The 63,817-nt window shown below is 40.6% G+C and overlaps 2 protein-coding genes and 1 pseudogene across 4 annotated transcripts in view; all 3 read right to left on the bottom strand.

The window, feature by feature from the left end:
- Window positions 1-10,386: 10,386 nt before the first annotated feature.
- Window positions 10,387-26,578, bottom strand: c3a.6 (complement C3a, tandem duplicate 6). Of its 2 annotated transcripts, XM_051109403.1 has the most exons (41): window positions 26,422-26,578; window positions 25,616-25,811; window positions 25,312-25,480; window positions 25,134-25,207; window positions 24,893-24,981; window positions 24,698-24,780; window positions 24,474-24,561; window positions 24,217-24,319; window positions 24,013-24,133; window positions 23,676-23,791; window positions 22,968-23,114; window positions 22,483-22,686; window positions 22,118-22,309; window positions 21,828-21,980; window positions 21,630-21,759; window positions 21,408-21,476; window positions 21,066-21,260; window positions 20,736-20,853; window positions 19,283-19,374; window positions 19,049-19,188; window positions 18,623-18,835; window positions 18,379-18,439; window positions 18,205-18,291; window positions 17,923-18,126; window positions 17,744-17,819; window positions 15,958-16,117; window positions 15,386-15,475; window positions 15,160-15,316; window positions 14,763-14,926; window positions 14,492-14,647; window positions 14,352-14,411; window positions 14,179-14,269; window positions 13,612-13,660; window positions 13,397-13,487; window positions 13,165-13,248; window positions 12,671-12,776; window positions 12,504-12,593; window positions 12,261-12,341; window positions 12,086-12,169; window positions 11,272-11,407; window positions 10,387-10,662 (listed from the first exon to the last, which is right to left on the bottom strand). In XM_051109403.1, exons 1-41 carry the CDS (start codon window positions 26,490-26,492, stop codon window positions 10,521-10,523), a joined length of 4,932 nt encoding a protein of 1,643 aa, XP_050965360.1. In that variant the 5' UTR covers window positions 26,493-26,578; the 3' UTR covers window positions 10,387-10,520. The 2 variants fall into 2 exon arrangements, with proteins under 2 accessions (XP_050965360.1, XP_050965368.1); XM_051109411.1 differs by lacking the exon at window positions 26,422-26,578 and having other exon boundaries at window positions 25,312-25,506; window positions 25,616-25,760.
- A 991-nt stretch (window positions 26,579-27,569) lies between these two features.
- LOC127165082 (complement C3) lies at window positions 27,570-54,709 on the bottom strand. The gene is made up of 41 exons (XM_051109391.1): window positions 54,557-54,709; window positions 54,272-54,467; window positions 54,009-54,177; window positions 53,593-53,666; window positions 52,035-52,123; window positions 51,832-51,914; window positions 51,649-51,736; window positions 51,366-51,468; window positions 50,782-50,902; window positions 50,500-50,615; window positions 50,270-50,416; window positions 49,995-50,189; window positions 48,860-49,051; window positions 48,620-48,772; window positions 48,419-48,548; window positions 48,261-48,332; window positions 47,932-48,132; window positions 47,265-47,379; window positions 46,915-47,006; window positions 46,700-46,839; window positions 45,331-45,540; window positions 45,133-45,196; window positions 44,952-45,038; window positions 37,189-37,392; window positions 37,018-37,093; window positions 36,762-36,921; window positions 36,142-36,231; window positions 35,902-36,058; window positions 32,984-33,147; window positions 31,995-32,150; window positions 31,761-31,820; window positions 31,590-31,680; window positions 31,450-31,498; window positions 31,061-31,151; window positions 29,386-29,475; window positions 29,151-29,256; window positions 28,729-28,818; window positions 28,545-28,625; window positions 28,281-28,364; window positions 28,030-28,165; window positions 27,570-27,911 (listed from the first exon to the last, which is right to left on the bottom strand). The coding sequence occupies exons 1-41, from the start codon at window positions 54,634-54,636 to the stop codon at window positions 27,770-27,772; spliced, it is 4,944 nt and encodes a 1,647-aa protein (XP_050965348.1). The 5' UTR covers window positions 54,637-54,709; the 3' UTR covers window positions 27,570-27,769.
- Window positions 54,710-57,574: 2,865 nt separating this feature from the next.
- LOC127165183 (complement C3-like) overlaps window positions 57,575-63,817 on the bottom strand; it is a 14,003-nt pseudogene continuing 7,760 nt past the window's right edge. Inside the window, exons 18-32 of the transcript XR_007827750.1 lie at window positions 62,855-62,950; window positions 62,583-62,739; window positions 62,223-62,386; window positions 61,966-62,124; window positions 61,697-61,756; window positions 61,533-61,620; window positions 61,324-61,372; window positions 60,843-60,933; window positions 60,192-60,281; window positions 59,685-59,790; window positions 58,956-59,045; window positions 58,785-58,865; window positions 58,446-58,529; window positions 58,166-58,299; window positions 57,575-57,854 (exon numbers count right to left, since the gene is read on the bottom strand). The product of XR_007827750.1 is annotated as a complement C3-like (transcript). The remainder of the gene's footprint in view (window positions 57,855-58,165; window positions 58,300-58,445; window positions 58,530-58,784; window positions 58,866-58,955; window positions 59,046-59,684; window positions 59,791-60,191; window positions 60,282-60,842; window positions 60,934-61,323; window positions 61,373-61,532; window positions 61,621-61,696; window positions 61,757-61,965; window positions 62,125-62,222; window positions 62,387-62,582; window positions 62,740-62,854; window positions 62,951-63,817) is intronic.

Here is a 63,817-nt window from a genome sequence, read left to right as displayed (position 1 = left end):
CTAGTGTGTAGTGTGTTGTTATACTCACAGGGGGTCGCAGAAGGAGAGGACGGGTAATGAGACGACAACAGCCGCCAGCCACAGCGAGTCCACACGCATCGTGCCTGTCTGTCCCTGATGGTCTCTGAACTATAAAAATGCCAATTCACAATATATTCGTCCTCCCTTTATAAATACAGTCCTCCTCCTCCTCCTCATCCCCGCTGTCAGTTATTGGGTAAGACGGGTGGAGGGACCTGCGCTATGATTCAGCAGAGGACTAGGCCTAGCCTGTGCGATAAAGTTGTGACATCTCTTTCTGCTCTCTTTATCTGGTTTGAAGTGTCACAGCAGCATCATGCTGGAATTGCATTCTGTGCTACTAAATAAATTAATCAAGTAATTACCGTTTATACTGTGAAAAAAAGTTTGCAGCCATTGAAGCCCATCCAACACCCAGCTTTAGACTTTGACGTTTTCTGTTGGTGTATGCAAACTCATTGTGAACCTGAAGCTAAAAACCACAATTTCTCAATTGATCGAGTTGCTGTTGGTGGTTGTAACACAACACTACAGCAATGATAATTAATACAGAGCAGCTTGATCTCGTTTCATTTTCCCTTTTAAGGCTCTGAAAGTTCAGACGTTGATGCAGACATTCTGTCTTTCACAATCATCCAGTGAACAGGTACATTGTGCAGACGCACACATGTAGACCAGCAAACAATGTGGTGTTTTGCAATGATGTTCAAGATGGCACCGGTGTACGTGGCATGCCTTCTGGCATCTCTGCTGCTTTGTGTTGTCTCCATTTTTCTATCTGTGTCGAACTGTCACCCTTCTCTGGTCTGTGATCGCCAGTTACTTCTGGATATTAAAGACTCTGTTGTGACCACTTTTAACTCAGTGTTAGTAAGCTCTGCGGCCAGATCGCAATCATGTTTTCCAAACTTTATCTTGGATATAACTATAATTACTAACTTGTAAATTATAACGCGTTAAGTTACTAAAAAAATAATCAAATTACAGTAACGCGTTACTGCCCAACACTGCTCGCTACTTCCCTCTCCGCGTTCGTCGTGGTGGAATCAATCTTCAGAATCTTCGCACACTGAACAGGGCTTCTACTCCTGTCATCTCTCCACCATCTTCCAGGATGGCTCTGATAAATGCTCGGTCACTAGTCAATAAGACATTTTTACTAAATGATTTTTTTACTACTCACGTCTTGGATTTCATGTTCATCACAGTAACTTGGATGAAGGTTGGTGATCTGAGTCCTTTCGCTGATTTGGTTCAGGTCGCGGGGGCGGTCTAGTGGTAATTTTAAAAAACAGTTTTAGTATCCATTGTTGTCCTGTTCAGTCTGCTGTTTACAGTAGCTTTGAAGTACAGTTGTTGAGACTTGAATGGAGTGATCCTGTTTTGTTAGCGCTGGTGTATCGGCCCCCTCACCTAGTGAAAGACTTTCTAAATGAATTTACTGCTTTTATGGGTGACTGTATAACAAAGTATAACAATATTCTTCTGCTAGGTGATTTTAATATACATGTGTGCTGTCAGTGTAAACCTCTGGAAATGGAGTTTCTCAGTCTCATTGATTTATTCAATATGACTCAGTTGGTGAATGATTCTACACATACTCATGGACGTACCTTGGACCTGGTTCTTTCTCACGGTTTTTCTATAACTGATGTTTGGGTTATTGATACGTTGCTCTCAGATCACACGCCTGTACTTTTTACGATGCCTTCTTCTCAGCTAAGTTCAAGTATTACTCCTACTGTACAACTGACTCGTTCCTTCTCGCCTCAATTCTGTGTTGATTTCACAAACACCTTTAATGAGGTGTTCTTGTCTCTGTCTTTGGAGTCATCTTTACCTGACTTGGATGCTGAACAGCATCTTAGTCTGTTTAATACTGCCTGTTTAAAGGCTTTGAATACCACTGCTCCTTTTAAACCTAAGAAGTCAAAACCTAAAACTGAACCATGCCACGATGATAACATCCGCTCTCTGAGGCAAGCTTGCAGAAGGGCTGCACGAAAATGGAAAAAGGACAAATTGCAAACTTCATATGAAATGCTTAAAGACTGTCTTGCAACTTTTCAGAAAGCAGTGAAATTTGCGAAGTCTAAGTACTTTTCTAATTTAATTGCAAAGAATCATCATAGTTTTAAAGCCTTATTTTCTGTTATAAATTCAGTTTTAAATCCACCTGTAAATGTGATTTCTAATCCTTCAGTGTCATTATGTGAAGGTTTCTCAAGGTTTTTCTGTGATAAGATTACTACTCTGAGACAAATTTTTTGAGTCGGTTGGACCTAGCTTGGTGTCTTTTCTGAATAAATGTTTAGTTTCGGGGGCTATCCCTGATAGCCTCAAAGAAACAAACCTTCGCTGGATACTAGTAATTTTAATCATTTTCGACCCATCTCAAATCAACCGTTTATTATTAAAGCGCTGGAGAAAACTGTGCTTCCCTATCTGTCGTACACTCCGAGTTGTGTCGAGTAGTGTACGACACTAGGGGTCGCTCTTGGGAGCCCAAACACCTCTGACAGTATAGAAACAGGCCAATGAAAATTGGGTGTGCAGATTTGCGTAGCTGGCCACGCCCCGTTCATCCGGGTATAAATAGGGCAGCATGTGCATCTGCTCACTCGTTCTGTTTTTCGGAGCCGAATGCAGCGTCTCTGCGTGAGAAGCGGCAACATTCACCTCTTCGTCGTTGGATCTACGGCACAGACAGCGGTCTCTCCCTTCTCTCTAGCACGGCTGGGTGTGCAAGAGTCCCCTGGGTGCGTCGACGGCGATCTTCAAGAGAAACTTCTCCTCTAAAAAGAGCAAATTCTCTAAAAGAGCTAGCACAAACGGTTTGTGTGTTTCACTATGCCTTTCCGTTTGCCCTTCTGGTTGCGGATTCTACCTCTCCCCTAACGATCGGCACGATCACTGTGTTCAATGCCTGGAGCGTGGGCATGCAGCATGCTGATGGTGGAACTGCCATTAAGGAACTGCCAGCACGCTTCGTTCGAGACTCGGTTTCTTTGATGGTGCTTCCCGCTCCAGTCCTTCTACCCCGGGTATGACGGGCGCTGGGGCCATCGAGCGATGTTTTGCCGGGTGCTTACCGAGTCTTTACCGATGGAGTGTCCGGATGACTTTGGTTCGTCTCAGTATGGGTTGGATTTGTTATTCGGCGCTCCTGCTGGGGAAAAGGAGGATGCTGCTGCATCGGAGGGAGAGCCCGAGCCGTCCCAGCTGCCCGGATGCCGAAATGGCCGCCGCACTTCAGCGGGCAGCAGAGAGATCGGGGTCACGTGGGCTCCCCCGCCCGGCCCGGAGCCTCTTAGGCTGGATGATTGGTTCCTGGGGAAGGGGCGTGACCCCTGGCCGCGCTCCTCCCCGGTTCCGTTCTTCCCGGAAGTGCATGAGGAGTTGATGAGATCGTGGAAAGCCCCTCTGTCGGCTCGTTCACGGTATGCCAACTCCTCATCCCTCACCACCCTCGATGGCGGTCCGGCGAGGGGGTACACGGAGGTCCCCCAGGTGGAGAGAGCGATTGCGATGCACTTGTGCCCGCAAAACGCCGCCTCCTGGAGGGGCCAACCGAAACTCCCGTCCAGGGCCTGTAAGTTTTCATCTACTCTCGTAGCGAAGGCTTATTCAGCCTCTGGGCAAGCCGCGTCCGCCCTGCACGCCATGGCAATCCTGCAGGTCTACCAAGCCAAGGTTTTAAAAGATCTGCACGAGGGTGTTCCCGACCCAGAGCTGGTGCAGGAACTGGACGGAGACAGACGGAGGCCATCAAGCACATCCTGCCTCGGCGTGTGGCGAGCTCCAGCCCAGCTCCGCCGAGGCAGCAACCCCCGCCTGCTCCGCGCCGAGGGAGGCCGCCTACGAGAGCAGCTCAGGACCCGCGACCTGCTGGTCCTGCAGCTGCACCCGCCCCCCGGTCCAGCTCTCGTAGGAAGGTGGCACCGTCAGCTCGTCCTCAGGCCACTAAGAACCCTCGCCAGGCTTCGAAGCGGTCCTGAGACGGGCCGCCCAGGGAGGAGGGATCGCCTGACCTGTCCGGATCCGCACTCGACGAGGGGACGAGCGCTGGATTCGGCTTCCAACCGGCTGTCTGCCCCCGGGCAGACGGCCACCACATGGTCAATAAAAGAGCAATTTCTTCCTTCTCTGGGCGTTACACACAGCACTTCCGACCCTCTGCATCATCGGGTGCTGTGTCCTCCATCCAGGACATGCGGTCACACACCCACTGTGTTCCCCCATGTCCTGAAACATCGAGCTTGTTCGGACGATTTCCCCCCTCGGGGGAATCCTCTGGTCAGCTTTCATGGCACAAATTTGCTGGGTGTGGCAGCCAGTGGGTCCCGGGGCTTCTTATCTCCGGCCACACACTGCCCTCCCAGCCACACGACCCCCATCCCTGGTGCATCGGGTGTAACTCCCTTGAGACCCCTAGCGGAGAATATTTCGGGTTGGCTGAATATCCCCAACCTTTCCCGCTGGCTCCTCAGGACAATCCGACTCGGCTACGCTATCCAGTTTGCACGACGTCCGCCCAAGTTCCGGGGTGTGTTAGCTACCTCAGTGCGAGGCAGCAGCGCCACGGTTCTTTGTGCGGAGATCGCAGTCCTTCTGGCGAAGGGTGCGATAGAAACTTTCCCCTCAGCCGAGATGAGGAAAGGGTTTTACAGCCCCTACTTCATTGTACCCAAGAAGGGTGGTGGGCTCAGGCCAATTCTGGACCTGAGGATTTTGAATCGGACCCTACACAAGCGCCCGTTCAAAATGCTAACCCTCAAGCACCTTTTCACGTGCAGGTCAGATGCAGGTCTATGGTCCCCCTAAAACAGGTTCAGAGGCTTCTAGGGCACATGGCATGTCTCGATTCTTCAAGACGCAGGTTTCCTGCTGGGTTTGCCACATGAGACCACTGCAACACTGGCTGCATACTCGAGTCCCGAGATGGGCATGGCGCAGAGGCACGCTCCGTGTGGGCATCAAACCGTCGTGTCGCAAAACTCTCAGCCCTTGGACGGACCTTGCGTTCCTATGGTCAGGAGTACCCTTGGAACAAGTGTCCAGACGCATCGTTGTCACCACAGATGCCTCCAAGACAGGCTGGGGTGCCGTTTGCAACGGGCAAGCAGCTTCCGGGGTCTGGACGGGCCCCCGACTGCTTTGGCACATCAACTGCCTAGAGTTGTTGGCAGTGCTCTTGGCCCTGAAGAGGTTCCGATCTTTGGTTCAGGGCAAGCATGTGTTGGTCCGGTCAGACAACACAGCGACTAGCCTACATCAACCACCAGGGCGGTGTACGCTCCTTTCGCATGTCACGACTCGCCCGCCATCTCTGGTTATGGAGCCAACACAGACTCAGGTCTCTTCGGGCCACTCACATTCCGGGCGAAGCCAACCGTGTGGCCGATTCTCTGTCACACCAAGTTTCGCTCGGAGGCGAGTGGAGGCTCCACCCCCAGGCGGTCCAGCTGATTTGGGATCGATTCGGCCAGGCACAAGTAGATCTCTTTGCCTCACCGGAATCCACCCACTGCCAGTTGTGGTACGGGCTATCCGAGGCTCCCCTCGGGATAGACGCACTGGCACACAGCTGGCCAAAGAACCGGCTCAAGTATGCGTTTCTTCCAGTGAGCCTCATCGCACAGACCCTGTGCAAAGTCAGGGAGGACAGGGAACAGATTCTCTTGGTGGCTCCTTTCTGGCCCCACAGAACCTGGTTCTCAGACCTGGTGCTCCTGGCATCAGCCCCTCCCTGGCACATTCCCCTGAGGAAGGACCTCCTCTCTCAGGGGAAGGGCACAATTTGGCACCCCCGCCCAGATCTCTGGAACCTCCATCTATGGTCCCTGGACGCGACCAAGAGGACTTCAGAGACCTTTCACCATCAGTGGTAAACACTCTCCTACAGGCAAGAGCTCCCTCCACCAGGTGGCTGTATGACCTGAAATGGTGCATATTTGTGAACTGGTGTTCCTCTCGAGGGGAGGACCCACGGAGGTGTGGCGTCGAGTCAGTGTTATCCTTCCTCCAGGGGGGGCCTGGACAGGCACCTTTCTGCCTCAACACGGGGCAGATCGGTGGGGAAACACGATTTGATAATCAGATTTCTGAAAGGAGCCCGGAGACTGAACCCTCCCCGGCCGCATCTGATCCCCTCTTGGGATCTCGCTGTTGTTCTCCAGGGCCTACAGCGGGATCCATTTGAGCCACTCCAATCGGTCGAGGTTGACGCCCTCTCCCTTAAGACGGTGCTCCTGACTGCGCTCACTTCTGTCAAAAGAGTGGGAGATCTCCAAGCCCTCTCCGTCAACAATGCGTGCCTAGAATTCGGACCGGCAGACTCTCACGTTGTCCTGAGACCCCGGCCTGGATACGTGCCCAAGGTCCCCACCACTCCCTTCAGAGATCAGGTGGTGACCTTGCAAGCCATCTCTTCCCAGGAAGATGATCCCAACCTGACCTTGTTATGCCCAGTCCGTGCCCTGCGCATTTACTTGGAACGAACTCAACCCTTCAGACGTTCGGAACAGCTCTTTGTCTGTTATGGAGGACAGCAGAAGGGGAAGGCTGTCTCCAAACAGAGGATTTCCCACTGGTTAGTGGACGCAATCCGGATGGCCTACGAGGCCAGAGGTTTACCCTGCCCACTAGGAATAAGAGCGCATTCAACCAGAGGCGTCGCTGCTTCGGCAGCTCTTGCAAACGGGGCCTCATTAACAGACATCTGTCGAGCTGCAGGTTGGGCTACACCAAATACATTCGCCAGATTTTACAATTTGCGCATGGAGCCAGTTTCAGCTAGAGTCTTGAACGCAAGCACTTGACTTAAGCACACTGGTCGGTGTAGAGCTTGCTCAAAGCGCTTCCCCTAATTGGTGATTGCGCTTCTAAGTTTCAGTAGGTTTCCTGATGTGAACCCTGGACTCCTCCCTCCATCATTGGCACTTCCAGACGTGGCAGAGTTTTGCGGAGGAACTCGCTGCTAACTCCAGCATAAGGTATGAACACTGTTTATTCATGATTGGAGTTGTGCCCCATATGTAGTGGCTCCTCAGGTGGCCCCATGTGTGTATTTTCCACCTATAGCTCATTATGGTGCGGTGTTTCCCCTGAGATCAGGTTGGTCTCTAAGGTCCTAGGTTTGGCTGTCTCCCTTACGTGAGGCCCATCCTGGGTCCCATACCTAACAATTTTCACTTATACCCCCCCTCTGGGCAGGTTGTGATCTCCGTAGTGCCTCTTTCCCTCGGGAAACAGTCACTTCCCCAACGTCCGCCAAGACGCTCAGCCGCTCCACTGAGACAGGTCCGGCTGCAGGACACTGCTGTAACAGGTCAGTTCTTGGACGTTGGAAGGTCACGAAGAGGTGAGTCGCACTTATGTTAACACGCTGGCTTGTTACTATCTGCGCCCGGTCACTCGTGACACGGCCAGACTTGTGGCGTGATTTGACAGGGGACCCCTAGTGTCGTACACTACTCGACACAACTCGGAGTGTACGACAGATAGGGAACGTCTCGGTTACGTATGGTAACCCTCGTTCCCTGATGGAGGGAACGGAGACGTTGTGTCTCCCATGCCACAACTCTGGACCGTCTCTGAGTGAGTTGAGACGCTCGGCTCCTCACATCAGAACGAGTGAGCAGATGCACATGCTGCCCTATTTATACCCGGATGAACGGGGCGTGGCCAGCTATGCAAATCTGCACACCCAATTTTCATTGGCCTGTTTCTATACTGTCAGAGGTGTTTGGGCTCCCAAGAGCGACCCCTAGTGTCGTACACTACTCGACACAACGTCTCCGTTCCCTCCATCAGGGAACGAGGGTTACCATACGTAACCGAGACGTTATTCAGCTACAGTCTTACCTTAGTGTTAACCATATTTTTGAAACTTTCCAGTCTGGGTTTAGGCCTCTGCACAGCACAGAGTCTGCTTTATTTCGGCTGGCGACTGATTCTGGGGACTCGTTATCCTAATTTTGTTAGACTTAACCTTGGCTTTTGATACAGTTGATCATAAAATTCTTTTATCTCTATTAGAATATCTGGTGGGCATCCAGGGAACTGTTTTTAGTTGGTTCAAATCATATTTAACAAATTGATGTTTCTCTGTCAGATTGGGTAATTTTTCCTCATTGCCTGCTAAACTCTCCTGTAGAGTACCGCAGGGTTCTATTCTCGCACCCATTCTTTTTTCTTTGTATTTACTTCCTTTGGGCTCTATATTCAGAAAGCATGGTGTATCATTTCACTGCTATGCAGATGATACCCAAATTTATCTACCTCTGAAACGAAATAAACATGCTGCTCTGGAATCTCTTTTTGCTTGCCTTGATGAAGTGAAAATGTGGTTCTCTCAAAATTTCCTATTTCTGAATGAATCAAAAACCAAGGTTATAGTCTTTGGCCCTAGTCAGAATCCAGGGAGCAGACGTATTGATTTGGACTATCTTGCTCCTTTTACTTCTTCCTGCATTAAGAATGTAGGTGTTTTCTGGGATCAGAGTCTACAATTTGATAAGCAGATAAATGCGGTTATTAGTTGTTGCCTTTCCAAAAATAAATCTTTTCTTTCTGTGAAAACTTTAAAGATTGCTATCCATGCGCTTATTACATCTCGCTTGGATTACTGCAACTCTCTTTATTTTGGCACTTCCATTGCTCGACTTCAATTAGTACAAAATGCTGCTGCTAAATTCCTTAAAGGGCAACGTGAATTTGATCATGTCACTCCAATTCTGAAATCATTGCATTGGTTACCTGTACATTTTAGAACTGAGTTTAAAATTCTTCATGTTTTTAAATCTATAAACAATCTGGCAACGAGCTATCTGTCCGATAAACTTTATCCATACAATCCTACACGAAATTTGAGATCTGGTGATCAAAGAGTTCTCTCTGTCCACAGATCAAGGTTAAAGCATAGAAGGGATAGAGCTTTTGCGGTTGCTGGCCCTAGCCTGTGGAATAGCCTCCCAGCCTATATTAGATTGGTACAGTCTTTAACCGTTTTTAAATCATCTCTTAAAACTTATTTATTTTCTTTGGCTTTTAATTCTTTGTGAGTTTATGGTTTGTATCTGTGGTTTGGTATTTGTGTTCTATTTCTTCATCTGTTCAGCACTTTGGTCAGCCGTGCATGCTGTTTGTAAATGTGCTATACAAATAAAACAAAAAAGAAAGAATGATGGAACAAACCATCTTAACACAAGTTTAGTTGAATTAACTGAAAAGTGCAAACAGACAAATTCAAAAATACAGTTGCACAAATGTGTATTTACACTCGCAGATTAAAGCACAAAGACATTATTTTCTTGCAAATTCAGTGCACATACTCTTCTATTGTCACAAATAAGTGAAAAACATGTTAAATGAACTGTTTTGTTTCGCGAGCGATAACAGAATGTTCAATAGCATTTTAAACATCGGGTAGCAACTGATTACATGTAATCTGGATTCCAAAAAATGACTCCTTGCAGTTAAATCGTATTGTTTTAAATTGCTCATATTTAGTTACTTTTTATGGATTACATATTAATCACACAAAGGCTGTATTATTCATAAATTATTGATTCAGGCCAATTATTCTTACTTTAAAATTTCTACATTTTCTACAGTTTTACATTTTCTAAATGAACCCACTTACACATTCCAGTCTTCCAGTTTTTGTGCAATTGCACACACCATCCACTAATCTAGCTATGACTGCACAGAAAATGGATACATTTTAATTAGCATTTGAATTATCAATCATTCATTTAACCATGCATTGCTGTCTTTGGAAGGTCTTTGCCTTTAAAACACTTTAAAATGCACAAACTGATGTAATTTCATCCACACATGCATGCAGACTAACTGCATTAGTGTGGTACAGTTATATGTATGAATGTTACATAATCCCATTCAAGTCTACGTGAAAAACAAGTTAGGTCAAAAGTAATCTAAAAGTAGTCAGACTACATTACCTAATATGTGTAATCCAGATTATGTTAAGTACAATTTTCATAATTTTGTTATCAGCAACAGACTACAATTTGTAAGTAATCTACCCAGCAATTAGAATTTTGTCACAAGATGTGATATTTGGTTACATTTCGGTTGCCACATCGGGTGACCAAAATTCAATGTAAATTCAACATCTACTGTCAACATTAAATTGATGTCCAACACTTATTGTTGTCCGATATTTATTGTTTTTCGGTTGTGTAACCAAAATCCAACATTAAGTCAATGTCAAACTGACTAAGCTCAACCAAAATGCAAAGTCTGCCTGACATTGGGATCCAGCGTCAACCTGACGTTATATTAACATCTGGTGCCTGCTGGGAAGACTTCAGTAAATAATAAACCCACTTTGATTAAATATTCACTTGAGTAAAAACTTTATTGTTGTCATTATAATTACAGTATCATCCCTGGTATGAACAAGCCTTTAGGGTTACCAGAAAAGGAAAATCAACCAAAGATTTTGGATTGAATTTCTTTGCTTGTGAGGATCATTAAGTTGTGCATCCAAAGTTAAAGAGCTGGTCGGCAAGTGCAGCGATGCCGACGTGCTTGTCTTTGTATCTTTGGGTTTGGGCCTCCTCTTGTGTTGGCCAGTATTCGATCCAGGTCTCCTCACCCAGGTTGTACCTCAGTCTAAAAAAAACCCCACATAAACACATGAAGACCATCCATACTGTGTGTATGTGTGTGTGTGCATGTTTTTGTGACATATCAGGACACAAATTTGTATAATGACAAGGGTATGACATGGGTATTACAAGGAGGAGGTGAATTATGAGGACATTCTGAGTGTCCCCATAATTCAAAAGGCTTATAAATCAAATGGTTTTTTTGAGAAATTGAAAAATGTGTACAGTTTCCTGTGAGGGCTAGGTTTAGGTGTAGGTCTGATGTAGGGCATTATAAAATACGGTTTGTACAGTATAAAAACATTAGAAGTCTATATACAAAGTCCCCACAATTCATCGGTCTGTGGTCCCCACGAAGGTAATAAATTATTAAAGATAGTAAATGATGTTTTCGGTAAGGGGTAGTTTTAGGGTTGGGTTAGGGGATAAAAAATATTGTTTGGTCAGTATAAAAACAATAGAAGTCTATGGAAACTCCCCACAATTCACAAAAACAGACGTGTGTGTTCAAAACTCGAGAGCTGATGTGAAAGCCCAGGGTGATGTGAATGTATTTTGGTTTGGAGAGGTCTGAAGTGGTAAATTGTCCTCATAATGTTCGTAAAGCTCCTACCTTCCACCAATGTTTGGAAGTGATGTGGTTTGTCCCATGATCAGGTAGGTTTTGCCTTCTTGGAAGTCTAGAAACTCTCTACAGTTAGGATGAGCCAAGAAAGATCTCATCTTCCCTTCCACATCTGCTTCAGTGCCTAAAAAAAAAAAAAAAATCAGTGTTTAATCAGGTTACTGCATTTGATAGTCAAAAAAACAAGACTTAACAGCAAATAGAAAAGTTTAGTGGCTAAATGCGGCTAAAGTAAACAGGCTCGTCACTCCACAGAGAGAAGAGAGATGCGGGGCGAGCAGAGCTCATTTGCATTTAAAGCAGCCTCGACCACAATGGGATGATTTTTGCAGAGCTGATTTTGGCAAGGTAAAAAGGGTGTTGTTTTACACTACCATTGAGCATTTTTAACCAAAGTATATTATAGACTTTTCATTAAGACCCTAAAGAACCATATCATATGACCCTTTTAAGGTCAGTAAGATTTCTTTGTTGTTGTTGAATATTCAGCAACAACAAAGAAATCTTACTGACCTTAAAGGGGTCAGTAAGACTGGAGAAATGATGCTGGAAATTAAGCTTTGATCACAGGAATAAATTGCATTTTACAATATATTCACATAGAAAACATTTTTTTTTTATAATATTTATAATATTTCAGTATTTCTGACCAATGTCGCCTTGGCAAGCAGAAGAGCCTTTTTTCTAAAATTTTACCGACCCCAAACTTTTCAAAAAAACATAACTACTGAATATTTCCAAATACCACAAAGGTCGATGTTGAGATGACAAAGCACTTTTGCTTGACAGGATGTCATCTTACCTTCTTTCAGCACTTGTTCTATGGTCATGTTGTAGATGTCTGCTTGCAGTGAAAGCTCCATTCCCATCATTCTGGTCTTATAAACTACAAAGAAATAAGTTACAGCATATAAATCACAGCGCTAAGAATTCACACAGACAAACACGTTTACACAAGCAGACAGCAGTGTGTTTACCGTACTCAACTCCAGGCGCACAGGCCTTAAAGGCACGCTGAGACTCCTTAATTTGATGCTTCTTTTGGAGACTGCAGTTTTCTGCAAATGCAGACACACACAAGTTACGCAAAAATAACCTGAACAACTTTTGTGACATTATAAATGTCTGTTACTTTTGATCAACTTAATGTGTCCTTATCCTTATCCTTGCTGAATAAAAGTATTTTTTCTTTAAAAACTTCAGTTAACAGGTGTACGTACCTTCAGCACACTGGCACAGGTCCTCATGGCAGAGTCTGTTCAGCGCTCCGTCTTTCTTATGAGGATGGTAAAACTTCACACAGCGATCATCTGTGGAAATGCGCACATTAGTGAAGATTTAGCACAAGATTTTCATTGCACATGTTGTTTTCTTGTTCATCACACACCTGGAGCGTTGTACTCATACACAGTAACTCCGGCGGGCTGCAGCATTCCCACTTCGTTGATCTTGTGCATTCTGAAGGCAATCCTTTCCCTCTCTTTATTGGAAACCTAAAGAGACACATGCACATTCATTATGATATTACACTGAACATTGTAAGCTCACTGAAAGTTAAATGGATTGAACCTCTGAGCACTTTAACAAACTCAAACAATTGTGAAGAGAAACTGAAACACACTGCTGATGATTTTAAAGAGAAATTTAAAATTAATTTCACTCAAACTGTGTAGGTGTCACATAGTTATGTTATTAGTGATGTACAGTACATGCACACTGACCCCTGGCTATGCATTGATTTAGATGACAATTTCAAATAATGTTTGTTTGTTTGGTTGGTTGGTTGGTTGGTTGGTTTTATGAGATTCTTAAAGGTTTGGTGATCAAAAATTTGATATTTGCAGCTACATGAATGATCCAATAAATAGTGAGCCCATGTACCTTATTCAAGAAAATGGTAAGCGCTCCGCGCTCCGAATGCTCCATCTCAAATCTCTCGATGTACTTTTCTTTCCCTTTAGATAACTGATGGAAATAAATCAGACATCCAAAAAATACGACATCCATCCAAGTATACAACTTGCATACTATGAGAATCATAGCTATCAGCCAACTAAAGACATGAAATGGCATGCTATGTTGTCAACTTTATGCAACCACTGTGCATTTTTACCTTTGAAAGATCATTGTCATCCACCTTAAACCCTGTCAGCAGACCGACATCCACAACAGTCATGGCAGCATCTCTCTCTGAGCTCTTGAAACTGCACAGACGGATCAAAACAACATTTAAGAAGCAGAGCGATCTAATATATCATCAGTGCATTCTCACATTCAGCTGAAGATGCAAATTTGAATGAATTAAACTGAAATTAGTTTTATACTCACTAGGTTTCAACCATGAGCAGGTAACTTTCGATGGCACCCGGATGTGACACTGCATGCAGAAAGATATAACAATGTTAAAGGCATAGCCAAAAAATAAAATTACCTCAGGATTTACTCATTCTCAAGCCTTTTTTGGTGTATATGACTTTCTTCTTTCAGATGAATACAATCAGAGTTACATTTAAAAAATGTCCTAAATTTTTCATGTTTTTGAAAGAAGTCTCTTCTTCTCACCAAGGCTGCATTTTTTTATTGAAAATACTGTAAAAACAGCACTATTGTGTAATATTATTATTGTTTTCTATTTGAATGTTTTTTTAACATAATTTATTCCTTTGATGCAAATCTGAATTTTCAGCATCATTACTGTTACATTTTTCTTTTCAGGATTCTTTCATGAATAGAAAGTTCAAAAGAACAGCATTGTTGCACATTATAAATGTCTTCACAGTCACTTTTGATCAATTTAATGCATCCTTGATTAATAAAATTATTCATTTCTTCCAAAAGAATCTTACTGGCCCCCCTCTTGTGGGAGAAAGTGTATGTACAGATGATGAATCCTACCGTCATGCTCTTTCTTCATCTGCACACTGAGATCAAATGCATTACAGTCATTTTCTCTCTCCTCAGGCAGAGCATAATAGAGAGAATATACCTGAATGGAATTAGAATTTATTTACATTTACTCATTTGATCGTAACAAGTGTATTTCAAATGATATTTGAAACAGTCCTCACCGAGAGCGTGGCCAGTCCGTTTCCATGAGCAGTGATGTTGAATTTCTGTGTTAGTTTGACCTGATGTGAAACATTTGACATGATGTGAAATGCACAATAAAATACAAATTTAACATGCATTTGTTTGTTCACTCTTTCACCTTGTCTGAGCGCATCACATGCTTGTTGGAACTAGTGAAAGTCCATTTGTTGTGAGTTTTTCTTCCCTCCACAGAGAGTTCAACATTCAGATTCATGTCCTGCTTCTTCGCTTCCATGCGATATTCAGCTACGGCCTGGAAAACGATGATGCTCGCCTAGACAATATTGATTTGATTATGATTAAGTGAATGCATCAAGACTATCATAACAACTATAGCAGTCAGGAGAGTGATTGATTTCTAAAGCTATTGACGTGTTAATGATCTTCACCTGTGTGCTTCCATGGTCTCCGTATGTTGTTCTCTGTGCTCTCAGCCAACGCACCGCCGCTCCGGCGCTCTGGAAATCCCTCGCTTTCACCAGAGCAAGAAGCGCATAACCTGTGGCCTCTAGAGAGTGCTGATGTGCCCCAGGGACCCTCCAGAATGTGCCCACTGTTAATGGAAAAATACAACTTTCTTTGTTTTTTTTTTTTTTTTTTTTTTTTTTTTTTTTTTAATAATGATGGCCCTTATATAAATATACCTTATAAGTCAGACTACAAACTGTTCCATCATTGATTACAACATGGATGACAAACAACTGTAGGAAGTGAACTGTGATTGGTTGTTGTTGTATATATTTGTGTGCTTATGTTGCTGTAGTTGAGCTGAACAATGTTACTGGCCTTCGTTCTGGATGGAGTGACTCCTCAAGATGTCTTTATTGAGTTTTCCAGCATGGGCCAAAGCGTAAGAAGTCATAGCGACAGCATAAGGATTGGTCAGACTGTGAACTCTCAGCAGCAGGTAATCGACAGCTTTTTTCATACTGCTCTGAAGATTCTAGTATAGAGAGAGAGACCGAGTGAGACGTGCTCCAGACGAAGATGACATATCAGGAATCACACTTACAGATTCAGCACAGATCTTGCTCCCCTCTTGCATGGCAATCAAGACAAATGCAGTCAGAGAGGCGTCATCATCTTTCCCGCGTACATCACCCTAAAATTGGCGCGTACCCAAATAAATGAGACAAATATATGAAAACAAATAAGATAACAAACAACCAAATAACAATTGTTAGTAAAATTTCTTTAACATTTCTATTGACTGTGATGTCTTCCATTTTCTCAAAATTATTGGTAGTATCATAATTATTGGGTGTTTCTTCAACTACTGGTACGATTGTCTCTTTGAATGCACTTGTATTCAGTTTGTCTCCTAATAATGTTCAGCAGTGAATCACAATTTCAAGTAATACATTCTCTACATTCTGGGGTGGATATAATTCCAGGCTAAAAAAAAAATATATATCTAATAATTTGTGGGACAAATTTAGAGCCTAATTGAACGTTTTGTGAAAATAATTTCACAATAAATATAATAATAAATAATTATTTTAATATTTAGTAGTAGTACTAAAAGTGTTAGTAATTATTCATTCTTAAATTATTATAATTAGTAGTACTATAAATGTGGCTTACAAGCATCTCTTCATGTATAACAGGCGCGTCTTCTCTAAACGTGCCGTCTGCCAGCTGTTTGTTTTTGGCCAGCCATGCGAGGGCGCTACAGATCACATTATCCTCTACTACGGTCAGATCCCTGGCCATCGTGAACACTTTAGCCACATATGCTGTCAGCCTTTGACGTTGAGACGAGCCGGAAAGAGAAGGTAATTGTAAGAAGCAATGTGTAACTATAATTGAGTAGGTAAATACGGTAGGAATCTTTCTCATGGTGCAGTCACATTCAGCAAATTTTCGCGGGCGAAATCAGTCATTTCAATAAGAGTCCAAGCACTCGTGTGTTTCGCGTGAGGTCGAATGGCTTCAAGCTGCTGATGCCAATTTGACAATCAGAAAGCTACTTGTTTTTAAAGTGACATCTGTATGAGCTGTGCGTCATACATATCTAAGCCAGATGGTCTTATTATTGGGAGATAATGGGGGTCCGCGGTTCTACAGGTAGAAAAAGGGGAACAGTCCAATTGGATCTTATCCATTACACATGCCTTGACGTTACTGAATTTCTGTTAAGAGTTCTCTCTGACTTTTGGCAACTAGCATCGACTTCTCCAGACTCCAGGGCAAAAAAAATATTCAAATTGTCAGTGACTGTAATTATAAAAGCACAACGCATAAATAGATAAATCCAAAACAAATGTTTAATGGAAAACATTATTCACAAAATGGTAAGCTCTTTTTCCACAGAAGCTGTTTACTTAGTGTAGTGTAGCCTCTCGTCCTTTGACATCCATTAAAAAATTATTGACTACTGACCTAGTCAGAGTACATACAGACACCTTTCATTTTTAACAGGAATGAAATGGGATAAATATGTGATGTGATCTAGGAAAACCCAACACGTGAAATTTTTTTTGTTTTTTATGTAACCAAAGCTATCTTTAGTTGACTGATAGCTATGATTTTCAGGAATTGAATTTTGAGAAAAACTGGTTTAAAGTGAGACGGCTTTTACTTTCACTTAACGAGAGCTATCTGTCAAGTCAGGAGTGCTATACTGTATCATTACACAAACAGACTAACGTCTGTAATTTGTAGTTTACATTTAGAAAAGTGAGCACAGCGCAGCTGTTTGCGCACTGTGCACATAACAGACTGTCATCAGTCTTCTCTTCTTTAGTAACTTCATCATCCGATCCTTCATCTCTGAAAGTGAAATAGTCCATTATAACATAGTTTAGGGCACTGACATCACCAAGATTGAGCACAGGATTGGTGGGGAATGTGCACTGATACACCTTTGTTAAATATGCTACGTGGTTTACTTTGATAGGTTAACGGTTTTTGTGGTGTTCAGAGAAAGCACCTCTGCAGCAAGTTCTTAACATAAGAGAAAGACACAATCATTTCTGCTTGCTGCAATAAATCGCTATTTTCTGCACTAAACAAGTGAATTTTGCCAAGATTGGCAAGATTGACATTCAACCTATTTTTGAATTTCCTGAAAACATCCCAGCGCGACATCCCAGTTTTCCCAGATCGCATCACATATACAGTGCATTCAATAGATTATGTTCTTCAACACTTAGATAAGCCTATGGGTGAGAATTCCAGTTCATTATCTGCTATAGGGAAATAACAAGAAGAATGACAACGTGCAGTAAACGGTAAAACTGTGTCCCTCAGAGCCTCATTTCCACATTAAATTCAAATTGGTGTCTAACCTGCCTAAGATCTAATGAGTTTTTTTTTTGCCTGCAAGAGTTTGCTAATGTAACTGCATCTCTTTAGAAATGTATTTCACCATGTGCTGCTAGGTGTGTTCATCAAGGCACCAAAAGACCCATCTGGTTTATGGAAAGTTTGCTGTCGCTGATAACCTTGACAGGAATAATATAATAAAAACTTAAGACTTTATAGTGTTTGTCCCATCAACACAGTCATTATAACAGAGAATACTGTGTTTTTGAGGGATCAGCTGACCTGTGTTGATGTGATTGATGGCTTCGTTGCGGCGTTCCATGCCAACAGTCTCCCACTGATTGGTGCTGTCCAGATAATGAGTGGCAATGACAGATAGAGTCGTATAGATCATGTTCTCCTCTCCATTACCACGAGGCTGAACAATAAACCGTCCCATGAAGTCTCCACTGATGGCCTGCTCAATTAACTTACTGAACTCCTGACCTTGAGTAACAGACATCAATCAGGACTGGATAATCGGATGGACAAGCAGAATAAATGAGCGTAGTGATTTCTCCTTACTGGTCACTGTGATGTACGTGTTAGCGGGTGTATTGGGAACCTGAGTGTCTGGTTTGGTACCCCTGACAGACACTTGTTGTACTCCACCTGTTTCACAGGTTAAGGTTGGTTTGTATCTGTTTGTGCTTTTTGGATATTATGTCAGCGAAACTCTATACTATTCAGAACTTTTACCTATTTTAGCAGGATTGAGCTCAACATTTGCCTCCTGTACCTTAGTGAGGACACCCTCGGACTGAAACAAAGAGATTTGATTAGTGTATTTTTTAATTAATGAATGGTTGTCAAGTTTTTCAGCAGTTAATCCAAAACAAAACACTGTGTTTTGTTTGTAATTCTTAAATACTTATGTATAAATACACATAATGCAGTCGGTTCTGTCATTTCATCAGCGGGCAGAAGGGAACTTTTTACTCACCACCACCTTCAGGATCTTTCTCACTCCATCACTGTAGACAGAGTCATACGCTGCTGCCTTCACCTCAATCCAGTGATTCCCCAGCTCCAGGGGAATCATCACATGTGGAACTGACCTGGAGGACATAGACTCAACCTCAACTTCGGTTAAGTAGGTGCCCTTTTTGCTGGCGGAGCTGCAAATATGTTTGGTCTCCATGAACTCTAGCCGTGCCTGATGAAGAGACCAACAGGCAATTGAAAACCAAAAAAAACACTTACAGTTTGGCTTAATTAACTGGCAACCACATAAAGCTGTAAACTTGGACAGCATGTGAAAAAAAACAGCTTTAATTTGGATAACTGGCACATTTATCCTGACATTAATAAGGTGTCTGACACGGTATTAGGTGATTATTGAGCAAAAAATGACTGTGTGATTGTTTACCCTAATTTTCTTATTGGTGTAGTTGTGAAGGATGGCCCTGATTTGTAGTTGTTCGTTGCGGATAGCTGAGTACGGCACCTTCAGGTCAATGAAGAATCTCTTATAAACAATGATCTCATATGGATCCGCAACACAGATGCCTTTGGAGAAAAAGACAGCAACTTAGCATATTGCCGAAGGTCTAAAACAAGGTGAAAAGTGCACTATAAATGTACATCATCCAAACATAAATACCGTGAGTTTCCGACAAACTGACAGCAAAAATTTGCCAGGTAGTAATTGATTCTTTCAGGTAGTTTCTGTCTCTTGTGATTGTTGTTGTTCCACTGAGACAGGAGAAAATAACTTTATAGAAAAAGCATTTACACAACTAAAGAAGTTTTTTTAAAAAGATGCTTAAATATCAAAAAAAACAAAAAAAGTTTCATTATACAATGTATAGCATGAACAAAAGTTCAGGACGTGTGAAAAGCAGCACCATTTGTAACCATTTGATTTTGAACACAATCTACACATTTACTTCACTGTTGAGAACAATAACTAGTAACTAGATATGTACATTTTCTGAAGAAAATGTGAGTGGTGCTTGCCATGGCAAAACTCGGCACTGTGCAGGTACTAAGGTCTTTTTTGGCACATTTTAACAAGCGCTATTAGCATGTAGCTGTTCACTGCTAGCATGTGTAGCATGTTTGAAATCCTGTATGCCAACATGAGTCAAAAGAGCAAAGCCTTATGTCTATACAACGTTCTGATGCAGAGATATAGGTCTTGCTAAATGGTTGCTAGGGTAGTCTGTTTGGTTGTTAGGGAGTGGATTGGGAGCTGCCAATGATGATACTCTAAAAGCTGTTTACCAGTATGAATAACATGAATCATCCCCAATGCCTCAATGACATTCAGATTTGAAGATCTGCCTCTTTAGGGCAGGTTGCTAGGGTGCCTGATATTGGCTGCTAGGGTGTGGCTAGGAAGTGTCAATGGTGATCTGTGATAGCTGTTTCCTGCGCTGAGTCAAACGAGCCCGCCATCTCGTCTGTATATCATCTGGGCCTTTTATAATGGCAGTCTGTCGGATCAGGTGCTAGGGTCCTCTAAATGGTTGCTAGGGTGTAGCTTGACGGCTTCATGATGATCAAATGAGCCCTCCCCCATGTTTATATGACATTGTGATGCAGAGTCATACTCAATGCAATATTCCTATGCCAGTTACCATAGTAGGAAAAACGCATGTGCTCAGTTCCTTTACCATAGTATGTCTAGGGGGCAGCTTTGGAGGCTCTTGCGCTGCAGTGGTACAACTTATACCCCATTGCAGGGTATGTCCTCACACAGCATGCCAGCCTCTCCAAATGCGTTGACCCACATGTTCCTACGAAATTCTCGCTCAGCGCTCAATCCCAAGTTTATGAACATTGCACACCTGGTCGCTTATAAAAGCCATAGCACACCTCTCCTCAACAAGCCTCATGATTTGATGCCTCTTACGTGGGTCTGTGACAAATGGTGCGGGGCAAGTTGCACGCCAAATTTGTACATTATCTATAAGAATAATAAGTATGTGAGATAATAATAGTGATGTTTTGCCTTTGGCAAGCACCACTATTTACAAATCACATCCATTCACTTCTGCTGCTTGAAAATGACTCTTACTCAGCTCTAAATATAATATTTGTCTCCTACTCACCATAACTTGTTTTTTTCTGGGCAGACCGGCAGAAGCTCCTCTGCCCAAAGCCAGCTCTCAGGGAACTGTGTACGTGATGTGATTTCATCAAAACTCTCATAATAGTCGCTATCCTCACCTGTGCGGGTTAACCGAAAAATACTGTGAGAAACTAGAAATTAAATTTTACAGGCGTTAGGTAAACAAGTTCACCTGGTCAGTTTCACCTGATCTGATCTGTAACAATTTTATTGTTATTTTATATGCATTGTGTACACAAGAAAATGGGTTTGTTGGCATGAGGAAACATGCGACAGAGTTTTAAGATCATGACAACCAGCTGATACGTACTGCGAGCCAGAATCATCTCCTCCTCTCCAGCCTCCATACTACGAGACTCCACGTCATGGCAGCAGTGCAGGAAGGCCTGGACACAGTCGTGTCCGTCTACGATGTATGTGGCTCGCCGTTCACAAGTGTAGCCGAGTTTATTATCCCTCATTCCGTCCACACAGCATTTCCTCAGATCACCAGTGTACTGACCAGCTGAGAAGACAATGTTAGTGTAGGATAATGAGGACAGATGGAGAAGAACAGCTGAAGAATGAGCACTGGAGTAATTCATTCATCCTCTCTCTGAATAATTTCCTTTCCTTCTTCACTGTCTGCCAAATAAAAGGAAAATCTCCTCACCCAGTATAGTTGTGACTCGCTGAAGACTCGCTCTTCTTCTTCTCTTTAAAGGTACGGGACACACAGGCACTACAGGATGTTTGAAAAGCAGGATAAGATTTGAGTTTCTTGACACTTTAAATGCAGTCATTTATGGTTAGCATAATTTTTCAAACTTCTTACTTTATAGAACACACTAGGGAATGAGAAATATTGGTTTATTTATAGTAAATACACACATACTTGTTCTGGTGTTGGTTCCTCCTGCAGTGTTGGACTCAAACATCAGACCTGCATCAGCGAAAACCCCCATACTGTCCCTTCCACCTCCTGCTGTGCAGCCGATGTCATGTTTCTCTATGATGTCCCAGATCTAAAACAAGAAAGACATCCTTTACAAGCTGATCGCAAGCTGTTGATGTGCTGATGAACGTCCTTCACCTTCGTCTGAGTGAGTCTGTTCTGGTTCAGGCCGTGCACAGCTTTATCCACTGCCACCAGACCAACTTTAGCTCCAGGATCTCCAGTTATTTGCAAGCTGAACACTTCTCCTGGCTCATAGATTGGTCGAGGCTCCTTCACCTGAACTTTCAGCTGTAAAACACAAGAAACACTAAGAGGAACACCTCTGAGTATGTCTGTTGGATCCGAATATCTATTCCTGCGGGTCATGTATTAACATGTTTCAACTCTCGACATATAAGAGATTAATAATAACGTGATTGACCCACTGTTCCCATGCACGTGTCCTTAACGTCGACCCAGACTGAATCCGACACCACCTCGGACGAGCCCACATGGTAATATGACACAAAGCGGAAGGACGGCACCATGTCTTTGGTTACAGGCAGAGACAGAGTCACTAATGATTGTCCTCTCCACTTAAACCTGTCTACTTGAACAATCTGACCTTTGCTCAAGATCTGAAAATGGTAGAAAGAAATAGAAGACATTTTCCTTGGACATCAGTGCTGTTTTTTTTTTTTTTTAGACACAATCATAATTGCTTGTGATCAAAAGCATTGCTATCATGTGGCAGTGGTAAAAGAATAATGCTAAATTATTTCAATTGGGCCGAAACAGGACTATCACTCACCATGTAGGTGAAATCTTGATCTCTGACGCCTGGACTTTGCCCTAGGTTCAGATTGACTTTCATTTGTTCACCAATCTGAAACTCTGCAGCCCCAATGCCAACGTGCAGGTAGTTCTTGGAGCCGCCTTTGGTTTTGTAGGCCTGAGCTGTCATCTTCCTCACTGCCTGCTGGTCTTCATCTAATTTTGGCTGTTTAGTTTGTACCTGGAAGTAAACAGATTGTAATTCTTGATTTGATGCTATTATATGCTGACAAACAAAAAAACTGACAACAGAAAGAACAGGTTAAGCTGGTGTCTGGTGTTTTGTTCAGATTAAATCACAGCAGTCTGGCCAGGCTAGGAGACCAGCTCAAACCACCTCAGATAGGCAAGAGTTCCTAGGGTGGTTTATAAAAGAGTTTTTATTTGAATTATTATTTTTTTTAACAAGTGCGAGGTGCATAAATTTGACTGAACAACAGTTCAGAGATAGGCAGGTCTTACAGTGATCTCCAGCGTGGAAGATCCTTCCTGAGAATTGACAGTAAGCTTTGCAATGCCATTGGCTCTCGTTCGACCTCTGACCCCTCCAGGATTGACCTGTACTTCCACGTTTTCAGCAGGCATCTTGTCAGGGTCTGTTATATAAACCTATGGAAACAGAATCAAATAATACATGTAAGAACGTAAATTACATTTCGGCTAGAACTGATTTAACTGTTTCTAAAAGCCATTTAGTGGTTTATTCAAGTCCTGTTGGATAGATCATATTTAGAGTTGAAAAAGATTTCCGAGATACAGTGTGACAATTAGAATATGATGCATGTACAAAATACCAGTTTTGTATAACTTTGAATATTTAATAATTACATTTGCAGCACCTTCATATATTGAATAAAAACAAAGTAAAAACACACCTAATGCACATTCTTTATTCATCACTTCATAGAATGAGTAAAAAACCTTGCTCTGCATTTTTTTTTTTTCAAAATGTTGCCCTGACCAAAGTGACTTGATATCGTAATTATGACTTCCCAACATGTAAACATGGACCAATCCCTTCTGTGGCGACATTGGACAATAAAGTGTATATAAAGTAAATCTTGCAATGAACAGCAGATCAGTTAGAGTATTTTCACCAATTCCTTTTCAAATATAGACTGCTTGTTTTTTTTTTTGTTTTTTTTTTGCAAGAATAGAAATGTTTTATACCGAAAGGTCGAAGGGCATTCCAGGTTTGAAGAATTGTGGTGTTTTTTGGAAGTGGATAGTGTACGGTGACATCACAATCTGAATGCCTTTCCTTTGAGCTTCCACCATTTCACTACCTGAAACAAACAGAAAAATGTGACTAAAAATGTTTAATATTAGTATGTAATACAATATTTAAGGTCAATATCAAATAAAATCATCTAAAATTTGGTCGTTTGGAAGTTGGGGTTGTTTTTTAGCACCTTACGCCATGAGCTGCATTTTTAAGACAGTGTAAAATCAATAATAGTAGTGGTAGCATGAGACTCTTGCGTTTCGGAGTGCACTAATCTCTTACCAGTATCTGTTAAAACACTGACTGAAATGTAAATTGATCGTCCAACCAGTTGGTTGATGTCTGGGAAGGTCTGAAGTATCGTCTCCTTTGTTAGCTTGGCATCACCTTCTCCATTTAATATCTGTGGTTTATGCAAATGCCAACATCAGTCTGAATCACTTACTAAGACCTCAGCTCAGGTTTGCGCTCGGCTGTGAAGCTCACCTGAACTCTTTGAAGAGAAGAAGGAATACTTGTTTTCCTCTCATCTTCCATCACACCGAACACCACAAACGCATGTCCGTTCACGTTGTTTCCATGCAGGTACCTAGAAAAAAAGAACTGTCACGTCACTATTAACTAGTAGAGAATTGCTTTGGTAACTACACACATCAAATGTAAAATTAAACAGATATGGAGTCAAATGACTGGACAGAATAATAATGCATACTGAAATAGGTCAAGATACATCATTACCGTACCTTGCTTCAATGCTTACTGTCAGACTAGCATCTTTCACACAGAAGAATGATTGACTGGTTGATAATGTGACTTCGTAAGTGGGAAGCACTATAAAAACAAACACACAAAATGACAAAAAACACTGCACAATCTGTACGTGTTGATGTAAATTTTAGAAGTGGTTTTAGATTTTTGGCACAACTGCCAAAGATGAAGTATTTCATTAAAAATGTAAAACTCATACCATATTCTTTTACTTCAAAGTCAGCAGTATAATTCTTTTGTGGTGTGTTCGTGAATCTTGTGACCACCTTCCAGATCCCAGGACTACAAATACAAGCACATCAGTCGCATCAAAACAGGCCTTTGAATAAATGTCCTTCTCCTCTCTATGGATAAGTCAAATGATAATCCAGTCGGATTTCTAACATGAACGCACCTGGCAGGTTGAGGTACGGCATATTTTCCTGATCTAATCCCTCGCTCTGGAAATATGGTTTCTTTCATAGTTGTGATACCTTGAGGATCCTTCAAGAAAAAAAACAACCACTACTAATTATTAATAATTTTACAGTATATGCTTTTAAATTATTTTGTTGATATATGTCCAATCACCATCACATAACTAATTATCAACAACTGTTTTTAGGAAGGCTACAGCGCTGTTTTTTTGAAAGTACCATGATTTCTATGGATATTCCAGCATGTTCAGATGGCTTCAGACCAGACGTCATTGAGAAGATCCTGTACTGAACTGCAGAAAGGATAAATGATAATTCATGGAATACTTTATTTTGTGCTTTGCATCATGACATTCAAAGGAGGTATCTAATGTAGAAGCTCCAATCAATTTATTGCCTGTGCTAGCAGGTGTGTAGATGGGCTTGTCTGTTTGTACAAATATATATCCAGACTGGAACGAGAGCATGACCACTTTCTCCAGAGTGACGGATGGAAACTGAGCTTGTAGATACACATACTGCTTCTCATCAGGATCATCAGAGAAATAGTCCCTATCACTTCGAATCTGAGCAACAGCAAACAGTTAAAGATCTACAACATGCATAAAAACAAATTGTAAATATAATTGCAGATTGTATAAATATGAAGAATCGCATGCATATGCTTAACATAAGGACAAAGTGTGTCAAAGTGGCGTCACCTTTATATCTGTAAGGATCTGGAAATTGTTGTCTGTAGTCAGTTTCACTGATTTAGACAGTATCTCCAGGTTCTTCTTCGGGTGATTTTTTACTATAATCTTCACATTCAGGTCTCCTCCAGAGTAATCCTGAGCCTCCACAAACACGTTCTCTGAGGAACCCACCCTCAGCAAATTAGGAGCTGACAGAACAAATCTGAGGAGATCAAATCAAAAACCTGTACATCCTGAAAATGATAGTACTGGACACCAGTATGCATGGTAGGTTTATTTTTGAAAGTCAATTCACAGGGAATATAGAGGATACCATAAAAGTTATACGTTCAAACGATACATCATTAAATACATGCTGACTATTTGTGACAACATGCCCCAATAGCATAGCACAGAGCTGTCACACTACATGGGGTAAGTTGTCACAGTGGAATTTTTTTTACGCAAACCATAAACAAGTTCATGAAACGGCAGAAATGCAAAAGGTGACATACAATAAAAAAATATTTTTAATATTTTTTATCATTTATCTTTTTTGGCCGACAAATATTATGAATTACATTACAATGCACATTGAAAGTAAACAGTAATAAATGAAATGAATAAAAATATATTATAATTAAGATAAATAAGACATGTGACAACATGCCCCACCAGAAATAAGCTTTGTTGTCTTCGGTGTATAAAACAGACATTTGTGTGACTGAACCTCTAAATTTATAGATACTAAGCTTGTAGCCCCAACTTTAACTGGTAATAATCATGTATCAGTTAATAAACTATTAAGGAAAAGCAGTGTGTTTAATACTCACAATGGGTCACATAGTGTGAGGAGCGGTGAGGAGAGAAAAACAACAGTCAGAAACAGCAGCTTCACATCCATCCTGCCTGTCTGTGTGTGGCTGTGTTCATGTTTGTGCCAACTCGAGTCGAGCGCACTTTTACCTGAGCTCACGCCCACCAAAACTTAGGCTACCATTTGAATCTATGTGCTTTACAACTGATTAAGCCAAAGCAGGTTCCATACCGTGTATATGTAAATAATGTTAATTTATTCAGATTTATTCAGTCTAACTGTAAAACAAACTTGAGTCGCTGTTGACTTAATGGGTTACTTTGATCAAAAACAGGGAATCTTACAGAGCTGTTTGTGGTAAGGGGCAGAGTTCACTGTGGTGAGATTTCCCGTAAATGACCTACACAAACCTGTTGTGCAAATGCAACCTTTGGTAAATCTGCTGCTCTTTTATTGATCAGTCCAGGCCAGAAATCTTTGATGTATTTCAGCTGGTTATAGTTGAACAAAGTTTTTCTGGATTTTTATTATTTTATTATTATTTTTTTTTCTCTCAGAAATTGGATGTTTTAAATTAATTTTAGTTTTTACATTTACAGCCATGACTCAAAAGATACAAAAACACAAAACAGATTCTATTCACTGAAGTACTCTCTTTAAGAACAGACAATTCTCTAGCAAAGAATCCATTATTAGTGGCACAACAAACTTTCTCATTTTGTTGTCCTCTCAAACAGATTGAAACCTTGTTGCCTCATTTGTCAACGAATTCACAAACAGCATGTGTAAGGAACCTCCTAAAGAAAATACTTTCAGACAAACAAGCATCCAAGGCACTAAAGAGCAGAAAACATTTTTCTTTCTGATGCGCATTAAGTGATCCCAAGAGGACTCTTTCTTCACTATTTGGCATTTTGTTGGCACTTAAACCTGATGCAATTAATTATTATAGTGCACGAACATCTGTTATCACTGGGGCAATCTGCTTCGGTTTCCTTGCTTTTTAATCCACTGGTAGGCTTTTGGAAATGGACTGCTTTTCATTGGTATTGGTTTGGTATTTGTTGGACACCATTCAGCATTCAGCACAGAAACTGGAATATAATCTCTTATAAAAGCGAACTGAGACTCCTTGCAAAGAATTAAGAATCAAGACTGTTTTATGTTTGCAAATTTTATTTGATAAATGGCTTCAAATGGTTATGTTTCATTTGACTCATTTAAGCGAACTGAGCATACTGCATGAACTTTAAAATAAGTCTACAATTATTTATAAATCTGACAATATACTTGAATTAAAAGCAAAGTTGTGGCTATAAGGCTGTTACAGCTCGGTAAATCAATTTTAAGCTCATGGAAATCTTTTAAGTGGCGCATCCAAATCGGGAGAGCCTGTCGGCAAGCGCGGTGATGCCAATAAGCTTTGATCGATATTCTTTTGTCTGGCCCTCCTTGTCTGTTGGCCAGTATTCAATCCAGGTGTCCTCACCCAAGTGGTACCTTAACCTGAGATGATTGAGAAGAGTAAGAACGTTTTAGGAGCATCCATACAGCAGATATATACTCAAAATGCACTGACTACAAGATCGGCCAATTTCCACAATAACCAAAATGAATCTCGTACTTTCCGCCAATCCTCGGAAGGGTTGTGGTTTGGCCCATGATCAGGTACGTCTTGCCTTTTTCGAATTTCAGAAAATCTCTACAGAAAGGATGAGCCAAGAACGACCTCATATTTCCTTCCACGTCTGGATCAGAGCCTAAAAACAAACGCAGACACAAGATTAAGCCAACGCAATGGACCAGTCACAATCCAGAGCCATTATTCACAGTTGACACGGCACAGCGAATCAGAAAAAAAGCAGCAACTCATACCTTCCTTGAGCACTTGCTCAATTGTCATGTTATAGATGTCCGCATGCAACGAGAAACCCATTTCCGACACCCTGATTTTGTAAACTACAATACAAATGCAAAACATGATCATCCACTGTCCACAACAGCTCGACCTTACGGGGTCTTCATTAGGGAGATAAGACAGTCCTGAGAGGGAAAGCTGTTGCACAAGATGTGATCTAACATTCTCTGCTGCTACAGTAATCTCCTCAAACACAGACACAAAGCATTCAGGGTGTTTACCGTATTCCACTTCACGTTCACAGGCCTTGTCTTCACGTTTTTCCTCAACGATGTGTTCATTCTTTTGCAAACTGCAGTTCTCTGTCAGGATATTTCATTCATTTACCACACTTTGACTTCATAAAATGACATTTTTAAAGCATGTTGTATGTTCATCTTGTGTTTAAAATGAAACTGTACATACCTTCAGCACACTGGCACAGCTCCTGATGGCAGAGTCTGTTCAGCGATCCATCTTTCTTATAAGGATGGTAGAACTTTGCGCAGCGCTTATCTGTCAAAATATGCAGATCAGATTGAATATGCCAGCGGTTGCCCTACCCAGTGTGTCGAAATGGTCAATCATATGGAATCGTGTGTTTTGATAATCATTGCCATTTGCATGATGGAATAGTGCCGAGGTTCATCTGTGTAATTTATTACTTTTTTTATTTCAGTGGAGCTCAAGCTCAATTTCTTGCAATTTCAAGCTCTAGTTGCATACAGAAAAACTGACGAGAGAACACTTGATTTATCACACAATCTACTGCTAAAATGTGTAAATTGTCAAATTACTGAAGAAATAGTTATATGCACTTATTTGTTGACAACTGTAACATCGCACACCTGGAGCGTTGTACTCGTACACGGTGATTCCAGCGGGCTGCAGCATTCCCACTTCATTGATCTTGTGCATTCTGAAGACAAGTCTTTCCTTCTCTTTATTAGAAATCTAAAAAGGCATTAAGTAAAAAGTTATTATTATGAGCCACCACTACACCAAACAGCAATTTACCAAAAGAGCAAAAACACGCAAAAATAACAAATAAAAAGGCAATATTCAGGAATAGTGACAATGTACCTTATCTATATAGATGATAAGAGATCCTCGCTCTGACAGTTCCTTGTTCATCTCAAAGCTCTGAATGTACTTATCCTTACCACTGGATAACTGATGGCACAAGCGTAAGTGAAAAAACAGGTGTGATATCAGTGTTTAAGTTTTAAAGGGGTCATGAACTGTCTTTTTTATTATTTTGTACTGTTCTCTGAGGTCCCCTTATAATGTTATCGTGATTTTTACATAAAAAAAACAAACAAACATAATTTAGAAGTAATAGGCTATTTTTACCCTATGGAATTGCTCAGATTCTTCTTCTTCTTCTCTGAAATGAATTGCATTTTTGAGGGCCTAACATGCTTGAAAACAAATGAAACTTTGCACACACCCCAAAAGTGGTGAAAATGTATATCTGATATGGGTTTCAGAAGTGAGTGTGGCAAAGTGGCTCGATAGCGGCGCCTATAAAATTTCAGCGAAGTGCCCCTGGAGCTACGTTTCACATACATGTACGAAATTCGGTAGACACATGTAACACACCAATACCTACAAAAAAGTCTCCTGCTACAAAGTCAGAATCCCAACAGGAAGTCTGTTATTTTGAATATTCTCAGCAAGTTTTGTGTCATTTTTGCCATTTTCAGGCATATTTTAACAAACTCCTCCTAGAGATTTAAACAGCTCAACAACAAATTTGGTTAGTCTAATCTAAAGGCCTCGTGACATTAAATTGCGAAGGTTTAAAGTTTTCGTTAAAGGGCGTGTCTGTGGCGGCCTGACAAATTTTGATGTTTCGTCATGAAAAAGGAAGTTGTTATAATTCAGGCATACAATGTCCAATCTGCCCCAAACAACGACGTAACTCGCTGATTAACCTCCACGATGCATTGTTGTGGAACTAGCTAGTCACGACTGTTTCCCGAACACAGTCGCATCTTCGTCGTTTGAACCACATTAGTTCAACAATGTAGGGCCGTGGTTAATGACGTCTGCGAGTAATAATTTATGCTATTTAACGTTTTAGAGATCTCTAAAATGCAGCTATATTAAACATGGCACCTAATTTATTATTTTTTGTTCCATGTCATTTCGTTTTATTTGATGTTTGATTCATTGCGGGTTCCCTCTTACGTCATACTCCGGGGTTCCCGTAGGCATTTATGCGCATACGCACTATTCAGATACTTCGCTTGCCGAGGAAGCTTAAAAATACATGCATGTTAGCTTGCTTATTATGCCCAAGACCATAATTTACTGAGCCCATATGTCTTACTAACAGGAACTATGTTTCTAACCACAGGTCAGGAGCTGTAGTTCCAGCCACATAAGTTTGTGACGCTGTTTGCTACGCTCTAACAGACTCCTCATGGAGATTTAATGACATCAAAATTATATTTGGTCAGTGTAATCCAAAGGCCTTTGCGATGTTATACTGTGAATATCTTCAGTTTCGTTAATGGGCATGTCCGTGATGGCCTAACAAATTTTGATGTTTCGCCATGGGAATAGAATGTGCTGTAGCTCAGCCATACAATGTCCAATCTGCCCCAAACTTCACACATTTGATAAGAATCCTGGTTCATGACCCCTTTAATGTCCATTCTATGAATTTAATTGAAATCATGTTATGAATTCAAGCGAATGCGTTAGACGTATAAATATTTTAAGATTTTATGAACTTTAGCTGTTTATTTACCTTTGCAAGATCATGTTCATCCACTTTAAACCCCGTCAGCAGGCCAATATCCAAAATAGACATGGTTGAGACTCTTAACGGGTCTTTGAAACTGCAAATGAGGATTAATATGAATAATATGATTTATTTACTGGTTGGGTTAAAGTTTACCATCATACATCGCAGCTTCCCCTTGTGCAAAATGATCACATGCAAAGCATCATTTCACATTGCTTTGCTTGTTAAGTATTACAAAGTTTGATGCCATGAGACATTCTTGATAAATTACTAAAGAATCATCTGGACATCATGTTTCAGGTCTTTCTGCACATTTCTAAAAAGAGGAATTCATCAGACAAATGAGTGCCTGTGAATGTTGTTGTTTAAAGTTAGAACAGTTGTACACTCACATGTATTCAATAATGATCTGATAGCTTTCAGAGGCTCCATCATAGGATACTACACACAAGAACAAGAACATCATTCAAGCTCATTTTACAACAAAGCAGTTTAAATTACAGTCATGTCTCATTATCCTGATAAATCCTACCTTCAGACTGTTTCACCATCTGCACACTGAGATCAAACATATTACAGACGTAGTCTTTCTCTTCAGGCAGAGCATAATACACAGAAAAGACCTGAGAGGAAAGGACAGGAGCTATTGAACACAGAACAACGTGCTGGTGAAGGCATCGTGAGCTCGTTCATGAATACTCACCGAGAGCATGGCCACCCCAGTCCCTTGAGCTGTGATATTGAAACTCTTTGTAATGTCAAACTGTGGCAGACGAATAAAGAAAATACACTTTTAAGTCAATCACTTAATACAAACAGCATGTGAATCAGACTGTGTCTGGTGTAAATGTGCATTGGACATCATTTTAATTCGATTTCTCAATTGCATTACTCAACGCAGGCTGAACAGTGCAAACATTCATTCATGTTTCCAGACCTTGTCTGAGCGTGCAATTAGATTGTTGGATGATCTGAAAGCGATTCTGGTTTTCTCTTTTCTCTCCTGCACAGCCAGCTCCAGGTTCAAATTGATGTCTGTCTTCTTAACCTGAATGCGGTACTCAGCCACAGCTTGGAAGACCATGATTGTTGCCTAAACAGGTAATTAAACAAGAAGAAACAATTTTTTGAAACTGATTTTCATGCTCCACCCCATAGTCTCACAGCTGCTGTATTCAACTCCCATTACTTTTAACACTAAATTTTTAGCATGAAAATAACAAATTCGGAAAATGTAAAACCTCACAATCTCATTTGCATTTCATACTTATTCTGATATTCTCAGATTTCTCAGCACATGGATATTTTTGAAGTGCGTAGATATAAGCCTATAAAATGAAGTTTCATTGGTATAGTGATAAAACACTATTCCCTTAAAAATAGGACGGCAACATAAATTGCAAACTGCATAATCAATCAGTTCACAAAATCATATATTTGTCACCAGTGTTAGGGGTAATGCATTACAAGTAGCGCGTGTTATGTAATCAGATTACTTTTTCAAGTAACTAGTAATTACTTTTTAACTGAAATGCAATTCCCTGACAAACCTGCAATAATTTAATATGCTAACACAAATATCCTTTATGTATTTAATCCTATTGTATTTACCCATATCTTTGCTGCTGACTTTTGATGATCCAATTCAACCATACTAATAAACAAAAAGACTTTAGATTTACATCACTTTTTATTTATGCATTTATTTTTTATTATTTTTTCTCCTGCATCCTATTTACTTTTGGTGTGAAAGGGCTTTTATATTTGCCAAAAACAGAACTTTTTTATATTAAAAACAAACAAGCAAGCCCAGTCCATAAAAAGTAACTAATTAACACAGTTTGTTACTTTTTAAGGAATAACGCAATATTGTAATGCATTCTTTTTAATTATTGCACTTTTTCCTAAAACTGTCACTTAAAATACCTGTGTTGTGCCGTAACCCCCATAGCGGGTTTGTTGCTGTCCCAGCCAACGCACTGCCCGTCCAGCTCTCTCGAAATCCTTTTGCCTTACTAGGGCAAGCACTGCATAACCTGTGGCCTCTAGAGAGTGATGGTGCTGCCCAGGAACTTGCCAAAATAATCCATCTAAAAGTGCGTATATGCAAAATGTGACATCACAATTTAATTAATTAGTTTTTATTTTTTGAGCAGACATGTACATTTTAAGAAAATAAACATAGTTACACAACACTGAATTTCAAAATAAATAAATAAATAAATACATTGAGAAAATGCTTTCCTCTTTGCATCATCATAAATGCATTTCTTAATTTCACATTTCGGATGTTAGATGAAACCTTACTGACATTACTTACCAGCAAAAAATGCTTTTCTTACTAAGATTTTTTGTCTTGTTTCCAGGCAAAATATCTAAAAATTCTTAAATCAAGAAGGATTTTCTAGACAAGCAAAAAATATTGGGTCCCACTTTATATTAGGTGGCCTTAACTAATATGTACTTACATCTTAAAATAAGTACAATGTACTTATTGTGTTCATGTTGTATTGCAAAACACTTTTGCTGTTATTGAGGCGGGATACGGGTAAGGTTAGGGACAGGTTTGGCGGTATGAGTAGGTTTAAGGGTGGATTAAGGTGTAAGGGATGGATCAACAGTGTAATTCTAAATGTAATTGCAGAATTGCAGAGATGTAATTACATTCAAGTATTTATTTATTTTTTTAAATATAAGTACAATGTAAAATGTATGTACACCATAAAAAAAACAAAAAACAAAAAAAAAACAAAAAACGGAAAATAACTGTGATTTTTTTCATGTTGTTTTCTTTTATTTTGAATTGCAGTCAAAACTCTGTAAAATTATCTCTAAATTAACTATTTGGCTGTTATTTTAAGTATTATGACATTAATGACAAATTACAGTAATTCACATTTTATATACAGAAAAACTGCTGTTTTTTTATACAGTATGTTTTCTGTTTTCTTAAATTACAAACAAATGTATGTAAAATTACAAACAAAAAACCCGGATAAAACGGTCAAATGACTGGCAGTAAAGTAAAATCTCCTTATTTAAATAAGCTGACAAACACTGTTATTTTACAGGTATTTCCTGAATTTAATGATCAAGCACCTTGACTGTAAAACAAAAGGCAAAAAAATGGTCAAATGACTGGCAGCACAGGGCGCCAAACAAAAACCTTACCATTAAAATTAATGTTATTGCTGGATATGTTAGCTTTAAGTCTTGCATTTTTTACAGCAGTCTTGCAATGCTATGATAGTCAGAGATTTATTTATTTTATTATTATTATTTTTTTTTTTTTTATGCATGTTGAATGGAGTCTGTTTGACGCACACAAACATCAAGAATCAGCACATGAATCTCAACAATGGTGACAATCAGCAAAAAGCTTGATTTGAGATGATCAGGGCTAATATGAATATTTTGTCGATTGTCACCATTGTTGAGATTCATATCCAGATTCTTGATGTCTGTGACTCTACTTATTCTTGTCTACACAGTTTTTTCAAAATAACATACAAACTTTCAAAATAGCAAAGTGGGATAAAAGTTAATGCATTAAAATTCAAAAACTACAAAAAAAAAAATAATAATAATAATTTTGCTCAGACACTGGATTTATTCATTTCATTTAAATATCAACATCTAAACCTCAGTTAATTCTCCAAAAGAAGTTTTGTATGAAAGAAACAAAGTCAGACTGGTTTGTATTAAGTGAGGATACTGTGATCTAGAGAGATCTCTTAGTGTTTCATGTTCTTTTGGGATTTAAAGTGTTTCTGTTGTCTGAGTTTTGTGGGTCACCATTGTGCTGAAGAGCAGAGCGTGTGCTTTAGTCCAGGAGAAGACATGTTGCTGTCATGCTGCATGTTATTTTATTTAAAGGCTGTAACTGTGGAGTTACTGAAGCAGTGATAGTTTGTTTTTGTATGTGTCTTGTTACTAGCTAGTGGTTAACTGCAAAAAACAAAATAACTTAGTTTCACAGAGAATGTTTCATGATGATAATCCAGACAATACCTGTAAAATAACAATTTTAAAAAAGAAAAGAACATTTAAGAAAATTTAGGATATTTGATCTTTTACAGTGTTTGTTTGATAGCTGCTTCTGCAAGCCATTGACTGTTTTTATTATTATTTTTTTTTAAACATTATTTTCATTAATGATAAGCGTTTGGCACCCTGTGCCCTGGCCAGTGTGGTAAGCAAAATAATCTTATTGCAAGCAGAAAACAAAATTATTTTGCTTACCCCATTGGCAGATTATTTTGCTTGTTTCAAGCAGAAACTCACTTAATTTTGACTTTTTTTTTTTTTTTTTCCTGAAAACAAGACAATATTTTTGCTTGTCTAGAAAACCCTTCTTGATTTAAGAATTTTTAGATATTTTGGCTTAAAACAAGACCAAAAAAAAATCTAAGTAAGAAAACCCTTTTTTGTAGTGTAGGTTTTATTAATAGTTGCAATAAGTTTTTATTTTTATATTTTAAGTTTTCATTTTAATTTTTAGTTAAAAGTTTTAGCCGTTTTAAATATATTAATATAGTTTTATAATTTTTATTTTTATTTTAGCACAAGTTGAACAAAATGAAAATGAGAAATGTTTTCATTGGCAACTGTCTGAAAAAAAAAAAAAAATATATATATATATATATATTTTTTATATATATTTTATTTCAAGTAACAAAAATGTATTTGTTTTATGGTTTTGGTTTTAGTCAACTATAACAAACCTGGTGCAACTGCCTGGAAGAACACAAGCTTTAGTTATGGAGAAAGTGACCTCAGCTCAATCTCACCTTCCATGCTACTAGACATTTGCTGAGTTTCTGACAGACAGTAATGTCACTGACCTTTGCTTTCGGTGGAATGACTGATCAAGATGTCTTTATTGAGTTTTCCAGCATGGGCCAAAGCGTAAGAAGTCATAGCAACAGCATATGAGCTTCTCAGACTGTGAACTCTCAGTTCCAGGTAATCAGTGGCTTTTTTCATACTGTTCTTAAGATTCTAGTATAGAGAGAGAGACCGAGTGAGACGTGCTCCAGATGAAGATGACATATCAGAGCACTGTTTCCAGGAATCACACTTACATTTCCAGCACAGATCTTGCTCCCCTCTTGCATGGCAATAAGGATGAATGCAGTCAGAGAGGCGTCAGCATCCTTCCCGCGTACGTCGCCCTAGAAATAACATATACTCAAATAATAAGCCGTTGTATAATTATATAAAAAGAATCTCGAGATGCTTCTGAAAAATACGCAGAGCTGTAGGTGCTACACACAGCCAGTGGTTTGGCAGACATTCACACATTGTACTTATTAGTTGTTCTGATGTTCTGAAGTAATAGTATCTAATTTCCTGCTTCACCAAAACTGGGCGGGCCAAGAACACCAGACAAGGATTTGTGATACATGGGTTGAAGTATTCATCTGTCTGACGTCAGAAAGGTGCAGATGTTTGGAAAGCTGGAGTATGTTTCTGAAGTACAGCGTTTTCAAAAGACAAAATCAAAATGTTTATTCTGAAAAGCCTACCTGTTGATCGTACTTATTTTTTTTTTCTTTAAAGATATATTTATGCGCTTTTCACCTTCATTTTCTTAGGACAGCAGGAAACAGTGGGAGAAGATACCCAGGAAAGGACCACAAGCTGCGAACCGCCAGAGTGCAATGGATCTGGCAGTTGTGCTTGATTCACAAATTTAACTTACAACCATCTCACTGTGATAAACAGGTGCGTCTTCTCTAAACGTGCCGTCTGCCAGCTGTTTGTTTGTGGCCAGCCAGTTGAGGGCGCTGCAGATCACATTCTCCTCTATGACAATCAGATCGCTGGCCATCGCGAACACTTTAGCCACGTATGCTGTCAGCCTGTAAAAGGATTCAACAGAAAAAGCCACCTTAAGCATAATACAAGAAACATGCAAGAAAAAACAATTGTTACACAAACAATATGCATTATTTTACCATGTGCTACTCGGCGTGCTTATCCAGGCACCGTATGACCCATCAGCTTTACGGAAGGCCAATTCCTGCTGATAACCTTGTTCGGAACAGCAAATTAATGACACAGTGATGGACACTCGGCACTCGCTTTAACAACACATTAAAAGGTGATGTCGAAGGTGGTCAGCTGACCTGTTCTGATGTGGTTAATGGCTTCATTACGACGGTTCATGCCAACAGCCTCCCACTGATTGGTGCCGTCCAGATAATGAGTGGCAATGAGAGGTAGAGTCATATAGATCATGTTCTGCTCTCCACATCCAGAGGGCTGGACAATGAGCTGACCCATAAAATGTCCATTGATGGCCTGCTCGACTGTGCGTGTTATCTCCTCACCTGCAAACGTGGAAAGTAACAGACTGCGAGTGGGTTTCGTAAGTCATATTGATACCAGTGTGGTTGGTGCCATTGCGCCATATATGAACAGATATACCAGGGGCGAATCGGGTGGAATCGCAGAATCGAGACATAGAAAAGGAATATACAGTATAACATGGAATGTCATAGAACTTGGCAAATTTTGGATTAATAAATAGTAGTGCTGTACAGTTAATCAAACACGATATGGACTAGTGTCTAGAAGATTAAAAACATTTTAAGGACTCCAATACAAATTCATCCATGGTTTTCTAACTGTTGTGTAAACTATGTTTGCCAAATAATTAAATAAATAAATAAAGAAACAAATAAATAAATAACTTTTTACATGATTTTTTACACCTTAATTTGATTACATTTTAAAAGGTTAATCTGTTAATATTTTACTCATTTGTTTACCACAATTTTTGCTAATACATTTGTATTAAAACATGACTCCAGAAACGAAAACATAGAATTTCAGAATTTGTTGTAAAATTGTTGGTTTGATGAATGAGACATGCTTGTTGATTACTAACATTACATTGTCAGCAAAAAATAAAGGCAAATTTCAATATTTTTTGATAATTTCCTCATCCCCATGTCATCCAAGATTGTTTTTTTTTTTTTTTTTCTTCAGTCGCAGAGAAATTACGTTCCCCTTCAGGAACTCGAGCCACGTCGAAACGCTAGGGGAACGCCTTCAGCGTGACCGTGCTCTGAATCACATGTGTAATCAGTCCAATGAAAGAGCGAGACGTCATCGGCGGGTGACGTCACCAACCAGGAAGCTATAAATACACGTGCGTTAGAAACCGGCGTCCGCTTCTGTCTTTCAGCAGCGCTCTGTGTCTGTGTGTTTGTGCTCGTTTTGGTTGCCAGTTTGCACCACTTTTATTTCTCAGAGCACAATGTCTAAAAAGAGCTCTAAAACTAAGCATTTAGACAAACCATGTTTTAGAGCGTGTGTTCCTCCCTGCCCTCGCTACATCACGAGCGGGGATACACACGCTCTATGTGTGGTTTGTCTGGGAGTGGAGCATGCGGCATCGGCTTTCTCGAAAGCCGATTGCCCGCATTGCGATCTTCTTCCGATGCGCACGCTCCGCTCCCGGAAGGCTCTCTTTGAGGAGGGAGCCTTCAAAAGCGTTCCTCGCGGGTCTGGTCCCGCTTCCGCCGAGGCGGAGCGGGCACTGCACTCGTGGGGATCGCAGTTGGATCTGTTGGAGGGTATGGAGACGGGTGTCCCCCTATCTTCTGCCTCACCCAGCAGATCCGCAGCCCGTTCCGCGGGATCGGAAGCCCGCACTGCGGTTTCTTCCCCCCCGGGGAACGGGCTCGACGGTCCGACTCTCATCCTCCGAGGGGGGTGAGGTCGAGATCGTCGAAGAAACACCTCAGTCTGTGCAATATGAGGAGCTGCTGGAGGTTGTGACTCGTGCTGTAGAAAAGCTGAAAATAGATTGGCCCGCCGAGTCACAGGCCGAGCCTCAGAGAAGTAGATTGGATGAGAGATTTCTGCAGTCTCGGCCACCTTCAGCCCGCCGGAGCCTTCCTTTTTTTCCCGATCTCCACACCGAGGTGTCGAGATCGTGGAATTCCCAGTTTTCGGCCTGCTTGTTCATCCCCGCTTCCTATAACTATGGCAGCGTTGCGGGGCTGGATGAGCGCGGCTATAGAGCGATGCCACGGGTGGAACAGACACTCGCCAGCTATCTGTCCCCCGGTTCGGCATCGTCTCTCAAGGCTCCGGCATTGCCGACCAAACCGTTGCGAGTCACTTCAGCGTTGGTCGGCAAGGGGTACACGGCGGCAGGTCAGGCTGGTGCGTGTCTGCACACGATGTCCGTGTTGCAGGCATACCAGGCTGACCTGCTGAAAGAGCTGGATAAGGGAGAAGAGATCAAAGACGCTGATATCGCGGAGGTTAGGAGGACCGCTGATCTGGCTCTCCGCGCCACTAAGGAGACCGCTCGTGCTATCGGGCGGTCTATGGCTGCCCTAGTGGCCGCGGAGAGGCACCTTTGGTTGACCCTGTCCGATATGAAAGAAAAGGACAGGGTCTTCCTTCTGGACGCCCCGCTTTCGCCTTCTGGCCTGTTCGGCGACTCCGTTAACTCGGTCGTCGACAGGTACCAGGAGGCTCGCAAGCAAGCGGCGGCGTTCCAACGGTTCCTCCCCCTCCGCCATCCAGCTCACGAGGCTGCTAGGCGGGAGCAGCCTCGGCCGTCTACCAGCTCCTCATATAGAGATGCACAGAAACAGAGTGTGGCCACTTGCACTCCGCCCCATCGAGAGCGAGTGGTCGTACGCTCTAAGTCGGGGACTTCTAAGGCGAGGCCCGACCTGAGGGTCGTGCTGCAGTCTAGGAAGTCCTCGACTAAGCGGTCCTGACAATTCAGGACCGCTGAGGGCAGCCCCAGGGGGGGAAAGGCGGGGCGCACCGCATTCTTCAGTGTCCGCCTCCCCCCTGTGCCCTCAGGAGACCGTTCTGCTAACCCTGCCGGTGCTTCAAGGCGCAGCGGCCTCCAGCGAGCATACACCTCGGTTTCTCCCGCCCGGCAACGTAGCGGGGCCGGGGAGCTCGCCACCCCCGAGGGGGTCTCGGGGGCCGCTAGTTCAGGTGCTTCCTGCCCGGGAACCGTTACAGGACACCGTTCTAGTGGCTCAACAAACACCAGAGACCAGTCTCGAGAGACTGGTTCCCTTAGTAGATCATTTGGCAGCGTGGAAACTACTGCCCAATGTGTCTGCTTGGGTCCTGCGTACTGTAGAAAGAGGGTATCGAATACAGTTCGGCGCTCCTCCGCCGCCATTTGTCGGGGTCTCCCCCACCTTGGTGGGCCCCGAGCAGGGTCTGGTAATGGAACAAGAAGTAGTTTCTCTTCTGAGGAAGGAGGCCATCGAGGTGGTCCCTCCTCACGACAGGGAGTCCGGGTTCTACAGCCGGTATTTCATTGTTCCGAAGAAGGATGGGGGCCTGCGTCCCATTTTAGATCTTCGTGTTCTGAACCGCTCAGTCATGAAGCTGAAGTTCAGGATGCTTACTCTCAAGCAAGTAGTGTCACAAATCAGGTCCGAGGACTGGTTTGTGACGATAGATCTGAAAGACGCGTACTTCCATGTCTCCATCCTTCCTCAACACAGGAAGTTCCTGAGGTTTGCTTTCAGGGGCGAAGCATACCAATATCGGGTTCTTCCGTTCGGCCTAGCACTCTCCCCCCGCACTTTTACCAAGTGTGTGGATGCAGCTCTGGCTCCGTTGCGACTCCAGGGCATCCGCATACTAAACTATATCGACGACTGGTTAATTCTAGCACAGTCGGAACAGTTAGCGGCTCAGCATCGAGATGTTGTGCTCGCTCACATGAAAGAGTTGGGGCTGAGACTGAACGCCAAGAAAAGTGTGTTGTCTCCATTACAGAGAACCACTTATCTAGGTGTGGTATGGGATTCGACCACGATGCAGGCACGGTTGTCTCCTGCTCGGATAGAGTCGATCCTCGCTGCAGTCAGGAGAGTCAAAGTAGGCCGGTCACTCACTGTCAAGCAGTTTCAACAACTGCTGGGTCTGATGGCAGCTGCGTCCAACGTGATACCTTTTGGCCTGCTGTACATGAGACCTCTACAGTGGTGGCTCAAAACCAGGGGGTTCTCCCCGAGGGGAAACCCGCTTCGCATGATCAAGGTCACGCGGCGATGCCTACGTGCCTTGGACATGTGGAGGAATCCCTGGTTCCTGTCTCAGGGCCCGGTGCTGGGAGCTCCTTGTCGCCGCGTAACGCTAGCAACAGATGCTTCCCTCACCGGTTGGGGTGCGGTCATGAGTGGCCACACCGCCCGCGGTCTGTGGAGAGGTCACCAACTCACTTGGCACATAAATTGCCTGGAGATGCTGGCCGTGTTCCAAGCGCTGAAGCACTTTCTCCCGGACCTAAGAGACCGTCATGTGTTGGTCCGCACCGACAACACAGCGGTGGTCTCTTACATCAACCACCAGGGAGGCCTGCGTTCGCGCCCCTTGTACAAGCTGGCGCACCAGATCCTTGTGTGGTCCCGGGGCAAACTCCTCTCGCTGAGAGCAGTTTACTTGCCGGGGTATCTCAATGTGGGAGCAGACATCCTGTCGAGACAGGGGCCGAGGCCCGGGGAATGGATGCTTCACCCCGAGGTGGTGAAGCAGATTTGGAGAGTGTTTGGTCCAGCCCAAGTGGACCTTTTTGCCACGAGGGAGAACACGCAATGTCCCCTCTGGTACTCTCTAGCTCATCCAGCTCCCCTGGGGCTGGATGCCATGGTACAGACGTGGCCGAGGCTTCGTCTGTACGCTTTTCCCCCGATCGCTCTGCTCCCGGGAGTTCTAGAGAGAGTGCGCCGGGACGGGGTGTCCCTCCTTCTAGTAGCCCCATACTGGCCGGGCCGAGTTTGGTTCTCAGAACTGATTTCTCTCCTCGACGGCTCTCCATGGGAGATTCCCGTCAGGAGGGATCTCCTCTCACAGGCGGGGGGCACTGTGTTCCACCCTCGCCCGGAGCTGTGGAAACTTTGGGTGTGGCCCCTGAGGGGGCACACCTCTTAGCTTCCGGTCTCTCAACCGAGGTTGTTGAGACCATCCTCCAATCTAGAGCTCCTTCTACGAGGAAACTTTATGCCTTGAAGTGGAAACTTTTCACTTCTTGGTGCGGAAGCCACCAGCAGGACCCAGTTAACTGCCCAGTTGGTACAGTGCTGGAGTTCCTGCAGGATAGGCTTTCCGCAGGGTTATCCCACTCCACCCTGAAGGTCTACGTGGCGGCCATTGCGGCCTACCACGCCCCTCTCGGTGGTCTTTCGGTGGGTAAGGAACCCCTTGTCTCACGTTTCCTCCGTGGTGCACTGAGGCTGAGGCCTCCTGTACGTTCTCGTGTTCCCCCATGGGACTTGTCGCTGGTGCTAGAGGCTCTCTGTAGGCCTCCTTTCGAGCCTATTGAAGAGATTTCCGATCGTCACCTTACGATTAAGACAGTTTTTCTCATTGCTATTACTTCTCTTAAGAGAGTTGGGGATCTCCAGGCCCTTTCAGTGGCCCCTTCTTTTCTGGACTTTGCGCCAGGTTTGGCAAAAGCTTTTTTGCACCCTCGTCCGGGTTATATCCCTAAAGTCCCCTCCTCAGCACCACGGCCGGTCGTACTTCAGGCCTTTTATCCTCCTTCCTTCCGGGAGCCCGACCAGCAGAAGCTAAACTGTATGTGTCCAGTTCGAGCGCTGGACACGTACGTCCACAGAGCAGCCATGTGGAGAAAATCTGATCAGCTTTTCGTTTGCTATGGTCCGGCTAAGCAAGGCTTTCCGGCCACCAAACAAACTTTAAGTCGTTGGATTGTGGATGCTATCTCTACTGCATATGAGTCCTCTGGTCTCCCTACTCCTTTAGGGGTCAAGGCTCACTCAACCCGGAGTGTTTCGGCCTCCAAGGCCTTCCTCGAAGGTGTCCCTATTCAGGACATCTGTAATGCTGCGGGATGGTCCACGCCCCTTACTTTTGTCAGGTTTTATGACCTAGACTTACGAGTCTCTCCTGGCTCTTCCGTCCTTTGTCCTAGCTCTTCCTAGGCAGGGACTTGGCTTCTGGCGGCGTGGGCATCTCGTTCCCCTAGCGTTTCGACGCGGCTCGAGTTCCTGAAGGGGAACATCTCAGGTTACGTATGTAACCCTGGTTCCCCGAGGGAACGAGACGCCGCGTCGAAACGCTAGGGGAACGCCTTCAGCGTGACCGTGCTCTGAATCACATGTGTAATCAGTCCAATGAAAGAGCGAGACGTCATCGGCGGGTGACGTCACCAACCAGGAAGCTATAAATACACGTGCGTTAGAAACCGGCGTCAGCTTCAGGAGAGAAGCAGCGCTCGCAGGGATGCAGGGTGAGGGCCTCGAGACGCGGCGTCTCGTTCCCTCGGGGAACCAGGGTTACATACGTAACCTGAGACGTTTTTGGAGGAAAACATTCCAGGATTTTTCTCCATATAGCGGACTTTAATGGGAGCCAGTGGGTTGAAGGTCCAAATTGCAATTTCAATGCAGCTTCAAAGGGCTCTACATGATCCCAGCTGATGAATAAAAATCTTATCTAGAGAAATGATCGATAAAACAATCAAAATTAATATACTTTTTAACCACAAATGCTCGTCTTGGACTAGCTCTGCGATGTGCATGTGTAGGGCGAAAAAGTCCATCTAATTTTCTCCTCCAACTTCAAAATGATCCAAGATTGCTGTTCTACCTTTTTTGTAAAGGGCTTTTGACTTTCTGTGTAAGTACGTTTTGTAAACACAGGGTCGATACTTCCGCCTACGTCACGTGTGCGTGATTACATAATACACTATATTGCCAAAAGTATTCGCTCACCCATCCAAATAATCGGAATCAGGTGTTCCAATCACTTCCATGACCACAGGTGTATAAAATCAAGCACCTAGGCATCCAGACTGTTTTTACAAACATTTGTGAAAGAATGGGTCACTCTCAGGAGCTCAGTGAATTCCAGTATGGAACTTTGATAGGATGCCACCTATGCAACAAGTCCAGTCTTGAAATTTCCTCGCTCCTAAATATTCCACAGTCAACTGTCAGCTGTATTATAAGAATGTGGAAGCGTTTGGGAACGACAGCAACTCAGTCACGAAGTGGTAGGCCAGCAGATGCTGAGGTGCATAGTGCGAAGAGGTCGCCAACTTTCTGCAGTTAATCGCTACAGACCTCCAAACTTCATGTGGCCTTCAGATGAGCTCAAGAACAGTGCGCAGAGAGCTTGACTGGCCTGCACAGAGTCCTGACCTCAACCCGAAAGAACACCTTTGGGATGAATTAGAGCGGAGACTGAGAGCCAGGCCTTCTCGTCCAACATCAGCGTGTGACCTCACAAATGCGCTTCTGGAAGAATGATCAAAAATTCCCATAAACACACTCCTAAACCTTGTGGACAGCCTTCCCAGAAGAGTTGAAGCTGTTATAGCTGCAAAGGGTGGACCGACGTCATACTGAACCCTGCGGATTAGGAATGGGATGTCACTTAAGTTAAGTCGAGCTAGTGCAAGATGAGCATTTGTGGTTATAAAGTATATAAATGTATATTTTTTATTAGAAAATGATGGATTTATTTAATAGACAAGACTCTTATTCCTCAGCTGGGATTTGTAGAGTCTTTTCAAGCTGCATTGAAACTGCAATTTGGACCTTCAACCCATTGGCCACCATTGAAGTCCACTATATGGAGAAAAATCCTGTAATGTTTTCCTCAAAAACCTTCATTTCTTTTCGACTGAAGAAAGACATGAACATCTTGGATGACATGGGGGTGAATAAATTATCAGGAAACGTTTTTTAAATTCTCATATCATCAAGTAATTAGACCTGTTTTTTGATTACAAAAAATTAACCACTAAAACGGAATCCATAAAATTTCAAATGAAAAAAAAAATAAATGGAATTTGGGAAAAAAAAAAAAAAAACAACAGATTTCATATATGCTTCAGAGAAGGACAGTGCAATGAGATTTTCACCTATCACTGTGATCACCGTGTTAGCAGGTGTGTTTGGAACCTTTCGGCGTGGGATGTCGCTCCTCATAAACACGACCTGCGAGCCGCCTGTTCGTTCAAGAGGACACAGGGAGCATTAAAGAGCATTTCAGGTGTTGCAAATATTTTCATTGCATTTTAGGTGTTTATAAAGAAGCTGCACCTGGATGCTCGGATGGGTTGATCTCCACAACCTTCTGCTGGACTTCAGTTAGCACACCTTCAGGCTGAAAGAAAGATGGACGCAAATGGAACTTAGTGGACGCACTGAAAATCTCAAAATAAAGTGATGGACAGTTTGTGACAGATTCCTGCAGAAATCACCAGAGGCTTCCTGTAAATGTTGACATGGCAGACTCACCACCACCTTCAGATTCCTTTTGATTGCATCATTGCGATTCGGGCTGTATGCTTCCACTTCGATCCACTGCTCTTTCAGCTCCATGGGGATGATGATGATAGGGACGGCTATGGAGGACATGGCACCAACTGAAACGGTTATCCTGCCTTTCTGTTTTTTGCTGGCACTGCTGCAAATACCTTCCGACGTCTTAAATCTAATATTCACCGTCTGGTATAAGACAAAACAACACCTTAAGAATGTGGAGAAACCGTACAGTCCAGTCTAGTCCGGTCCACTGCTGTACAGTTAAACTGTGTAAAAGCACGACATATGAAATAAGGGTAAAAACACTCTAATATAATCATAAATATGCAATTTAATACAACCGCTGATATTTATTCGAGCAAAAAGTAAGATGAAATTCTGATGCTTGTAATGTAAATCAAGGAGATCTTTATAACACTTACATAAAATCATAGGTGACCCTGGACCACAAAACCAGCCATAAGGGTCAATCTTTCCAAATTGAGATGTATACATCATCTGAATGCTAAATAAATAAGCTTTCCATTGATGTAAGGTTTGCTTTGATAGAACAATATTTGGAAAATCTGGGATCTGAGGGTGCAAAAAAAAAAAAAAAAAATCAAAATTATTGAGAAAATCGCCTTTAAAGTTGTCCAAATAAAGTTCTTAGCAATGCATATTACTAATCAAAAATTAAGTTTTTTATTATACTATAGATATATTTACAGTAGGAATTTTACAAAATATCTTCATGGAACATGATCTTTACTTAATATCCTAATGATTTTTGGCATAAAACAAAAATCAATCATTTTGACCCATACAATGTATTTTTGGCTATTGCTACAAATATACCCAGGCAACTTAAGACTGGTTTTGTGGTCCAGGGTCACATATGAGCTGTCATCTCCAATGATATGTCTTAAGATCATATTGAAATGAGTTTTATGATTAAAGCTCTGTAGTTTCAAAACATATAGTGCAAAGCAATAGAACGATGGTTGAGAGATGAACAAACAAACATTCCTCAAAAGCCTGATGATCATATTTGAGACACATTGATTTTCTTCTAGAAAATTATGTCTGGATAAAGTAAAGCTAAGCTGCTTCATTCCAGTAACCGTTCATCTTAAAATATTACTCACGCTTTACATACGTTTGTACAATTGTGCTAAAAAGCCTTTTACTTATAAACTGTCAGTCAGATGACAGAAGGCATGGAGCATATTGCGTGTAACAGCTTTAACAACAAAGCTTTGATCATGTTGTTTTTTTTTTTTTTTTTGCATATCAAATATGATACAGTAGGTTTTGTAAGATTTGCACAATGCACTGTAGCATGTCAGTAAACCGCACATACTTTTATCCTCTGATTGATGTAATTGTGAACAACAGCCTTTATTTCGAGCTGTTCATTGCGCACCGCCGAATAAGGCATCTTCAGATCGATAAAAAAATCTTTCTTCACAGTTATCTCATAGGGATCAGCCACACACATTCCTGCAGAGAAACAGAGGGAGCGTCAAAGAACAACAAATCATACCAAATAACAAATGAACAAGAGCGTCTTTTTACCAAGGGTCTTGGACAGGCTGATGGCAGTGATCTGCCAGGTTGTGATTGAGTCTTTCAGGTATATTCCAGTTCTTAAGGTAGATGTTTCAGTGCTAGGCACAAACCAAGACACTGTCACTACAGCCAGTATCTCCAAGATTTTGCAAACATTCATGCAAACACTATTTGCTCACCACCACTTTAGATTCCATTTGAGGATTTACCTTAAAATGACGCTGTATCACCAAAATAAATATTTTTATAGCTGATAAAACTGTCTAATATTGTCACCTTGTCGAAAGAACATCATCTTCGTTTCTAGAAAAAGGTTTCGGATTTATTTGTGAACATAAATATCATGTTTTTCTTACCACAACTGGTTTGGTGGGCAAGCAGGAAGATCAATCTCCTCCCAAAGCCAGCTTTCAGGAAACTGAGTGCGCACCAACACTTCACCGAGATCCTCATCAAAATCATCTTCCTCACCTGTGCAAGAAACAAACTAGTATGCACTACCTTTTTCTGAAATAAATGAATACTTTTATTCAGCAAGGATGCTTTAAATTGATCAAAAGTGACAGTAAAAACATTTACAATGTTACAAAAGTTTTATGTAACTTTACATTAATCATAATAATGTATCACGGTTTCTACAAAAATGTTTCTTGAGCAGAAAATCAGCATATTAAAATGCTTTCTGAAGGATCATGCGACTCTGAAGACTGGAATAATGATGGTACAATTCCAATAAATATTATTATATATTCACTTAGAAAACTGCTATTTTAAATGGTTAAGGTATTTCACAATACTACTGTTTTTACTGTATTTCTGATCAAATAAATGCAGCCTTGGTGAGCAGAACACACTTTCAAACTGTACAACTGTTTCGATATATTATCATAATGTGAAAATGCAATTTAGCATGAAAAAGTAGCATGGATAAAGAAGCATTTGAGAGTTTGATCATTCTGTTGCTGGAATCAGTGTTTTTGAGAGCTGTGAAAATGCATTTTGCAAAAGAGGCTAAAATCTCACTGCGGGCCAGAAAATACTCTTCCTCCGCGAATGTCTTCTTATGGCGTGTCATCTCCTCGCAGCAGTGCAGGAAGGCTTTAATACATGCGTCTGAATCTAAATCTGTGATGTATTGAGCCCGCCGTTCACAGGAGTAGCCGAGGTCATTCTCTCTCAGTCCGTCCACACAGCACATCTTCAGTTCGCCAGAGTACTGACCAGCTGAGAAGACAATGTTAGTGGAGAAACAATGAGAACAGAAGGAGAATGAGAACAGCATAAAAAGGGCCAAATGACAATTTCAGTTTTATGTCAATTCATCGTAAATCCCTAATCAACAGATTCCTTACCCAGCGTAGTGGTGACCTGCAAAAGACTCTGCGCTCTGCGTTTTCTCTTAGATAGGACAGGGCACTCAATATCTACAAGAACATGAAAGGTCTGTTTGGGAATGCAGAGCATGACAGCATTGACACTTCAATTCCAGCTAAATTGACTGTTCAAGTACTTGTTCTGGTGCTGGTTCCTCCTGCGCTGTTGGACTCGAACACCAGACCTGCATCAGTGAAAACCCCCATACTGTCCTTTCCACTTCCTGCCGTACAGCCGGTGTCATGCTTCTCGATGACATCCCAGATCTAAAGCAGCATTGACACCAGGTCATTTTAAGTCTGAAACTACAGAGTTTATTGTATGTAAAGTTAATTACCTTTGTCTGAGTGAGTCTGTTCTTGTCATTAAGGACATAGACACCCTTATCTACAGCGACCAGCCCGACTTTAGCTCCAGGGTCTCCAGTGATTTTCAAGCTGATCTGATCTCCTGGGGCATATTGTGTCGGGTCCTTCACCTCAACTTTGAGCTGCGATAAGAACAGTAAGAACATGCTCATAAATGCCTATGGTTTCTACTGGCACTCGTCCTGTTCATGATTTCTCGGTTCACCCACCATTCCCATGCACGTGTCCTTCATGTCGACCCAGACTGAATCAGACACCACTTCAGATGAGCCCACGTGGTAATAAGCCACAAAGCGGAAAGACGGCACCATGTTTTTGTTTACAGGCAGAGACAGAGACACTAGAGATTGTCCTTTCATCTTAAACCTGTCTGCGTGAACAATCTGACCTTTGCTCAAGATCTGTGGGAACAATGACAAATGCAGGCATCATTACTTACATTAACAGATGGTCCCTTTTGAACATTCTGTTGACTAACTCTCATTAGACTCTGCTAATTCTTTGTGATAGTCTCCCAGCAGGCATTCTACTGACTATAAGTAACTTTGCAAGTACATGTCAACTTAAACTAACCCTAACCTTACCAGTCCACGAATACTCTACTAACACGCTGGTGAGAGTTAGTAGATATGTTGGTGCAGTGTCACCTATAGTCAACAAAATGTGTTTAAGGGACCATCAAAAAAAAGTGAAACCTAGATGTTCATATTTTCTGTTTTTTCTGTCATTTTATTAGTTTCTCTCATTTATATAGTCTTTGTTCATCGTTATTTCAGTTTTAGTTTTAATTTTATATTATTTATTTTAATATTTATTTATTTATTTATTATTTTTAATTGTTTTATTTGTAGTTAACTATAATACTATATTTTCTGGCTGCTAATTAAAATATTAAATGATATTTTTAAACTATTCATTTATTTGAAAGAGTGACTTTTAACTGGCTCAAAAATATTTAGTGACCACTTTAAATATGACAGCTAAACTGACACTCAAGTTCATGTTTAAACAAAATGTTGTTGGTGTATTTAGTGTAAAAAAAAAAAAAAAAAAAAAAAAAAAAAAGAGAGACATGCTTGAGTACGCTTGATTTCTGTATGCTTACTAAAAAACGTAAGAGCTAAAGTCAAGCTCCCAATTTGTAATTGGTAACGTTGATTTGCTTAGGCAGTTACACTCCAACATTGGTGTAGGCTTTCAAAAATGTCTATAGTGCTTGTAGAAGTATGAATACATGTTTCACATGAATTAATCCCTAAATAGAGGTAAAAAGCACTATTTATATCCAACAACTAGGATGCACAAAGTAGCACATGAGCAATAATTGCATTATGTGTTCCTCACCATATAGGTAAAGTCCTGGTTTGTCACCGCGCTGTTTCCTAGATTCAGATTGACTTTCATTTGATCACCGATCTGAAGCTCTGCAGCATCAATGCCGATGTGCAGGTAGTTGTTCCCTTTGGGAATGTAGGCCTGAGCCGTCATCTTCTTCAGCGCCTGCTGATCATCGCTTAGTTGTGGATCTTTGGTCTTTGCCTGGACATAAACAAATGGTTTTGTTGGTTTGCGAAAATTTCAAAACGTCATCAAGACTTTCATTTAAGCTCAGGTCTTACAGTGATCTCCAGGGTGGAAGTTTTTGCTGGAGTGTTGACAGTAACTTTCGCAATACCATTGGCTTTCGTTCGACCTTTGACCCCTCCAGGATTGACCTCCACTTCCACATTTTTAGCAGGTGTTTGGTCAGGATTTGTTACGTAGACCTTAATAAGAAATGGAAAAGAAACATTAAACAATAGGTGAGTATGATCATATTCTTAAATTTCTTTTTCTTTTTATTTAATACCGAGACATCAAAAGGCATCCCAGGTTTGAAGTAATGTGGTGTTTTTTTGAAGTGGATGGTGTATGGTGACGTCACAATCTGAATGCCTTTCTTGTGTGCCTCCACCATTTCACTGCCTGAACCAAACACACAGACACAGTCATCAGACATTTTCTGGGGTGAAATCAAGTTTTAGACAATATCACATACATTTCCTTTTGTGCTGGTAAACCATAAAAACCTTCCAGCAATTCTCAAGATCAAAACCCAGCACACAGTGTCCCAGTTCGGTCTGGCTCTTACCACTTTCTGTTAAAACAGTGGCTGAAATGTAGAGGGATTTCCCAACTAGCTGCTGGATGTCTGGGAAGTTCTCCTTGATCATTTGTCTTTTCAGCTCTGCCTCTCCTTCTCCATCAGATATCTACAGAGAGACAAATGGTGACATTCATGTACCGTAGTTTTTCCTATTTTATAAAATATATATATTTTTGCAATTACATTAGAATTTCTTACTATTTAAAAAAAAAAGACTAATATATATATATATATATATATATTAGTCTTTTCCCCATTTATAAAAATACACCTTTTTACTGTTTTAAAAAATTACTGTTTTTTTAGTATTTTACAGTATTTTTTTTTTCTGTAGTCCTGTAAAATAGCAATCACAACCCCCCTGTTGCAATTATGTTAGGATTGCGATATGAATTGCACATCTCATGTCTGTTGCTTATCAAGACAAGTAGGCATAACAGTCACAATAAAACAACAGTTATGTTGAACCACAAACATGGAAGCAATGCCTTTTTCATCTCCAAATTAAGTTGTGAATTATTTGGGATTGTAATTATACATTTATAAAGTACAGCTCTTTGTGGACTCACCTTAACCCTTTGCAGTGAGGCAGCAATGCTGATCTTCTTCTCATTGTCCATCACACCAAACACCACAAATGCAGTTCCTTTGACTTTATTGCCAAACAGGTACCTAACAAAACAAACATAATGTCAAACAACATCCCTTGTTTTAAATCTTTAAATAACCGGTGTGGTCAGAGAAATGAAAAATGCAGATAAAACATGCATAACAAACTAGACTTCTTAAGAGTACTATTAGATTAAGTACTAGCTTGTACAGTTAAACTATTGCATTGTTCATTTGTCATACTTAGCTGATAAGTCTACTGTCAGAGAGTTCTCATTCACATAGAAGAATGATTTGCGTGGATTTATGGTCACTTCAAAGCTTGGCAGCACTACAAAAATACAACAAAATTTAAGCCATTCTTCAATATTTACTACAGCTTTACCAACATAATATCCTGTTCTCGGAGGGAGGCAGTGAACATACCATATTCCATAACTTCAAATTCAGTAGTGAAGTTCTTTTGCGGTGTGTTTGAGTACTTTGCGATCAGCTTCCAAATCCCAGAGCTTCCAAACAGAATGTGTAGAAAACACAAGAGTCTTACTAACAGAGAAACACTGCATTATGACAATCAGTAGTTCACTGATCAGGTTTTACTGAATGGTGCACTTTAACAATAAACAAACCTGGCAAGTTCAGGTAAAGCAAAGGTTTCGGTCCTGATGCCTTGCTTTGGTTGAAATTGATCTCGGTCCAATGTGATACCTTGAGGATTCTTGTTAAACAGTAAAAATTCAGTTGTTGAGTTGTAGTTTTTTTTTTTCTTTCCTTCCAGAAACCAATGATGGGACAATTTCGGTGCTTGTTAAGGATGGTTCTGTTATTTAAAGTGTCCCTATTATGCCTTTTCAAATATGACCTTTTATGCATTGTGTCGTGTAGCTGTAAATGAACATAAACTATCTGCAAAGTTGTGACGCCGACACGATACATAAAGTTATTGTCTATAAAAAAAAAAAAAAAAAGAGTCGGTTCACAATCGCCAGAACGAGTCGTCAGGAATTCGAATCTTTTTCTGTTACGGCTATACGTCACGAAGTAACACATATGCATAATGTCTGCCCACATTCTACGTCGCGAACAATTTGCCCGCCCACAAACACAGTAACATTTTCATGTGGTTTACGTCATGTCGAGAAGACGCTGTACAATGTCCTAAGTACAATGCGGGATTCACCAAAGGCTTGCTCTTAAAAGATGGATCAGTGCCCAGTTTATTAGGACCGGCTCCTCTGAACCTCTACCTGTAAGTGTGATTAATAATTGATGGATGTATTTTCTGGCCATCGTTCAAAATACGTAGTTGTGTGTTATGTCGTGTAACATCTTGGATGACATGGGAGTAAATTATCAGGGCATTTTTTTTTTATTCTGAAAGTGGAGTAATCCTTTAAAACTTGTTGCTCTTATGTGACCTTACTCTGTATCATGCAAAAAAAAAAAAAAAAAAAAAAAAAAAAAAAAACAGTGCGACATGTAAGGTAGCCTGTATATGCTGAGTTTCAGGTCAGTTTTGTGAATGTTTGTCGTTTATTATTACTTGAAGTTCTGACAAAGAATAGAACAATAGGTTGGTGTACAAGCTGTAGTGCTTTGTGCTTTGTCAATACGCTGGGTTGACGCATATACTATTGCTGTTTGGGTGTTGTTGTTTACCACCGAGTTGTGGGCTACAGTAACGGTGATGGGCGTTCCGTGTTTGAAATTCGCTGCACGCAGTAACCTTAAACCAATTACAAAAGACTGGGTCATCAGACCAATCACCGCAGATAGTGTCAAGCAAAGGCGTGGTTTGGACAAATGATTCATTTTAACGAAGCGTTCGGGAGTCGTTGAGCAAATAAGGTAAAAATAAATGCATATTATAAGACAATAAAAGTATTTTTTTTGACCTTGCATGCATGTCAACTTGTTGCTGGCGACTCCCAAACCAAAATATGAACCTTTTATAATCCATAATAGGGACACTTTAATGTAGTGATGCACAGAAATTTTGGAAACTGAAAATATTTGGCAGAAAAATGAATTTTCGGTTTCATTTGGTAGGCCGTAATCGTTGACTGAAATTGTGATCTTTAAATAATGCTAAAATAGTGCCTTTAATTTCCGTTTCGGTAAAAATTCCTTTCAGTGCATCACTAATTTCATCTATGCTTGATAATACAACATTTGATATCAACTTACCATGATATCGACGGTGACGGAAGATCCATCGAATGGATGTTGATCAGGAGTTAGGGAGAAAATCCTGTAATTAACTGAAAAAGAAATGGTTACATCAAATAATACTGCGTGCACTATTCTATGCATGTATCCTATGTAAGGTGACTGTAAGGTGACAAAAACAAAACAAAACAAAAAAACATTTTTTATATCTATATATATATATATTTTATATCAAGTTCTCTGCATCCTTTATATAATTACGATGCCACGCTGCGCTAAAGGACCTTGTTAATGTATGCGTTCATAAATTATAGTAATAATTTATCATTAGAATATTCATTATTACAGAACGAAACTTCAACTTAGGTTTTTTTTTTTTTTTTCATTTTATAAGCCAATAAAAAGCCTATCTCTAAAATAAACCTAAATCGTACCTGTGCTAGCTGGTGTGTAGATGGGCTTGTCTGTTTGTACAAATATATATCCAGACTGGAATGAGACCATGACCACTTTCTCCAGAGTGACGGTTGGGAATTGAGCTTGTAGATACACATACTGCTTCTCCAGAGGATCATTGGAGAAGAAGTTCTGATCATCAGGAATCTAAGTAGCAAACAATCAGTCAGCCTGAATTATATCTGATAATACAATAATGACAAATCACTACTGCATTGTAATTACTATAATCAGATCTCACTTTTATATCTGTAAGTATCTGGAAATTGTTGTCTGCAGTCAGTGCCACTGATTTAGACAGTATCTCCAGGTTCTTCTTCGGGTGGTTCTTTACTATGATCCTCGCATTCAGGTTTCCTCCAGTGTAATCCTGAGCCTCCACAAACACGTTCTCGAAGGAACCCACCCTCAGTAAATTAGGAGCTGACAAGACATACCTGATGAGGTGATACTTAAGAGTTACACAAGGAACATTTCCATATCAGAAAAACTGGCATTTTTTGAGCTTTCAAAAATGAATACTCACAGTGGGTCACATAATGTGAGCAAAGGGAAGAAAAGAACAACGGCAGTCAGCGTCACTACGTTCACATGCATCGTGTTCATCGTATGTCTGTGTTAGTAACTAGAAGCGGAGCACGGTTTCAACTTTTATCATTCATCTATGTCCCTCCTCGTTTCAAGATATCATCATTGTCCTAACTGTTGAGCAACTCAGGTGGAGAAACTGAAGAATGATCAAGCAAAAGAGCGGCTACTGGTGCGTATTTGTGTGTTGTGCCATTCCATTTGAAAGCGTTAGTTAAGACAACTGTGTGTTCTCCACCCAGTTTCACAACACACCGTCTGGTCCAAATCTTCATACTAAGGGTGACATTGCAAAGCAAACCCACCAGTGCAAGAGAAGGGTATTTCCACATTCTTATTTCCTTTTCTTGCTGAATGATGAAGGTGCAAAGAAGCATCATTTATTGAGAAACAGCCAATGATAACTGTCTAAATGTTAACAGTCTTTGAGTCAGTTTTAGAAAAAATGTGCTCAAATGCACTTCCATAGTGGTAAACTTGAGTGCTAAAAATGTGTCACTTAAAATAATTGCCTATTGCCCTGTAACCGATAGGTCCACTTAAAGAAATGACAAGAAAACCAGACATGTACTAAAATGACATTTTCTTGTGAAGTGTCAATCGATTTTTGAACAGTTTGCTCTCATTATGCAATTAGAGAGCTACTAGTTAGAAATCTGCTACTAGTTTTTCCAAACTAGTACTAGTTGATGAACTTTTTGCAGCTTAGAATTTGCTGACTTCCCGTTTTGTCAAGTTATTTCACAACCATATCTGCACCTTCATATGCAAACCCACAGCAAACCTGAAAGTACAGACCACAATTTCTCAATAGGCAAAAGTTTCGATAAAATTGTTTGTTTTATGTGTTGACCTTTACAGATAGAGGAGCTCTCCAACGTAACCGAAAAGTACATTTTCAGCTTGAATGTCTTGTCGACATGTAAAACAAAGTTAGAAACATGAATCCATCCACCAACCCTTAAATATGACTTTCAAAATCATTATGATGGCCCCCAAATGTTAGTTCTACACTGTAAAAAATAAAAAACAATTTGTTGAGAACATTTCAAGTCACACTTTGTTTGAGCTGACTGAATTTAAAATTGTAAGGCAGCCAGGTTACAAATTATTTTAAGTTGACTCAACAAATTGTTTTTTACGGTGTATGTACTGTTAGGGGGCCTCCAGGAACATAGCTCATCTAAACACATACGATGTGAAAGCTAATTTCTGCTTTACTGCATTTCAGGCATTTATTAAATGAAGCTTGTGAAAACATATGGATGGTGATGATTCCGATGAACGTGTTCATGACGATATCTTGAATCTTTAACATCCAAATGTCCTCATCCAACTGATACCTCAATCATACAGAGGAGTGTTAAACATAATGGTTCAAGCTCCTTAAGGGTCCTGCTAGCGTGTTTACAGGAAGTGAAGTCGTGGCTTACACAAAATTTTCTGGCCTTAAATGAGAATAAAACCGAAGTAATATTGTTTGGTCTAAGTGATTTCTATGATTTAGGTGATTTTGACTTTGGCAACTTAAGTTTTTATGTCTCCCCTTGTGTGAAAAATCTAGGTGTTCTGTTTGATTCAGGTCTCAAGTTCGATAAACAGATTAATTCTGTTGTTAATTAACAGCAGTTATACAAGCAGCAAAAATTACAGTTTATCTGTTTTATTAATACTAAAAATGTGTATATTATGCTGTAAACAATTGTAACATTAGTTAAAAGTAAGTTCAAAAGTAGGTAAAGGAGAGTCCACTTCCAGAACAACAATTTCCAGATAATCTACTCACCCCCTTGTCATCCAAGATGTTCATGTCTTTCTTTCTTCAGTCGTAAATAAATTGTGTTTTTTGAGGAAAACATTTCAGGATTTTTCTCCATATAATGGACTGATACGATGCCCTGAGTTGCGACTTCAAACAATCCCAAATCCGTCATATAGGGTATGTCGAAAAACTCTGATCGTATTTTTTCCATCAACTTCAAAATTGGCCTGTATTGCTGTTTTACATTTTTGTTAAGGGTGTTTGATCTTCTTTGCATGTTGCACTTTGCAAAGACTGGGTTGGTACTTCTGCAGCGATGTGCGTGTTGAGGGAGAAACTACGATCGTATTTCGAGTTTTTCAACATACCCTAACTGTCTTGAGTCAGAATACACAGAGTTCAATGAGAGCAAGACAAGATGAGCGTTTGAGATTAGAAAGTATTTAAATTGTATTTTTTAAATGAAAATAACTGATCGTTACACTAGATAAGACCCTTCTTCCTCAGCTGGGATCGTTTACAACCGCATATGGGATCGTTTGAAGCTGTATTTAAACTGCATTTTGGAAGTTCAAAATCAGGGCACCATATCAGTCCATTACATGGAGAAAAATCCTGAAATGTTTTCCTCAAAAAACACAATTTCTTTACAACTGAAGAAAGAAAGACATGAACATCTTGGATGACAAGGGGGTGAGTACATTATCTGTAAATTCTTGTTCTGGAAGTGGACATCTCCTTTAAAGTAGGCTACAAGAGTTGTAAAATAAAGTTTTTTTCTTACTATTTCAACACTGTAAAATATTTCACAGAATACTACGTACAATACCACAATAATACATGTTTAATGTCAAGATCCTACACCCGCTGCTGGACTGACTCAAAAAGTTTCATTCTCTTGTAGGTTTTTCAGAAAAACTTGCATTAGATAAAACTTATTTTTTCCGTTTTTCAGGCAATATTTAACATTTGCTTTCTCAACATATTACTCTATCCCTCCTTAACCTTTCATTCTGAACTTGAACTCTCACATTTTCTGCACTCAAGAGTGGGCGGAGCGACGTCATCATCGGGTCTAATCTGATTGATCTTTTTTTCATCCGCAATGTCTTCAAAAAATTGCAAAAGTATTTCACAAAATTGCTAATGTTGGACTTGTAATTCAGAATGACAAAAGAATAATGCACTCCAATATGAACATATTCAATTTTTATTCAGTCTGTATTTTTTGTTTAAAGTACTTTGGATAAAGCAATAATATGAAGATTAATGGAAAGTTTGCAGGAGTTGACATTTACATTTCTATAATCAACAAATGTCGGTTATATGATTATGTAGCACATCCTTCTTTGAGAAGTCTATTCTGGAGCTCAGAAATGCCAACGTATCGGTCCCTGTGTTCTCGAGTTTGGCTTTCCTGTCTTGTAGGCCAGTATTCAACCCAGGTATGCTCTCCAAAGATGTACTGAAGACTAAAAACAACAGAAAGTCAAAACATAAAAAGCAAACTTAGCTACACATGCATCATGTCCACTATAAGGGTCAGAATAAAATAGGGATACTTAAAAAAGAGAACTATTTTTTAAAATCATATTCATGTTGGTTATATACATGTTGCAAGCACTTGTATACATTTTACATACAAAAAATTGACACCATTTTTTAACATATTGTTCTTGCAATGAAAAAAAAAAAACAGCCGTCTGCCTTCAAAATAACATTCAACATATGAACACTCTACAGACTTTATAGCTATTTGCAAACACAGACTGGACACCTACCTCCCCCCCCGAACAATGGCAGGTCAACAGATTTGCCCATGATAAGGTACGACTTGTCTTTTACCAGTCCTAAATGTTCTCTGCAGCTGGGACGAGCCAGAAATTTTCTCACTTTCCCCTCAACATCCTCATCAGTGCCTACAGGACAGAACTGCATTTAGGAAACACTTCTACTGTGATGCAGTGTAGCCTACTGACTGCATTTAACCGGAATCAGACACATTTCAGATGCATTTCATGATCAGTGGAGAAACATGGAGGGAATAACGATAAATAAACCGTACCTTCTTTCAGCACCTCCTCCACCTTCAAGTCGTAGATGTCAGAGCCTTTTTTCAGATCCATCCCCACCACTTTGACTTTATAAACTGTCAGACATATTATATTGTCATCTCCATGTAGAACTATTAGGCTTAGGTCAAACATTTTTATTGCAATCGTACAAGGGTTAAAAGTAATATTTCAAACACATCCAAAATTGTGATCATTTATTCCCTCATGTTGTTCTACACTTTGTTCTACACACTGTCACAGGACAATGGAGCATTAAGGTAGAACAAAATGAATAAATAATAAATCTCTGTCATAAACATGAATTAACACACAGGACTGAATGTGTTTACCATAATCCATGCCAGATTCACAGGCTTTGGCGAAACGCTCATCATCATCGATATGGTTTTTGTTCTGGTAACTACAGCTTTCTGTGTTTAGAGAAGTTGATAATGTTCATACACGCAGGGAACCAAACTAAATTAAATATTTTATAAACTATTACTTGTGCATGATAATACCTTCTGCACACTGGCACAGGTCTCCTTTACACAGTCTGTATAGAGCGCCATCTTCCCTCTCAGGGTGGAAGAACTTTGTACAGCGTTTATCTAAAACACACACACGCACACAAAAAGGTCAAATAGACATGATTCATCAAATGCAAATTAATTAATCAAAGTAATCTTAATTTATGTTGTCTTTTTTCTGTTTGTTATTTTTTCCTGGAATATAAGTTACTTCATCATCTTTTCCAAAGTGACTTATTTAATGCAATTATCGTCAAGCACACAAAACATGCACAAAGTCCGCGCGTGTTTGGACTGATGACAAATGAGTTATGCAAGCCAAAAGTTTTTTTGTATAGCACATTTCATACGGCCGCTAGTTTATTTTTTAATTAACATGTTTAGCATGTTGTTTATAATTCATGTTGTTTATAATAACTGCCACCATATTTTATGTTGGTTTTATACTTGTATTTATCATTTCTTTTCTGCATAGCATTATTTTTAAATAATTTTTTGGTCCCCATGAGGAAACAAGCTTATAAATCACACACAAAGTCTTTTGAAAATCTAAAACTGCAGAAAGTTTTGTGTGAGGGGTAAGTTTAGGGGTATGGAGACAGAAAATGCAGTTTGTACAGTAGAAAAACCATAATGTCTATGGAATGTCCCCACAAACAATGGAAACCTGTATGTATATGTGTGTGCGTGTGTGTTTGTGCACATGTGCCAACAGCTCACCTGGTGAGTAATATTCATATATTGTGACTGCAGCAGGTTGTAGCAGACCCACATCAATCATCTTGTGCATTCTGAAGACAATTCTTTGTGACTCTCTACGCAAAACCTTATAAAACAGAAACCAAAGAAAAAAATTGATTACATGTCATATTGCACGCTGGAAATGGTCCATGTTAACATATGCACAAGCAACAGGTAATTAGGAAAAACAGAAAAAAAAAAAAAATGCTGCATATCTGACAGAAAACAAAATAAAATGTAAATTAGTTACACATATGTGTGCGCGTGTGTGTGTGAGTGAAATATGATTGTAATATGTTGGTCACACTGTACACAACATTGTACATGCAATGACATGGAACCTTATCGGTGTGCACTTGTTTTATATTAATGAGCACTTTGTCAGCCAATCAGAAACAAGAATTCAAGCACATACTTTTCCGGTCACAAGAAGGTGTGATTAAAGATGTTTACAGCATCATTGGGATTCACAGTTTGGTGAAATACCTTATCCAAGTATAGGATGAGGGATCCTCGCTCTGAGAGCACTTTGTCCATCTCAAATTTCTGAACATATCTCTCCTTTCCTGTGGACAACTGACGGAAAGGGAAATAAGAAATAAATCAATATTTTATGTGATCAAAATCCTTTGAACTAGAAAACAACAGTGTTAAAATGCTGCACAATTCATCAATGACGAAACAAAATTTCTGCTGTAAAGCAGCTCAGATAACAGTGTCATGATTCAGCTCAATTCAGTCCAGTGTGGTTTTAGTGCAGTTCATCTGTGTCTAAGTTACAAATTTTATAAAAATGAGTTAAATTCAGCCTCTACAGGCTGAACCTCTACAAAACACAACAGTGTTGTTATTTAGTGAAGGTCAGTTCTATATTGTTTCAATTCAGTTCAATAACAATGTTGATATTGCAGTTAGTGACATTATCAATTCAGTTATTTTCTTTCAAAGTTTGTTTGATGGACTCAGCAGAACTTAACAGGCTACATAATGCTAAAGAACTGCACTAGCTATAGCTGTGTTTAGATTAGCACAGCTACTGTAGTGACGTTGGAGTATTTTTAATAGACAATGTCAGATTATTTCAGACATATTATAACATTCAAGGTTTGCTAGTTTGTTAGTTTATCATCACAATACCTCTTCCAGATCTCTGTCATCCACAGTAAATCCCGTCGGTATGCCAATATCCAGAATAGTCATGGTGGCATCGCTTTTATCACTTTTGTAGCTGTGAAGATGGAGATCAAGAGCAGATTTTATTCATTATTTGGAGGTTTGCTTCATCTACTCAGTCTGCCTTTGAGGCTGTTTTCACACTAGAGCTTTTGGTGTGAACCAGAGTCCTTTTGATCTCAGAATTGTTATATTGTAGTAACACAGAGCTGTTTGTCTCCGAATAAACTGTCTTTGTAATGCATGTCAGAATAAAGTGAAAATGTTGGAGTCATTATCTAGTCACAACAGCTAGTACTTATGTTCATGACACTAGCATACTTGGGCTCCAACCAGTTAAACAAACCAAGTGTGAAAACAGCCATAATGAGCACATGCTGATAAATTAAAAACAAGATGGTTTCTAGGCATAACAATAAACTTATTAAAAGAGATAATCACATACTAAAAATCCATAGTCAGCTTGTAAGATTTAAGGGCTCCTCTGTGTTTTGCTAAAGGAAAAAAATAAATAAATAAGAATTAATAATATATATATATATATATATATATATATATATATATAATTAAAACCAACAACCAACACATAATGTTTTGTAGGTTTTATTTTAGCTCTGAATGTATGCCACAGAAAGGGAATGAACTCAATCTTACTTTCAGGGTCTTCCTCCATTTTAACAGTCAGATCAAAGAATTCACAGTCAGACTTCTCAGCAGGTCTGGCATAGTACAGCGTCAGAACCTGAAAACAGCAGCACGTCTCAGATGAGATGTTCAAACCCTTTAATCTAGCTAAATAAACACTGATGGGCACTCACTGAAAGAGTGGCTGTTCCAGTTCCTCTAGCAGTTACATTGAAGTCTTTGTTTATGTCCATCTGTTGAATGAACGCAGATGCACTCGAGTCATCAGAATAATCAAATACATGAAGTAACAGCCTGAAGATTTCACTGACCACACAAGACTACTGATGTAAACAATTCAAAATGATTGATGACAAACAACTAAACTCGCACAATCCAACAAAAACACACAACTGACATGAGAAGCAAACAGTGTGAATCTAGTAGATGCGTTACTTCTTACCTTGTCTGACCGGGTAAGATGCTTATTATCATTTTTGATAGTATATTTGACAGGTTTGCTTCTTCCTGCCACAGACAGCTCCACCTCCAGATTAAAGTTTTGTCGGTCATTCACCTGTGTGCGATACTCTGCCACGGCCTGGAACACCATGATTGTCGCCTAGAAAAGACAGAAAAGCATTCCAACCTTGTCCTGCAGTATCAGTCCTACACTTATTCTGGTGTTTATCACAGTCTAATGATGAGGTATTGGTGTACCTGTGTGGTGCCTGATCCTCCATAGTGAGACTGTTGTTTGCCCAGCCAGTGCACTGCCTCTCCTGCTCTATCAAAGTCTTTTGCCTTCACAAGTGCCAACACAGCATACGCCGTCGCCTCTAGTGAGTGATGATGCTGTCCAGGGACAGTCCAGGACACACCGGCTGTTTCAAACACAAAACATCCATAGAAACGGTTTTGGCTTGCTGTTCCCTCTCTATCTGTTCCATTAGCATTACGGACATTAACAAGCAGCTATCATGACACCACAAAACCTCTGCAATTCTTCTATTGTTTTCACTTGGGTCTGAGTGAGAACTCTTTTGCAACTCTTTTTGATGACTCGTTGACTTAACTGACCTTCTAGTTTGGTCGAATGCTTCATCAAGATGTCTTTATTGAGTTTGCCGACATTGGCCATGGCATAGGACGTCATCGCAACAGCGTAAGGATTGGTCAGTTTTGGAAAGCGACCTTCCAAGAAGGCAACAGCCTTCCTGATACTTTCATGCAGACTCTATAAAAGTGTATGTACGATGTTAAAACCATGAGGAAGAGGGTATAATAAAAGCGACTGCTCATTCTTAATAGTTTTGGTAAACACAATGGTGGAAGAGAAGAGGTGTCCTTACACTAACTGATGCAGCACAGATCTCACTGCCCTCTTGCATGGCAATCACAACAAAAGCCGTCAGAGAGACTTCAGCATCTTTGCCTCGTACATCACCCTGGAATAAAGCAAAAATAAACAGAATATCATGAGTAAATGTGTTTTATTATTAAATCAGCAAAGTTTGATAAAAGAGCTTGCTCAAATATTTTTCCAGGCATATAGGACTGCAGGGATTAGAAGCAGCGTTTTCCCTATGCTAGATCTGCTCTCTTTCAAACTGTGAAAATGCATGATAATCACAGACTGTGCAAGTTCACTTGGTAAAATTTTTGCGTTCCCCCCACAAACTGTACATTTCACCAACATTTTACGTTCCTCCAAGAAACTACAGTCACTCGCAAATCTTTTTTTGCATTCCCCTGAGAAACTTTGTTCGCTCAATAAACTTTTGCGTTTCCCCAAGAAACTTTGCATTTGCTCAAACTTTTATGTTCCCCTAAAAAATTTAATGTGCTCCTCTAAAACATTTGTGTTCCCCTGAGAAATTTACATTCACCGAAGAAGCTTTTGCATTCTCCTTAAGAAATTTTTCGTTCACTCACCAAACCTTTGCATTCTACTGTGAAACTGTTAATTCGACAAACTTTTGCATCTAGAAACCTTGTTTTGTGTTTTTTTTTTTTCTCCCATCACCCTGTCCCCTTAGGGCTTTTTATCATACAGATGTGCAAGGGAAATTTAAACTTATTTTAAATGCATTATTAATTTACACATTACAGTTTTTCTGAAATGCTAAAAAAAACATTTTTTCTTTTAAACCATCACTCATTTTCTCAAAACCTTAAACACAAATCCAAATCTGTCTATCTATTCTCTTCACACTCTTCTGTACCTCTCAGATTAACAGATGCACCCATGCCTTCTGTGCACTTTCAACTGGCTTATATTTTGTATATTTAAATATTTCGAAACAAATGTGAAG

This window comes from Labeo rohita, chromosome 1 (assembly GCF_022985175.1).
Source record: "Labeo rohita strain BAU-BD-2019 chromosome 1, IGBB_LRoh.1.0, whole genome shotgun sequence".
Lineage (NCBI taxonomy): Eukaryota > Metazoa > Chordata > Actinopteri > Cypriniformes > Cyprinidae > Labeo > Labeo rohita.
Note: the sequence above shows the minus strand (reverse complement) of the source record. Positions and strands in the feature narration are given on the sequence as shown.

Excerpts from the sequence above, each read along its gene's own strand:
- c3a.6 (XM_051109403.1), bottom strand. The coding sequence starts at position 26,492 with ATGGATGTGAAGCTGCTGTTTCTGACTGTTGTTTTTCTCTCCTCACCG. Across the intron at positions 12,594-12,670 it reads GTATGAGTACAACGCTCCAG|ATGATCGCTGTGTGAAGTTT; the intron begins GTGTGTGATGAA and ends GCATTTCCACAG. Across the intron at positions 10,663-11,271 it reads CTTCCAAACATTGGTGGAAG|ACTGAGGTACAACCTGGGTG; the intron begins GTAGGAGCTTTA and ends GGTTTTTTTTAG.
- LOC127165082 (XM_051109391.1), bottom strand. The coding sequence starts at position 54,636 with ATGAACACGATGCATGTGAACGTAGTGACGCTGACTGCCGTTGTTCTT. Across the intron at positions 51,469-51,648 it reads ACAGTAGACTTATCAGCTAA|GTACCTGTTTGGCAATAAAG; the intron begins GTATGACAAATG and ends TTGTTTTGTTAG. Across the intron at positions 27,912-28,029 it reads CTTCCGAGGATTGGCGGAAA|GTTAAGGTACCACTTGGGTG; the intron begins GTACGAGATTCA and ends CAATCATCTCAG.